This window comes from Coffea arabica, chromosome 10c (assembly GCF_036785885.1).
Source record: "Coffea arabica cultivar ET-39 chromosome 10c, Coffea Arabica ET-39 HiFi, whole genome shotgun sequence".
Classification (NCBI taxonomy): domain Eukaryota; kingdom Viridiplantae; phylum Streptophyta; class Magnoliopsida; order Gentianales; family Rubiaceae; genus Coffea; species Coffea arabica.
Window position 1 is genome coordinate 8,780,636 of NC_092329.1, and position 52,164 is coordinate 8,832,799.

General features: G+C 33.5%; 2 protein-coding genes and 1 long non-coding RNA gene across 4 annotated transcripts; all 3 read right to left on the reverse strand.

Annotated features, from left to right (window-relative positions):
- Positions 1-16,791: 16,791 nt before the first annotated feature.
- On the reverse strand, positions 16,792-21,485 carry LOC113714678 (auxin-responsive protein IAA8-like). 2 transcript variants are annotated; one of them, XM_027238668.2, is made up of 7 exons: positions 21,206-21,485; positions 20,048-20,515; positions 19,737-19,954; positions 19,419-19,645; positions 19,145-19,286; positions 18,373-18,434; positions 16,792-17,187 (listed from the first exon to the last, which is right to left on the reverse strand). In XM_027238668.2, the coding sequence occupies exons 2-7, from the start codon at positions 20,459-20,461 to the stop codon at positions 17,150-17,152; spliced, it is 1,101 nt and encodes a 366-aa protein (XP_027094469.1). In that variant the 5' UTR covers positions 20,462-20,515; positions 21,206-21,485; the 3' UTR covers positions 16,792-17,149. The 2 variants fall into 2 exon arrangements, with proteins under 2 accessions (XP_027094469.1, XP_027094468.1); XM_027238667.2 differs by having other exon boundaries at positions 20,048-20,558; positions 21,206-21,479.
- Positions 21,486-31,772: 10,287 nt separating this feature from the next.
- Positions 31,773-32,847, reverse strand: LOC113714679 (uncharacterized). The gene is made up of 2 exons (XR_011822206.1): positions 32,521-32,847; positions 31,773-32,349 (listed from the first exon to the last, which is right to left on the reverse strand). It is a non-coding gene; the product is annotated as an uncharacterized lncRNA (long non-coding RNA).
- A 7,324-nt stretch (positions 32,848-40,171) lies between these two features.
- On the reverse strand, positions 40,172-42,127 carry LOC113714680 (transcription factor bHLH93-like). The gene is made up of 4 exons (XM_027238669.2): positions 41,371-42,127; positions 41,018-41,185; positions 40,741-40,908; positions 40,172-40,546 (listed from the first exon to the last, which is right to left on the reverse strand). The coding sequence occupies exons 1-4, from the start codon at positions 42,007-42,009 to the stop codon at positions 40,460-40,462; spliced, it is 1,062 nt and encodes a 353-aa protein (XP_027094470.1). The 5' UTR covers positions 42,010-42,127; the 3' UTR covers positions 40,172-40,459.
- Between the last annotated feature and the right edge of the window lie 10,037 nt (positions 42,128-52,164).

Consider the following 52,164-nt stretch of genomic DNA (forward strand, 5'->3'; position numbering starts at 1 on the left):
TTCTGATTTTGTGACCACTAAATTCTTATTTATTTATTTAACATCTCTATTGTCCATAGATATTTCACACTCTATATATAGTTAATCTTATATATACTATCGATATTATATATTATCACAATCTTATATATACTATCGATATTATATATTATCAGAATTGGATGTGTGATACATATGTAAAATTTAGATTTTAAATTTTAATTAAAATAAGCATTCAATGGGAATAGTGTATACACTGACAATATATAAAATATATGTATGTATATGTATATTGTGTTTTACTAGTATTTATTGTTTAACTAGTTTCAACAATCTAATTGGCAACTGTGTGATAGTTTTCAATGGTTTCGATTCCAAATAAATTTATACGCGTAGAAATGTATCCTAATATTCAGTTTATACATCTAAATTTTAGGTAAACTTGAACTTTAGGCTGGATTGGAGGCAAATTGTTTCATTGAATTTGCTTGATATGCTCTCTTTCTATCTCTCACCCTTTTCTTGTTTCTTCGGATTTCTCCTCCTTGAAAGGAAAATAATTTATTTAATTTTAAAGACGCGATACTCTGAAAATATGCAAATGTGGAATTATATCATCCCAACCATTTTCTACATATTTGTTCTCTTTATTAGTAAAATGAGGACACCTGAGAGTGCTATTTGTAGATCTCATAAGAGTTACTCCAACACAAGAAATTTTGAGAATGCAATATAAACTATAAATTGAGGCAGAAATAAAAGAATTAGAAGTTCATCATGACCATACAATTCCTTCTCAACATGCATGGTGGCAAACTTTCAGTAGAATTTCAGTTGAAGCTGGGGGCTGGGAATGTTGCCAATCAAATAATGGACCACGTTTGTTGTGAAATCTCAGTTTTCATTGTTGGGGACCCCTCTAAAATATATGACTTCCAAAACCAATAATTTCTTTTGCTGATTAGAAGAACTTGAGGAGGGGAGGCCATTGGACAATCAGTCCCTACCACATAATATATATCCCCTCTTTCCCCGATCTACCACTCATTTCTTTCTCTATAGGATCTTATAGGAGTAACATACAAGGACAAAATCAAGCATATAGATTAACATGAGAAATACAACTAACCACCCACCACATCAATTGAACATGAAATTCTTTACTTTTTTTTTTCTTTTTAATATGCTTAATTATAAAAGAAAAGTACATACTTAAAATCAAGTACTATAAAAACTTAATAAATGGTGAGCTTCATTACTTAGACTCACACTTTTGTCTGAATTAACATGATTGATGACCATATAGCTACACTGCGGCTCTTATTTGGTGCCATTATCATTGTAATTAAAACTTCTGTAATTATGTGTATTTAATATAACACGAAGCATCTAATAACATATCATGGAATACTTGTAGTGCTTCGAATTGAGGCCTATTGTCAACCTTTTTGCATTCGTTCTTCGACTTGAAGAAGGAAAACATTTTTTGTTTAATTGTTTGGTTTTGTCTTATTTTATAACTAACACAGAGATGTTGGACGATTTTCAGCAATCCGTTAATGAAATTTATTTTTATAAAAAAAAATGCATATTTACACATTGTGAGATGGAAATGATGATTGAAATCAGGAACATATTAAAACCAAATCGGTAGTTGAAGCAATTTTATAACGAGATTGAGATATCAGGAATAGAAGATTCTAGATTCAAGTCTTAAGAGTGTTGGTTTAATTTATGTTGGTATTATTCCCACTCATTATGGGTTAGTCTTTCAATTTAAAGGAGTTGTTTTAGTTGCAGCTGTATCAATTTCAAGAAATAAAAAAAGAGGAATTCCATGACCTCAATAACCTACCGTTTTGTCCGATTGGAATAGAAAATTGGAAACTAATTTAATCGACCTTCTTTTTTTTGTTTGGTTCTCTGATATAACAAATAGCCAAACTTAGATTTAAACGTAATGAAGACAAATAATTCACATTTGGTGTACTAATTTGACATTACCATGGAAACACATGACGAGTAGTATTATATAACTAGTTATGGTCACATGGAAAGGTATCTGCGGGAGATCGCTAGTGGTTTAGATGATAATTAACGAGAAATAAGTGCAAAATCCGAAGGGTAAATCCTTAATGAACCCTTAATTTAGAGTCCAAGAAATGCCTCACATGGCATTACAGGACACCCCATATGAAAGAGATCCCCACTTCTCTGGTGCTAAGACCAAGTTGAGGAGTACGGCCATATGCTAAGTTGCAAAAACAACTCTTAGATCCAAGCTCAAACTGCAGATTTGATACCTATTTCAATATTCGTAGTAAATACATTCAAGAAACAGATGAATGCTAATTATGCTATTGTATGTTTCATGAACGAGTTCATTTTATATATACTGGCGCCGACAGTATATATGCACTATCATAATTGGATATATGCTTTATATACAAAAAAAATGATATTTAAATTTAAATTTAAATTGAATGGTAAGCATTTAAGGGTGAAAGTATATATGTTGTCAGTATATATATAAGATTAATCATTCATTAATTTTACTAAACTATTTTTTTTTGTTTCCTTTTGGTAATTTGGACATGGTTTTTTTAAAAAAAAAAAAAAAAAAAAAAACTTTGGGCCTTTTAAATTACAAGATGCAAATACTTGCAAAAATCAAGAAGGATAAGGTCAGATATTGGACCGACCCTTTTGCTTTCTTGAGGCTAATTGCTTATTTGTTTTTTAATTATAGTAATGAAGGGCCATCAATTGGACGCTTCTATGCATATGAAACTGCCAAGCAAAACTGATGCATGAGGTATCTAGCTCAGAATTAATTGTACCGGTATCATCTTAACAAAAGGTCTCCACAATAAGAAATTGGAATTGAATATGCCATGTATATCGTACATTACATTTGTACCTGACTATAGACACCCTAGCCATTTTCAGCCACCCCACTTAGGTTTATTTAATTCCACTTCTAGTACGAAAGTAAACCATTAACATTTCCCCATCTTTCTCCCTTCGATTTTTTTTTTTGTTTTTCTTGCCTAAGAAAAAGAAAAAAAAAGAAGAAGGAACTATCTTGTATCTAAAGTTGATTCCAGAATAGGGTTTTTTTTTTGTTGTTGTTGGGTGGGTGGGGGAATTGTTTAATTACAATTTGCGTCAGAGAAAATGCATATGGAAACGTGATATACACCTTGAGTCTTGACCATATCCTCCATAGCATAGCATATAAGTGAGGATCCCCTTTAAATTTTTTATTGCAAACTGTACTTCTGCCAGAGTTTAATCATTGCTTTTGGATCCAATAATCACTTTATGCAGCTTAATTAACGCAGATACTAAGATCCGTTAGTAACAAATACTATGACCTAGTTTAAAGACATTCATTCTCCTAGCTCAAGTTTTAAACGCACTGGCATCCCAATTGGGAATTGGCTACTGAGAACGGTGCTGTTAATTTGATTGCTGATAATTCTGAGGTGTTTTTTTTTTGAGTAATTAATCCCCAATGATTGGCCGGTCATTAGGGTTCAGAATTCCAGCAATTTGAAACTAATCAATGACATGTTCATTTCTTTCAATTAATTGAACCACATAAAATTAGCAAATGAAAGCAAACATTAGTTGGCCCAGTCAGTCTAGTCTAACACTTGTAATTGTGTGAATCTAATTTCTTCGTCCTTCACCATTCCAACTAAGATGAGAGTAGTTAGAACATAATTTTCAATAAACTTCCACTAAGAACATCCACAATGGTTTACACTCTTTAGAGTGTAATCCACATGTTACGTCAGCGTTCCACTTTCTCCTCTTTTATTATGCTTCCATTCACAATGGATTACACTCCACAAGGTATAATAACATGGGTTCACAATTAAATCAAACATTTATTTTAATAATGCATAACTCATATCCCATAAATAAATAAAGTAATTTTTGAAAAATAATTTTTTTATTTTTAAAAAATAAAGTATTAACTTTCATTAAATTTTTTACCTTTTGGATTTTTTATTTTCTAAAAAATAATATTATTAATTTCTAAGTTTGAACAATATATCTTTTTCTATTTCTCAAAAATAATATATTGTTATTTTTTGCACATTTGTAGGAATACCAGAAAATGGGTAATTTGTAGGATACCAGAAGTGGATAAATTTTGGGGATAAAAATAATTTTGCACATTTGTAGGAATACCAGAAAATGGGTAATTTGGAAATTTTTGGGGTTTTGATTTTGTGAGGAGCATGAATTTTCTATATTTGGAGCATTTAACATATTTGTAAAACTACTAAAATTCTCATCCATAATCACAAAATATTGAAATTTTAAAAAATTGTGCAAAGAGGTTGAGGAAAATGAGTGAGAGAGTAAAAGAAATGATAGAGTAGAATGGTAGGATATGAAAAAAAAAAAAGGAGTGTGTTGTGTGTTTATATAGAGAATTAAAACATAACTTCTGAAAAAAAAAACGAACGTTGCTAATTTTAACGTTGCTGATATAGATTTTGTCACTGCTAAATTTTGACACTGGTCCACCGATTACACGCATCATTAGAATGATGCTGTAATGGACATTATACGGCCACAATCGGTGGCCGTGTATTGGATCCGTGTCATGGCAGGCATTACGCTCATCATTGCAGTCGGTTGCAGATGCCCTAAGACAATAGAAGAAGGCAAATCCTCGTTAGCAGATGATTTGGCAACTAACTAATTTGAGGGCTGATGCAAGAAACTAAGTTGGTATGCCCACATGGCATGGCAAGAAATACGAATAGAAAAAGGGTTTTTATAAAGGAATAATCTAAATGAAAGATAATGAAATTTCTCCTACCGGTTGGTAGTTGAGATGCTGCCATAATTGGAGCACATGTCATGAACCAAAAACTGTAAATTAAAAATGCTTTGGCGGCCATGCTTAAAACTGACAGGATCAATGGAAGTACATCTAAAACTACTAAAGTTTTCCAAGGAATATATGCATAATATGTTATGGGCCTGTTTGGATGTTATGCATCAAACAGAGTTTTCTAAACCGTAATTTTTTTGTTCGTAATACAAAGTTCCTATGAGCAGAGCTTTGAATCCGAACACCAATAGGCCATCTGAAACTGCAGGTAAAGTACAGTCATGAAAGTGACGATCCAACACAAGCACATGAACAAGGGCTCCTTTAGCGAATTGAATACGTGAATTTGCAAGACTATAGTCACTATACATGGATTGATATTGTTCTTGGGACATTAGAACATTGGACTTACGATATTTACATATGCCTTGTAAAGACGAAAATCAGGAATCTGATTAATTAAATATGGTTGTAATTATTGAATTTGTCAAGAAAGAGAGAGCAATTTCGAAAATCTGGACGTCATGTCCAACTCTGCAGGTTGGGAGAAATGTGCACACCTATTCGTTAGACATCATGTTGTCACAATATTTAATTCTTTTGTGGGCAAAATTTACGTGCTCATTTTTCTCTTAGAAAGTATAGAAGTTAGTAAAATATTTGGACGAAGGTCCTTGACATTCTATCGTCTTGCGATACAAATATCAAAAGGGTTATCTAGCTAGCTAAGCATCTACTTTCTGCTGGGAAATGAATGTTGATCCGATACTTTAGGCTTTAGTTGTTCTTAATTTTGTTGACAAACAACCATAATATGGAAGAAAAACCTTTAAAGAACTGTTCAATCAAGCACTTGATGCATGGTAGAGTTGCTGAAGTGCCTAACAATGGATAAAGTTACATGAAATTTGGCTTTAGTTGCTCACAATCATTAGGCCTAAATGAAAAGCCAAATTTTGCTCAAGAAAATTTCCTTTTGTGTCCGTTCATCTGTTTAGAAACTTGTACTGAACAGCATGTAATGATCATACACATACTACCATGTTTGTTTACAAGTATCTGTGCATGTAACTTGAGACAGATAAAGCATTGGAGTATCCTAATTTGTCTGTAAAATTGGGCCAGCATACTTTAAAGTTGATTCAACCAATCAATATATAAACATCAATTTGCCCTTGGATTTGTATGTGAGATTCTGAAAGTGAGAACAAATAGGCCAGCTTATCACAAAGGGCCACAAGCTTCCTTGTTAAAGGCCAGATCACTCATAATCATCATGTATATTCAACATTAATTAATTAACTTCCTGACGAGACCCTTCGGAGACTTGTACCATGCACCTGGATTATGACGTCAAAGGTGTTTTGGGGTTCATCTACAAACACGTTCCCTCCTCATTAGGAAGCCAAAGTTGTGACTCCACTTCAAAATTTATTAAATTTTGTTCTAAATCTAATGTATCTTCTGTCCATCAAGCTGCTATAAAACATTTATCTTGTACTTGTAGCTAGAATTATTCTTTAAATTCTTTTTGCACTGAAAAACTGAAAATGTGCTATGAGCCTATCATATTTTCTGATTACACCATTTAGCTAGGGGGAGAGATTCTCATGGTAAATTAGTCGTCAAAAATCTGTTCTGGAACCAGTAAAGAAAATCACTGAGTGGGAGCTGGTACATGAGAAATATTTTATGGAGACTTCTCCCATTTGCTTCACAACTCTGCCTAGGCATTACTGTTGGGATATGCAACTTTTTCTACATATTTTGCTACATTATGTTTGATATCAAAATAATTTAGTTATTAGAAAAATAAGGATATTTGTTAACCAAAGATCATGTTGGTTTGTTAACAAATATTATAGTTAAGATTTGCTAGTAGAAGAAGATTACATTTTGTTGAGATTTTTAGGATAATTGGTAGTTGGATATTTTGATAGTTTGTTTCATGTAATCACTATAAATAGTGAGTTGATGAATGTAAAACACAAGCTCATTTTCCACCTTCAATAGAAGTCTCTGATAAGCTTTTCTTGCAACACTAAAGTGTTGTTTCTTAGTTTATGCCTCAAAAAATCAACAAAGTGGTATCAGAGCCTATATCTTAAGGGTCTGAGTCTTTTTTTTTTTTTAGAGTGATGCATTGGTGAGGATCCTTTATAAGTTCAAAACCATGACAGGAAAGAACTTTTTGTCAAATGTTTCAACTTTCAGTGGTGAAACTTACCAAATTTGGACCATAAAATTTTGGACTTATTTGGTAGTCAATGATCTACGGGATATGGTGGAGACGAATTTTGTTTCATCAGCATTTGAAGAGCTGATGGATACACAAATTAGAGACCACAGAGTTGCAGTCAGACAGAGATCCAAGGCCAGCATTCACATATCAGTTTTTGATGCCGTTTTCACAAAGATAATGGCTAATGATTTGATTGAGAATAAATTATTCTCAATTAAAATAAAAAGTAGAAGTTTCACTATGAATTAGTCAGATTTTGACAATTCTACAGTGGAACATGATGATGAAATCAAGAATTCAGATCCCGAAAAAATTCAGGAGGAAATCATTGATAAGTCAGGAAGTATTAAATTGATTCCTAATATTTATCAAGATTATAACATTTCTGTTTTTGAGTCTACAGATTTTGATGGTGATGACAAAATGAAGAACCATGCAGAATTTCATATTTTCTGTATAGGTTCAAATATCGTCAAAGGATGTTCCATTTTAAACCTATGAGAAGGTTATTTGGAAACATAAAAAAAAAAAATCATCTTTTATGTGGAGTTTGGCATGAGAAAACAAAAAAAGTGGTTTGTTGCAAGACTAATATTTAGCTTGCATAAAAATCCAAAGGAAGAAGTTCATTGCAAGGCTAATAATCAATTGCAGAACTTCTTACAAAAGTCTCGTCCAAAACAAGATTCAAAGATTTGAGAAGACAATTCAAAATCTGCAGCAAAAGTGGCAAGGAGGAGTGTTGGGATATGCAACTTTTTCTACATATTTTGCTAGATTATGTTTGATATCAAAATAATGTAGTTATTAGAAAAATAAGGATATTTGTTAACCAAAGATCATGTTGGTTTGTTAACAAATATTATAACTAAGATTTGCTAGTAGAAGAAGATTATATCTTGTTGAGATTTTTAGGATAATTGTTAGTTGGATATTTTGATAGTTTGTTTCATGTAATCACTATAAATAGTGAGTTGATGAATGTAGAACACAAGCTCATTTTCCACCTTCAATAGAAGTCTCTGATAAGCTTTTTTTGCAACACTAAGGTATTGTTTCTTAGTTTATGTCCCAAAAAACCAACAATCACCCTTCCCTCCTACTATAAACCTCTCTGCAATAAATGCTGCCTAGATGGTGGAGGATGAGCAGGGACAAAACCATTTTTATCCAACCATCTGCAAGAACTTTTGTAAAGAGTAATTTGGACAATACCCGAAAAAGAAACTGCAAAAAACACATGAAATTTGGCTTTTTTGTCATCCTCATGCATGTTCACCTGAGCACCTTCGACTTCACATGTTGCCTTAGTTGATATGAGTACATTATATATTTGCTCTAAAAAAAAGATACATCACATATTTACATGTATTTCCTCCTTCTGTTCATCCATTGGAACGACAATGGGTATGGGGCAATTGTACAGTGAGTGGTCAGACAGGCATCCATCTTCAGTGTAAGTAATTTAATGGTCTTTGTGCACATCTCAAACATCAAAGTCTACATAGCAAAACAGGACAAAGGTAATGTGGTGCCAAATACTACTATTTAATGGAGGAAATAGTTACAATTGAAGTTGTATGTAATTGGAATTCTTTTACGAGAGTATGTATTTCAAACTATCTCTTGAAGTCAGAGTAGTTTATTATGAGATTATCACAGTCTAAGAGTAGAGTTAGATGAGCAAATATAAACAGAAAAGATATGTGTATCTAACCATCTGAAAAGAAAGGAAAAGAAGAAAAGAAAAATATGCTAAGCAACTTACTATCGAGACTTTACAAGTTAGAACATGTTCTAATGGAAAAATCAACAGTTTTTCCACTGCATTTAATGCATCGTTGATACGAACATGTGAGTTGTGATTATCTGTATGAAACATATGTGATAAAAATAGCAGAACATGTGGAAAGTCAGGATATATTTGTTCCAAAATAGCAATGTGATGAAGAAGCAAATCTTGACCCCAGATCATATATCAAGACTGAGCACGCCCATGCGTAAAATTCAATTGCAATAAAGGATTGAAGTGGTCGTTTAGGGAGAAAAGCTTTCGTGACTGATGTTTCCTTTCGATCCATATTGGTGCAAAGTGCAAAAAAATAGATGTTTCTTTCTCTATCCCAAGAATACGGATTCGTGTTAATTTACAGTAACAAAAGTAGGTAGGTTAGAAACTTAACTGTTGATTTGCTAATTCATTTCCTGTCTCAAATTTAACTTGACCACCTTTTGAGTTGTAAACAGATTATGCAGTTCATACTTCACATATTTCTGTTGGTATACAAAGTCTCTATTTGTCAAACAGTAAAACTGAAAATGTAGAGAGAAATTTTTTTTAAAATCTTTCATCTTATCTGCATTGAGAAGTTGAAGGGCACAGAGGAGCTAAAAGATTAGACGGCCCCATTGAAAGTTTACAAGTCTATTAGCCTACAATATTTGGCAATTCAATAACAATTATTAGGTTTGCAACCAACAGCCTCAATATTGAAAGCTAACATTCTTTGACAATCGAGATCAGCGGGGTAACTAAACAATTCATCCATCAATTCTAGGGCGATTAATTAACTCAAAAATATTTTAGTTTGTTTACCTAATCAATTGTCCTCTTTGATTTGACGTATAATCTCATCAGTTTATCACTATTAATAGTGAAAAGACAAGAGTTTTGCTCGCAAGCCTATCCAGTATTATATAAAATTCACAGCTACTTGTACGAACTACCCTCCTCAGTCCTCACCTCATGAAAGAAATTAGCATATAATATATATAACCTTCTGCATCAAGTCCAAATTTTGCAATTTTGAAGGTAGGTAGGGATATGAAGTTTGGTTGGACACTTTTTTTTTATTATATGTGCAATTTTTTTTGTTACAAAAACTCGTATTCCAAACAAGGCGTAAGATTGTATTTATGCATGTAGTGAAGCAGTTATCATGTAATGCAGCGTAGGAAGACTATTTTTGTCATGTCAGGCTGCCGACATGGTCTCTTTACTTTTATATAGTTTTATGAAGATACTAAGAAAAATGATTTAAGTAAAACTTTCGTAGACCAAAATGCTTGGTCTTAAAGTAAAATCAAATCAACACATGACAAACAGATGAATTCAATCCAAGGAGTGTGTTATAATGAAATATTTTATGAGATAATATTCCTTCATCTTGTCTGTATTGAGAAGTTGAAGATTACAGAATACAGAAGTGGTAAAAAGATTAGACGCCACTGAAGGTTTACCAGTCAATCAGACTACAACATTTGGTAATTTAATTATGTTCGTTAGGTTTATAAGCAATAGCCTCAATATTGAAAGCTAACATATATAATTCTTTGACAATCGAGACTGGCGCAACTAAACAATTCATCCATCAATTCCAGGGCGGTTGAAAATTCGATGAGTTTCACTAGCACGAGATGATTAGCCAAAAGATCAACTTCACCAACTTGGGGCCTCAGTAGATCATATGTATCGTGATGAAGGCAATGTGGGCTGGCTGCTGATTTCTTGAATGATCAAGTGTTTTGAGTCTGTAATTCAACTTCCAGCATCATTTAGGTCAATAATTAGGCTAGATAGTACTATCTCTTTTCTGCATGTTCGTCTTGTAGGGGAGCAGTATTTTATTTATTTATTTACGACTACTGAGACCTGAAGCCGCAATCAGAAAGTGAAAAGAGATGATTTCTCCTGGCAAAGAATATGCCTAACCAGTTTGGTATTTGTATAAAATTCACAACTACTCATGCCAACAACTCTCGCCCCCTGAAAGAACCTGCTATATATCGTTACACAACTTTCTGCATCAAGTCCAATTTTTTCATTTTTTTTTTCAAGATAGGAGGTAGGGATGGAGAATGGCTGGACACTTTATCATAGATGCAATTGTGGTAATAAACTTCTATAATGCAGCACAGGATGACCATTTTAGTTATGATCAGGCTACAGATATGGCCTCCTCTACTTTTAGCTAGTTTTATGAAGTGACTAAGCAAAAACGATTACTCTGACTACTTGAAAGAGTGAAGGTTTTTTTTTTTTTTTTTTTAAATTGGGAGGGCAAAAAAACTAAATGCAGATGAAACAAATCCACAGAGTCTATTACTGATAAAATATGGGTTATGAGATAGTAATGTTCTTGTGGGATGGCCAAGGAAACAACCCATAATTAGATGCTTATTTTGTTTGTCTCGAAACAAAATTTAATAGAGTATTTACGTTGTATCTTTGTAGGCTTTTAGCGCAACAACTTAGTCTAAAACTTCAGAGCATTGTTACGAACATAGAGAATATGATGCATTTACATGCATTAGGATTCTCTTTCCATCACGATCAATAAAACAGCTTATCAATTAGCAAATCACAATCAACAAACATTGTTGAAATTAATTTGAAAACATAATAGTTGTCAAATACTAATTAAACTATGTATATAAAGGGCTACAGCACCCGAAGGAAGGAAAAAAAATTGAGACAGACAGAAGTCAGAGAACTGAATCAATCCTCTGAACTTTGTTACATGCCGACCACTATGTTGGCGTAGAGAGTAGCAGTTCATCTCGTAAATTTGGGTTCTTCAATTTGGATGTTGGCTTCTTTCCCGGCATCAAAATGGCTGTTTTATAACTATGCCATCTCCTCCACTCCACTTCTGCTTCTGCTGTTACTATTCTGTTGAGTCAGAATTTCAGAGCTGCAGAAAAGATTTCTTTTTTTTTTTTTGCAAATAATTGCGCTGTCTCTTAAAAACTGTGACTGATTTATTAAGAAAGAATGGGCACAGATACGTAAACCAGCCATGAATTTTGATCCCTCAAGAATCTGCAGGGAAAATTTGACCTCCCAAAAAAAAAATCTGCAGGGATTATTGGTTCATTTACTTCACAAACCCCGAGTGAGATATTATGTCAATGTCAATTGCTTGTGTACTGTGTAATATAATCCTCAAATTGGAGAAATTTTGCAGCAATGTTTAGAAAATTAAGCACAAGCTTTGCCAAAACATTATACAATAATAGAAAATAATGATTTGCAACCAATTAGATTGGCCCAGTCGGCCAGAGTCACCTTTAAGGTACTCCCACTATCTCGAGCTTAGTAGGGTAATCTATAAAGTTATTTAATTGTATCTTTGTTGTGGAGACAAAATCCTAAAATTAAGAATGCAACTATTTTAATATATAGTACGCTGTCTAGGCAAGGCAAAAGTTTTCTTATATACTGAGTAATAAACATTGTATAGAAAATCATAAATAATTTGTTAAGTTCAAGCGTAAAGGATTATGTCCCATATTGGTGAGAGAAATAAAAAAATAAAAAAAAGCTGTTAATATGTAAGTAAGGCCTCAGGACCTAATGGCTTAATTTTTTGGGTTAGATTTGGATTCCTGACTTACATGTTGGATTATTTAGTGGACTCTTTCGAGATGTTTCTCCCTATCATAATCAATACAACAATTGTAACATTTTTCATAAATTAAGAGTTTTAGGACAACATTTCCCCACATAAGTTGCTGTAATATATTCCTTTTTTTTGTTATGTTAACTACTATACTTTAAGGTCTAAACTATGTTTAAATTCATCAATAAAGAGCTTTAAAAATGTCAGAAGAATTTATTCTTCAATTTACATAGACATTTAACTTCAAGATGTGAAGCATAATATTTATCAACCTTTAGTTGTTTAGGGGGCATTTGTAAATAAGGAAGGAGAATTTCAAAATTTTCAAAACTACAAAGATTTCACATGTTATTTCTAAATTAAACTTCCTGCCCCAAAAAAATTTTAATAACTTTCAGGTTGACTCCAAAACTCAGTATTTAATAGGTAAAAATTTGCCCCCTTTAAATTGAATTTCCTGGTTCCCTCTTTGGATGCACTAGAAGTTTTGTCCCACCACCGTCAATAAAACAATTCATTAATTAGCGAATCACCATTATCAACATTGTTGTCGTGAAATAAATTCTCCCCTTGTTCGTTCCCAAGATGATAAATATAATTTTTTTTTCGTGTATATCCACAAGGAAATAAAGATAAAATAAAAAAAACTGAGAAAAACAGGAGTCAGAAGAGAACTGGATGAGAATCCTTTTGTGTTCATCAATCTTTGCTACATGCCGACCAGTATGTTGATGCAGTGAGTAGCAGTCAATCTCGTAAATTGGGTTCTTCAAATTTGATGTTGGCTTCTTTCCCGGCATCAAAATGGCTGTGCTATAACGATGCATGCAATTCCTCCGCTGCTGTTACTATTACCATATCCTGCCTCAGATCAGAGCTGCTGAAGATTTGTTGCATAAAATTGTGTTGTCCCTGAAAAACTGAGACTAAAAAATTTATACTGTAGAAAAGAATGGGCACAGATACAGAAACCAGCCATGAATTTTGATCCCTCAAGACAAGAGTTTGCAGGGATTGGTTAGTTTATTCCAAACCACAGTGCCCAGACTGCACCAGACCTTTGAGCAATACATTGATGCAAAAACAGACAAAAACACAAAATCCTATCCTACACATAGAAAAGTGTGAATGGCCTCAGATACACTGAATTTTCATCTGATAGAAAAACTTGAAAAGATTCCACGTATCATTCTCAATCATAAATCTTCATTGTTTTTAGCATGCAGCTAATGTTTGTCCATGTAGACGATCCATCCCATCTTGCCAATGAAGGCCTGGATTTGGCAATAATTTTCCCTAACAAATAGTATTGAGACTTTACAAGCAAATTTTGGATTCGAAATTTGACTGTTATTATTTGTAGTTTGACCATTTAATGGTATTAAACGTCCTCATTTTGGCCAAACAAAATAAAGAAAAAAAAAAAGAAAATCGTTTATAATTTACCATTATCCTCAACCTTGTTCCCTGAAACTGCGATAGGACACATTGCAATTGCACCACAAAAAGTTGATGACCAATTTTGAGACATAACTACTAATTAGTCACAAAGTTTAATGTGTTTTGTAATTTTTTTTTTTTTGGGGGTCAAATCCTACACGTTATTGTCTTCTTATCTACATGTTCTGTGTCAGTTCATGCATTGCTCCAATTGCAGTTGACAATTGTACAAGTCTCGGATCTCTTGAAACCCCATAACTTTAGTGTTTCTTTGTCAAGAAAAATGATGGAAACTCGTTTAGTTTTTCTTGCTCATGTAGCTCAGTTTCTCAACTAACTACCAAAAGTTTTCCATTCTTCAAAGTATATGGTGCCCTGTAAAATTTTACAGGAAAAAAAGAAGAGAAAAATGTTATTTGCACCTCCTTTTTTTAGTTAATCATACTCTCACTATTATTTTAATCATATAGTAATTTTTATTTATTAGATTATTTGATAAAACAAATGACGAACGTGCAAAAATAACATTTCTCCAAGAAAAACAAATAAGAGAGATGGATAGTGGATTTTGAATATGGTTGGCCGGAGGGGCTAGTGGATGAGCCGCACCGGACGAACATGGCCCGTTTTCATATTGCCATCTCTGTGGGAAGTTAAAAAAGTGGCCAAGGAGTTCCTTGGGTTCTTGTTGTCATGCGTCATCCCAAAATGGTCAAATCCGTGGATCGGTGATAATTCATCAAATGATAATTCTCAAACCCTTTGCAAGTTTGCACCCCTTTAAGCAGAGTCCCTGCATTTTCCACAAAGATACTAGTATATCATTCAGCAAATGCTTGAACAATGAGGCTTTAATTCAAGAAAAGAGAGGAAGAAAAAAAGCATTTACCATCTATCTTTGACTGCCTGCCTTGTCTTTAGCCAGAAATAGCTAGCAAGAAGTTGCAACATTCTATCAAGAACTAGCGGAGCTTCTTCATTTTGAGTTGGAAGCAGAGAGGCAATCTCTGCATCAGAAACCTGCTTTTGAAATGATTTCAAACACATTAAGCTCGATAGCTGCTAAATAAACCGCACTCGGTGCCCCACCACATCCCCAATACAAAGACATTAGCAAATCTTTTTGATCATTTGTTAGCGCTGGTTTAACTTGGTTTGCACTCAAATTCTTGAGTTCGATCAAGGTTTTAATGACGCGTTTTCTAAAAGTTCAGCTCAAATTATGTATGAAGGAAATGATCTGAAAAATGTTTCAGATGGCACTGTTGGAGATCCGCTGTGAAAAACATCCCTACTTGTCCTCCTAACATCAAGTTGAGAAGGCCATATGCCAAGTCCTTGAGATCCAAGCTAAAAGTGCGGATTTTGGACCAGTTAAATTTAGGTAGTTTATGCAAAATTTAATTGATGAACTTGACTCTGGGCTCCATTAATTTCACAGCATTATCCCCTTCTTTTTTTTTGGAATATCTTGACATTAATCGTCACAAATTTTGGCTTCTTTGAAATATCCTAAAGGTTTCGAGAGCATGCGCAATCTTGAAACCAAATTAAAGATTGGGAGAGAGACAGAAGTCACAGAACTGAATGATCTTTTTTGTCATCTTTGGTGCATGACCAGTGTGTTTAAGTACTACCGGGTACATGAGCAGCAGTTAGTCTCGTAAATTGGGGTTTTCGACTTTGATGCAGGCTTCTTTCCCGGCATCAATTTGTTTGCTCTATAACTGTACCATTCCTATTTCCTCCCCTTCTGCTGCTGCTGTTTATGTTGTGTCAGACTTTCAAAACCGCAGATAAATTTTTGCATAGAATTGTGTTTTTTTTTTTCTTTTTCCATTGAAAAACAGTGACTTATTAACTACACAATGGTCTGAGACGCAGAAACAAGTGATGAATTTTGACCCCTGTGGAATCTACAGAGATTGGTTCATTAACTTCACAACCCAGATCTCAGAATACATGCAGCAGCGAGTGCAGTCAAGAAAATATGGCTTCATGCAACAGACCCAAAAAAAATTTTTTTGCAAAGGTTTTTATCTTTATTTTTTTTATTGTTTTTACAGAGCTAAAGAAGCAAAGGACAGAGGTGAAATTTTATGTAACTGCAGCAGATTTTCACATCTAAAACCCCAGACCTTCTACTACTGTTATTCCATATGATTAAGTTGGCAAATGGCGATTAAAGGATGAAGCCATTGTGGTTAATATATAATCTCAATAAGCCTTCAACAGCAATTTCGTAATTAGAAAAGAATGTCAAGCTTGTCCTTTGAATATGTTTTTGGGTAATCTGAAGGGTACTATAGTATAGCTGAAATGCTTGCTGCTAGGTAGGCTAGCTGAATAAAAGCTCCTGAAGTCACTGCTGACATGTTATGTACTCCACTACATTATTACCCAATACTTGCTTTTGAGGATTGATCCCTCTGCACCAAACCAAATTATTTGGATAGAACTACAATAATGCAGGATTCCAGGAGGCCAACCATTTTTAGTACTGTCATTTCTCTTTCCTTATTTATTACTACCTTTAGACATCCTTCTGTTCGAGTTTTGGAGCTCATGCCATTTATATCTCAACAGTGGTGTTTCATTGCCCTTTGATTTTAAGCCTTCTCTGACTGTTACTGCTTTTACAAACACTTGCAGCATGCATGTAAAGGATTTCAATAATGGAAGGCTGAGAACTGAAATCAATCTACCTCCAAAAATTAGTAATAAAGATTAGGCAGAGTAACTGAGCTTGGCTACATCACTACAATAGACTCCACGATAGATGAAGAGCACATAATTATGCAATCACATAGCATCCTAAACTTGGCAGTGAAGTGAAAAATTAAGATCTCAAGCTACGAGCAACCGGGTCATCGAGTAATGAGTACACACATAAAAACATACTTCGGTACATTAAGATGTTTAACACGCAATACACTTTTACATACTAATATTGGGAAAAGGAACCGACAGCACGCATCAGTTGCACAACACACAGGTGAAGGACCTTAGGAGCTGAAATACTACATACAAAAGTTGGGGACATTAATTACGCGGAAATGAAAACACAATGACAATAACATAAGCATCTACCCCATGATATGCTGCCCAAAGCCATCTGATTACACCTTAGGCTTCATGGATGTGTACATGATCTTCTTTAAACCATTCCCCTGTTCCCTTTCCTTGTGCATTGCTGGATAGATGGCAGCATTCATGAAGCAACGGTGACTAGTTCCTGCTCCGATTTTTCTCCACTGCCCTAGGAGCTGAAGACAGTTGAAGATAAGTTAATGAGAGATCAACCCGTTTTGAGTGAAGTTGAGGACTCCAAAAGCAGAAGGTGCAGAAATATATTAAAGAAGTACATGCATCACAGGGTCAAAATGACAGATCTAGAGAGGGTGAATTTTCCGCCACAATCAAAATTAAGCAATTCTGTGAAATAAGTAGCAAATACAGCAATTCTTCCAATTGAAAACAGAGCTAGTTCAGAAAGCAGCAGGTGCCACTTGAATCGGCAAAAACTAGAATTATGCTTAGTACAGCACTTTAAGGCAACAAGATATAAAACTTTCAAATATAACTAACAAGCTTTGCGAGTTTGAAGACACTTGGAAGAATTTAGCAACTCAGTCAAATTAAGAAAGGACTAATGTCACCATCTGGTGTCACTTAAATGAATCTTTTCCCTTCAGTTCTACATGAATCATAACTTCCAGCAAATGACGTAACACTAAACATTCTTAATTAATTACTTGCTTCTATTCGCCCTTTACCTTTTCCATTCCTCTATGCTTACTTTCAATAGGTATTCTAGTTTCCATCAGTAATTTAACACTTAGATGTTTCTCAATTCATCAACCTCAACATTACAGATATGACATCTAACCCATTTACATTTTTTAAAACAGATCCATGGTTGAATCACACAAAGTGGATGAAATCCATCATACAAACAAAATTGACGACAACTATTTATTTCTGTACACAAATCACTAAGCACACAACTGTTGTCGTCCAATCAGGGTAGCAGAAATTTATAGCTATTTTCATCTACTTGTTTTCCATCAAGGAACCTTGCACAACTGATTCTTTAAAGCTTGCTATAACTGCTGCTTTTCTATGTATTCCTTCTCGCTCATTACACTTCTATTACCAGTTAAAAGGATGCCTTTCTTGACAGATGATAGTGCACAGTTCAAAATTCAAGTATCAACATGTTCAAGCCATAAAAAATATACAAATGCAAAGCCTCATATTGCTACAGGCTGAATACCTGTTGCCAGGTGTGTGCCTTTTCAAGTAATAGGTAATCTATGTATTAACATCAAAGTAACAACAATAACATTATGATCGAACACTAGAGAGAGCATTGAACACAATCACAACAAAGTCAATATTTACTGTATTTGTGGTATGCAGAAGTTCTATAAACCAGAAAGAATACTAACCCAGACCAATAGCATCAGAACTCTTCATGATTCTCAGTCTCTTGCATGTATCAATGAACATTCTGTCAAAAACCAGAAGAAACATTAGAGGGCGTCCATACCTTGCTTTATAGAACAAGTATTTTGAACACATAACATCTTAAATTCCATGGTGACTCCTGGCAAGGTTAGCCCTTATAGCAACATAAGAAGCCACATTTTATCCAACTTGAACGCCAAGGTAGGAAAGTTATATCTCTTTCATAAATTTGCATAGTCATATTCCTGATTATTGTCAGTAACAGCTTAGATTTTCCCCCCCTCTCTTTCCCATTCCAGAAGACAACTGAGATCTAATGAACTTGATTATGTCTGGCATGCAGCATAAATAAATAAAGCTATTTATTGAATTACGAGTTGTGCATAATAGGAAAAGGCAAGTATCACAAATTTGAAGGTCATGAAAACAATTCCATAGTGACACTCGTGACTTTTGTGCTTTAACAACAATAGCAGCAGGTCATGACAGTTTCAGATGTTTTGATTGACATGGGAACGTCATTTAATAACATTGACGATAATAGTATAGGCAAGAATAAGCTTGCCTCCAAATAAATCAGCAGTTTCTCATACAGAAGCAAGAAGCAATTCTGTCCTACTCCACCTGGGATGCAAATGGTTCATGCTAACTAAGTCACTCTCAGATTGTATTTGGGCGGTGCAATGATGCAATCAACGTATATAATCCATATGAGGAAAATCATCAACAGAAATTAGCATGTTTAGAACTTACTCCCAAGGGACATCACCCACGAGCATCCAGTCACCATCCTTGTCCTCATATGTGAGAACATATTCTGATCCATGCAGCAAATCCTTCAATTTGCTCTCACTCAACACCTCCTTCCCTTCGACTCCGTGAGATCCACATTGACCTGACATTATACCAAGAGAGGGTAGTAACCGGAACCATTACGAATGATTTCGGCAAACAAATGCTTGATGTCAAAATCCCACATATATAGCATATTAGCGTGTAAAGTTGTAGGTTTCAAGTAATCACTCACCAATAGTAAAACAACTGAACATCTTCTCAAGGGCGGAAGAGAGGTCCTGATATGTGGAGTATGTCCTAAGGTCCACTTTCCGTAGATATGGAGCACCATCCATGCTGACCTTAACAAAAAGTGCACCAGGTCCAGATTTTCCATCCACTTCTTCAGCAACCTTTGAGGTGGAAGCCAAGGAGTTCTTTCTAAATGACTTCACAGGTGGCCAGCCCACAACCTGTGCCCTGCAATCATTGAAAGATTATGAACAAGACATTCTTGTTATCAAGTCAACATTAATACATTTAAGAGATTTGAATTCATGTAAAAACTTACTTGGGAGCTGGGGCTCCAGTGTTGTTACTTGTAGCTCCAACTCGGTTTGAGACACTCTCATTGACAGTGCGAGGCCTCTCCTGGACAGTGCTTTGGGGTACAACCTCTTTCAATTTGGCAGCTTGAGTACCAGTAGTCTCTTTTGCAGAGACTGATTTCATGCTGGAGTTCAGAGAAGGTCTGGGAGATAACATCACATTAACTTCAGAAAATTTTCCCTGTAAAACAAGTATGATAGTTCCTCAGTAAGACCCCTTCTTCACACCCCATTAAAGAATCCAATTGCTTTTCAGTAGAATAAGCAAATTCACCTCAGAGAACCCATCCATGGCATCTGAGAACCCTCTTTTGTTGCCTGAAGTAATCGTTCTCTGCAAATTCGAGCAATTCCCATCCTTCAAAGGATGCAAAGGAAACAGAGGTTTCTCATCAAGTTTGGTAGAGCTCACAAGGCAAAGTTCTGAATCCCTCTCAGGTGACTGGGACCCAGGAAGCCCAAGCCTGAGCTCAGTTGCCTTCAAATTCAGACAGCTGCCATTGCTGCCATCCGATATGTTGGAAATTGTAGAGCTGTCCACCGATGAACACTCAGACAATCCCATATAGTTTCGCTCTTTGAAAACTGATCCATTCTGTCGCGAACTGTCTAAGGAGGAAGAAGAAGTCAACAAGCTCACATTGCTCTGACCCTCTTCTTCCCCAACACCAAGCAGTGGTGTAGACATCAGATTTCTAAACTAAACTCCACTTTGTTTTTTTTTCCCCTTTCTTTCCAAAACCTGCTCAATTCAGAAAACGCTCGTTACACTTCTCATCCTATCCCTAAATAGCAAAAGAATACCAACAAAAAAAAAAGTTAACATTTGATCAAGATTGCAAGATAGTTGTTCACATAATTTAAGCCAACTATATGTCCACAGATGCATGTGGCAGCATTTTCAAGATTTTTTTCTCTCTCAAAAACCTTTTCAAATTTAACCATCTCGGAAAGTATACTATCAATAGCGAGCAGATTTCATAAGTAGCAGAACATGTAAAGTTCAAAACTGAACTTTAAATAAAATAACTACTCAACGTTAAGGCTACCCAAATATCCATACCACCCACCAGAACTCCCAAGACAGAAAAATCCCACAACAAAAGGAAAGGTTAAAAAGCATCATACATGAATATTTTGGATTAAATTCATAATTAAGGATGGTAAAAAGCAGGGAAAATAGAGAGAAACAAAAAAGAATGCATGCCACATAATTACCACAAACAAATACTGCCGGAGAAAAAAGAAAGAAAGAGAAGTAACACACACAATAGATCTACCCAAAGAAAAGAAAGACAGCGTGTTAATTCACCAAAGTTGCAATTTTGCTCCCAAAATAATAAAATGGTGAAAGAACTGCACCAAAAACTCCCTTAACGAAGAAGGGTATCCGGTATAATGAAGCCAAGGAGAAGAAACTATTAGCACTCACCAGTCAAATGAAAAGCCTTTCAGATCAGCTAGTTTGTGAAGTAGGAAGCTCAACAATATAGACAAGGGTCAAAATGGAGAAGGAAACAAGTACTAGTAGAAGAAGAAGAAGATGATGATAATGATGATGATGATGAAGGGGTAAGTACAGGTTACAGAGGCTTGTGATTTTGCAGAGTATTGAGAGAAGGGAAGGGAGAGATGGGGGAGAGAGGAGAGAGACTAAGGACCCTCCATTTAGGCACAAAGTTACAAAAGCTTATTTGCTGTCCTATGTGAAACTCAATGCCTCCCCTATATTAAAATAAATACACCAAAAACCAACTCCAAGAATAAAAAACAAAAGAAAAAAGAGGAATTTCTTTATGACTGACCAAAAGGAAGAAAAGCAAAGGAATTTCTTTAAACTATAGCCGCATGCCTACTTTAAATCTCATTTAGATTACTATTTTTTTAAATTTTTATAAAAAATATATTATAACGATTTAATATATTTGAGATTAAAAACATAATTATAAAATATGATCATGAAAAATATAAATTTTTTTTAAAAAAAAACTACAATCCACCTTGCTTTAATACAATATAATTTATGAATAGTCAAAAATAATTAAATTGTAGTCAAGTACTAATACTTAAAATAAGATAGAAATATTTCGCTCAATAATTTTTGTTAATTTCATAAATATAATAATATTAAAATGGGACAGAATTGATTAAATTCTTTTGACGATGTATACTTCCACCTAAGACTAGGGCGGGGTTATCCATTAGTCGCACAGAAGACCGGACCGGAGAAAAAATGCAAAGAAGTGGGCGTGGGGGGAATAAAAGTAAAAAGTGAAAAGGAGTTAGCTGTCTATTTTGCTTTTGTTTTGATCCTTCTTGATCAAAAAGAGGTTGGCAAAGATTTACATCCGATTTTTTTGTTTTTAAACTTTCTGATTTCATAGGTTGGAAGACTATAGAGAATCATCAAGTGTATACGCATATTAGGAACATTCCAAAAAAATATCTATGATTACACATAATAATCATTTGTAACTCTTGAAAAGTTTCGAGTAATTTTTTACCTCGCACTCTTTTTCACTCATTTTTCACCCTTAACTATTTGAAAAACTTTAACCACGTCCTTCCCACCCTTACCTATGTTTGGATAGCAAATTTTCTTTACGTTTTCAGTTGATACATTTTTTAATCATCTTTTTATCTCATATATATCAAATCTCTAGAGTATTTTTTCTACAAAAAATTCAGAAAAATGCAATCCAAACAAGACTATATCTTGACCACTGAACCGAGTCAAATGGTTTAGTTTCAAGTAATTTGTTGTTAATATATTTAAGTAAAATTTCTCCGTATTAGGAAATATATATGGTTTTCCTCAAGTGAATTCTTTTGATGTTTATTAGGGAATTGGACAACCATATAAGTTTGCATTTTTGCTCTAGAGTAGAGATCCAATTTGTCCCATTTTTTTGTTTTAGGTCGAACAGATGCCGGTGCTTTTGTAGTTATCCTGTTGTCTGAGTTAATACTACTATATGTTATCCAAATACAATTGCTTTAGCTACCTTTCCCAGCCACCTACAGAAATAAAACAAGAAATTGATCTAACAATTATTCTTTCAAATGTTACAGCCCAAGAATTTCTCTTTAACTAGAAGTTAAGCTAAGAATATTTTTTTTTCCCTTGTGCTAACAGGAATGTCATATAGCCCACAAAAGATTTGGGGAAAAGATTATATTAGTGTTTTTTTTTTTCTCGTCTGGTTTGCTTTCTGCACTATCTTCAATAATGTTGTGTTTTTGGCATCATCGATATGAATAACACATTAATTAACAAGACAAGTGAAAGGGAGAAAGCCTTTGAGAGAAAAAAAAAACAATAAATTAGAGTGAGAATTCAAGAATAGGACATGTTCAAATCAATCCAAACAAGTATTCAATGGCAACGGCCCTTCATGGGTAGTTCGATTGGTCACAGCACGCTTCCTTAGGAGCTGTTGTTCAGTGCCCGCAAGGGTTCTGAGTCCCATGGTTAACGTGTTCGGGGGGACGGTGCCTCTCCTCTCGGGCCTATGGGGGATTAGTCGGATCCGGTTTACCCAATGGCCTGAATACCCCCTCCGTCAGACAAAAAAAAAAAAAAAAGTATTCAATGGCAATGCATATGAAAAATCTCCAATTGTTCTAGTTTGAATTGACCCCATTAAAATAGGTTAAGAAAACAAAAATTTTTAGTACAGTTTTTTCACTCCCTCCTTGTATATACTGATAAAGATGGATCTACTTCAGGAAAACCCCTCCACAAGTTGGCTTCATATGTTACCAAATTTGTCAATGTTTTGGTAGCATCCGATCAACTGAAAAGATTAGGATGGCATCCCAAATCATGACAATTCATACACAGTCTTGATTTGCCTTGGAAAGATTAGGATGAGGCCAGCAAAGGTCCCAAGCTTTTAGGGTAAAGTTTCATCAATTCTGGAATTTCACATCCCCAGAAAACTCTTTTTTGACCTTTAATTAGACTAGATAGAAGAAGAAGACATCACTGACTACATTGCTGCTAAAAAGAAAAGATGCATGCCAAACAGACAACAAGGGGTGTGATGTGTTGTGCCTACAGAATTGGGATTTTTGCCATTTTAACACCGCCACCAGGAAATGCAATGCAGCAATAATCTATCACCAGAACACCATCATAATAACAATAATAATACCAAAAGACTTGGCCAGCAAAATAATTATGGTAGACAAAGAAAAACAGTACAGTGTCCTTGTTCAGCCAGATTTAACAATTTTCAACCATCCCACTCATTACTCCTCCTTCTTTTCCATTTCTATGGGTTCTTCTTCTTCTTCTTTTTTTTTTTTTTTTATTTTATTGATCAGAAAGATTCGTCTGTTTTTTCTTGCACCATGTCCATGCTGCTGCACCTGCATGTATTCCCATAATTTTTATGTCATAAATACCCCCCTACTCACATGCCAAACATACATGGACCCCAGATAAATGTTGTCAGATGCTGTAGGCCACGAAAAGGGGCCCAATATTCCCACATTGCAAGGGTAGAAATGAGATAAAACTAATATATAATTTTTCGATAACTAGTAGACTTCTTTTTTTTTTTTGCGTTTAATAGTCAAAGGCAAGAGATGGAATAACATTTCAGTGCATATTTACGTACTCTTTTGGCTTTTCAAAATTCAGTTATTGAAACTCTATCAAAATAGTTTGATAAAATTTACAATTTTGAAGTTCCAAAATTTACATGTATCATGCTTGATATAAACTTAGAGAAATAGTTATAGTATTTACACACATTTATATTATTATCTTTTATACTCATTCTCGTCTGTTTTACTAAGTAAATAACACGGTCTATAAGAAGCAAAATAACGAGATACATAAATAAATGTTCTTCTAAACTCATCATCATCATCAAATGATAAACAAGAATGGTCCAAGATAATGTCTTTACCAAATACTCACTAGTTAAATTTATGAATTTCTTATACCGATATCATATACATGAATCGAGCTGAATGCATACAACATAATTTTTGTTTATTTTTAAACTTCAATTGTTGCATATATAGCATACTTTAACTATACCCATTAATGTACACACAGGTAATGCAAAAGAGCCTCATCTTAGACTTATTTCTAGCATGTATTCAAAAATCGCGAAAACCTTGAAACAAAGGCGGTGTTTGTAAAAATAAATAAAATAAGGTGCTGTTTGAATTGCAATTTCTTATTAAAAAATGTTTACTTTTTTCTTTGTAAATTAAAATTCTTACATTTTTTATAAGCATATTTTTTTTATCCTAGAGATATCAAATTAATACAGTATTATTCAAATGGGTGGGATTAGGTTTCAAAAGAAAGAGGGAGAATTTTTTTTTAAAAAAAGGAAAATGGTTTAGCGGGGAAGAATATTTAGAGTGAGGGATACGCAGGAAAGCAATTAGTGAGGGTATGAGTTAGGAGGGGACATAGGGAAAACAAGAGGGAGGCCATATGATGCGGTTGGGAGACAGGAAAGCGGCTTTTAGAGTTGGATTGCCGGGTTACGAACGCGACATATAACCTCCTCCCCTACGCCCGCAGATGCGCCGAGCTCTGCTCCTTCCACGCTCACCTCATCAGGCGTGAGATACAAAACTCAATCCGGCGGTTATTATCGTCGGAAAGCAGCGGAAATGTGATGACGCGCTGAAGGGGAGGAGTGGGGGGGGTTGGGCCGATTGACTGGAGATCTTTGGTTTAATTGAGGGAAGACTCATTTAATCATCATTATTAACTGCTACCACCATCGCACGCTTGTTTCTTAAGCATGGGATGACATAGCATCATACATGTTTTGACCCGCCCGGATGGATCCATCATCATCATCATTTATCATACTACCACTCTATTTCCACACCTCATTCTTACGTCATTCAATCTTCACTGCCCATTGGTTTGGTTTTTTGGTTGTATTTACTTCTCTGGTTTATTATTAGCTGTAAGTACTATTTTGTTTTTAACTTTTTTTGCCTTTGATTTCATTCTCATTCACAAGTAAGCCACATACGTCATGGACCATTACCTACGTGAAAGGACAATGTCGAAAGAGTTTCCTTTCACAAGATTAGCCGTAAATTGTACCTATGATTTATATATATATATATATATATATATATATATATATATATATAAAGGGACTATTATTTACATGAATTAGCTCACATAAATTATGTGTCCTACAAATGGTAGTTTTTTAGCGATATATATATATGCATCGAATCAAAGTTGAATTAGATAAGGCTCGAGAGTTGAATTCAAATTATCAGAGTTAAGTTGGCTCTTTAGGAAAGAAACATACTTTTTACTATTTCTTAAAAAGTAAATCTTATACACACTAACGGTATATATATTATCACGATTTGATATACGACACATATGCAAAATTTGAGTTTCAAATTCAAATTTAAATTACATGTTATATATTTAATGATAAAATGTATATACTGTCAGTGCATAAAAGATTAATTATTTTATTAAAATTGCACGACTCGAGACTTCGTACAACAATTAAGTCAAGACAATAAAGAATGGAAGGATTCAAAGCCCAAAGTGCATTCTTTTGTCTTTTACTTTTGTGTGGCATTTTGGAACATGACCATGATCAAAGTGGTCTCACTGAATCACTTAGGTCCTATTTTTCGCTAGCAACAAAAATCCACCTCTTCATCTAATTATTAAAGCCTGCACTTTACCTACACAAGAATGAAGGAGTTAAATCCACCTCTTAAATAGAAGGGCTCAGGGGACTAACAATATACTCCTATTCCTTGACGAGGATATCTTCTAGTACTAAAAGTTTTTTATTTATTCTATTCTCATTGTTTTTTTTTTTTTCATTTTTAGTGAAGGATATTACAACGTGCTTATACAAAGTTGCTATAATATTAAATGTTACGTCTACTTCAGAACACTCATTAAGATATATTTCAGATATCATATTTCTAAAAATGTAAGATTAATTAAGGAAAGAAAATAAATACAAAGTAGGCAAAATTAAATAAGAAAATTATATAAATGCAAAAAAAGACAATAATTGTTAGATGAATATTAGTTGTGTTAAAGACACCCCCTGTTAAAAAAAAAACTCATGTTTGACCACTTTTGGCTATCCTGCATTTGACCATTTCAGTATGATTTTGCAAGTAGTTGCAGATTTCGTTTTCTTAGTAATCTGACTACTTGGCCAAATCACAAGAAAATTATCTAGTAGTATATAATTAGGAAGAATTGGGCCAAAAAATGAAAAGCGAAACTTGAAGATGACGATGTGCTTCGAAAACGCAGATACTGCGGGATATTGCCACGGCTCAGAGTCCCAATATCGTAGTTCTTGGTAGTTTTATAGTCCCTGAAATTTGGCTAGAAAGGGACGCTTAACACTGAAATGTTGGACCATGGAGGACCATGCCGATTTTGTTGAGTCAAATGTCTTTTTTTCTTTCTTCTTTTTTTAATACTTGTTCTAGGAAATGAAAAATGAAATTGAACGCAAAGAATTCTTGCATGCATATAGGCGTGTTTGAATGGTAGATTATTTGAAATAATTTTATATTATAGTACTTTTTTGATATGATATATGTGAGATAGTAAAAAGATGATTAAAAAATATATCTATATATAAAGTTGTCATCTACGAGTTTTTGCAATATGCGTATGTATATATATATGTATATATAACAAGGGATGATAATATACACATTGCTTTATTTGATCTAGAATAAAATGCAAATAACTTATGTGTTCCTGAGCATTGTAACTGTAACGACCCCACCTCCCCCTAAGGCGTACCAGAGGGTTCGGAGGGCTGCCTGCCCAACTCTCGCCGGGACTCAGTCGTTCGCTACAGTTCTCAATTAAAAATTGAAATAAATCACAAGAATAAATAGGGCATTGATCCAAACTTAAAGCGGAACTTATATACATTGCCAACCCAAAAGAGAATATAAACATCAAATATACAAGGGTTCTCAATCCTTCATACGTCCAGCCCGTGCCAAGCACTAGGCGAGAACTAGCGGACCGGCAAAGGTTTATGCTTTAGACAACCGACAAGTTCCGGACTCGTCTGAGGCAACTGAAGGTAAAATTTCGAGGACGAAATTTTTTTAAGGGGGAGGCGGGGCTGTCACAGTTGGTATCAGAGCCATATGCCGACGGTTGGGACTCTACGTCCTTTTACTGGAAAAGCCCCGAGCCTCTCGTTCGTGAAGAGCCACGAAGCGAAACTCTCCGTAGGGGATGCCCGCGTGCGGGTGGCAAGCTGATAGGTACCTTGTGATGTGACCCTGAGAACTGTCACAGTAACCTTCATGAGAGGTAATTTTCAAGTGCTTATAATATGCATCTGATAAATAAACTACCCGAAATTATTAAATTTAATTCAAAATGGAGGTCGTGATGAGGGTTATGACAATGGGTATAGACTTTAGAGTTAATTCTAACTGCATCACGCTTTAATAAGACACAAGTAATCTACTTTAATAAATGATGAGAAATTTCTATAGTGCCATTAGGGTATTATCCCATTTGGCCCAATACAACAACAATATTGGTTTCATATACATTTAGTAATTTGTATTCGACTAATGGTGATACCCTAATGATACAGTAGCATCTCTCCTAGAAAACTTTTGCTGCTGTAAAATTTTTTCCCCTTTTTCAATAATGGCTACTTTCAATAATGGCTCCTCTCCCGGGTTGCAGGGGATTAGTCGGGCCCCGTAAGAATTGATCCAGACACCCCTGTGTTGACAAAAAAAAAAAAAAAAAAGAACACCACGCAACTAACCCATTATCCACCAATTGAGAAATTCCCAAACTACCCAATTGCTTCAAAATAAGAACCATTTTTTCCATTTCCTTTTTTAATCATCTATCAAAATTCTTTTTTTAAATGCACACGTAGAGTGCACTTTTTGACTAGTTCTATTGAAATGTTCCTTGAAAATTTACACCAAAATGGGTCCTCGTGAGTTAGCAAAATGCATAGTGATGTCACGTGGTGAGCAATGAAAAAAATAAAATGAACTCACAAGAAGGTCCAAATATGAGAGATTCAAAAAGGAATTAATATTTTCATATAAATTAATATATTTTTGATATAATCGTGAGTTTATACCAACTTAATTATAGGTTACGATTTACATAAATTTTGTACTAGTTTACATCAAACTTCTATTTATTTACATAATTGGAGAGAACTGGAACTGGGGTGGCTCCAAATGTGTAAAGTGGTTCAATTTTCATTTTTCCAAATATATTTCAGTTTACATAATTAAAGGGAACTGAAACTAGGGAGGCCCTGAGTACTCCTTTCAGGTTACAGCAACAAAAACAATAATGAAGACGGTTAAAATTTTGACAAAAAAAGAAAAAGAAAAAAAAGAAGACGGTTAAAATCAAAATATTTGTCTCCAAGAGGACACAATAGAACACTTTGGTGTCAAATTCCATCGTATTTTCATTGGTCAGCTCCCATGATAATGGAGCATTTAATCAAAGATAAACAAAAATTAATGAGGGTGCACGTGGTCTGCCTCGTTGAAAGAATGCAGGGTTATGGTCCTAAGGTCAATGCCTATGTATGTTAGGTTGGTCCATCGTTGTACTTCGGGCCCTCGACCCGGGCCCCCACCCCACGTGTGGAACACTGAAAGGTACAATATGTGGGATTCGGTCAAGCCCATATGCAATTCCAGATTAGGTGGTTTGGACCTTCACATTAAATTCCCAGGTTGGCATCCTCTTAATCAAATCTGTTTCTTTCATTAAAGATAAACATTACAGATTAAGCGTGCAAAATCTCATTTTCGTTCCTCAATGAAAGAAATAAATTCTTAATCAATTTCTTTTCCCGCCACCCGGGGAGGGGGGGGGGTCAGAAACAGGAATTTGTGTTTGAGGTGATGCTCATTATTGATGTACAATTTCAACTTTGATTGCAAAAGCATATACTAGGCTGTTAAAACTTTTGGCTAAGCAGCTTAGTCATACAATCTTGCCAGCATGATCCGTGGATAAACATTTATCTTTTTAGTTGACGTGTGTGTTATCGTCAGCATTCAGATAAATACATCGAAAAGATCACCATAGTCTAGAATTCTTCAAGTGGTACGAAGGATAAGTTTCGTTTTAGAGACAGTGAAAGTATAATTTTTATGACAGTATATTTTATCGAACGTGGGTGGGGCAAACATATTGAAGTTGATTAACATCACGTGATTTCATACCAAATTGCCTTTTCTTTTCTAGACAGCAAATGCAAGCTAGGAAAATTGGGGACAAAAGAATAGATATGACTTTTATCACGTGACAGTTTTTAAGTAATAGAATGAGGAAAATCAGAAGAGAAAACAAGAAAGTAGAAGCTAGAAGACGCTTGTGACAGAGGGCAAATTTGGAACAGAACCTAGTTTCAGGGGGAATTAGACTAGCCCAAATTGTGTACTACCTCGTTCATCAACTTTGGGCTGAAGTTGTTTTTGTTTAAACTTGTCAGGGCCTTCAATATTTGTGCCCGATGTCAACAAATTGCTTAATTCTTTGATCAATCTGCTGTGCCCAAGCCTTTATCTGCTTAAGGCCATTGTTTTGGGCATTATTATGTGAAACAACTCCGTTCCTGAAAGGCCCAAAAAAAAAAGAAAGACAAAAGAAGTAGCTTGATGCTTGATTATGTCTATGCTATGAGGCCAAGATTTAATAACATTGCCAAACAAGTAACTACCTAAATTTCTTATTTAGGGCAATATTGTTGAGATTAATCTTCTATATTGTATATATTATCATGGTTAGATGCATGAATATGAATTTAAATTTAGAATTCGAATTTTATATATGTATCATGCATCTCACCGTGATACTATATATACTGTCATTGTATATAAAATTTACTTATATTGTTGAGCTATTTTTTCTCCAAAGTGAATGGTACTTGGTTATCGCTATTTAATAACAAATAAGGTTAATTACAATTAATCCACTTAAGGTATATCCAATTTCTAACTTTACCTCCTAATTTTAAAAATTTTTCACTTAGCCCCTTGTAAAACAAAATTACACTTCTATTATTTTGGCTTTTTCATTTATCCTTTTCTCTTTCTCCTTTTTCCCCTGCTTTATTTCTTTTTATCTTTCTTTTTTTTCTCTCCTCCATCATTCCTAATAGAAAACTTCATATAAAGTTTATAATTGGGTTTTTCGATGAAGCTTTGAAAGACATTAAAAGCTAATTTTGATCTTTGTATGATGTCATGTATCACAAATAACTATTAATGATCATTAATCAGGTTACAAATTTATCTTGTAATTTTTTCTTGAGAATAAAATGAGAAATTGGAGTGGGAAGGGGAAAAAAGCAAAAAAGGTATTTTGGGGAAGGAGTTCGAATATTTTGTGATCATTTGAGGAAAACATAAATATCTATAATTTTTCTTTTTTAGTTTCAGTCAGTAAGATGAAGTTTCTTGTAAGGAAGAGGGAAAAGTAAACAAAGAAGAAAGAGACAAATAAAATAAAGGAGGGATAAAGGGGAAAGGAAAAAATACAAAAGAGAAAAATAAAAATAAGAATTTAGAATAATTGAGGCATAATTTTGTCCAATAGAGGATAGAGTGAAATTAAAACAAAGATTAGGGAGTAATGTGAGAGATGGGGTATACTTTAAGGGCATCAATTGTGATTAACCCTAACAAATATTTAGCATAGCAAGATCAAATGCTTAAGGAGAATGCATCGGACTCTCATGATTATGGCAATGCAATTTTTCCCCCTGATTGAAGTTTTCTTTCATGATACTCGTGTAATTTCAAATCTTGCCTTTGAATGGCTCATTCAACTGTTTTTTTTTCTTTTTTTTTTTTATTAAATTACGACTAACCTACAACGATGGGGCTAATGTTGACGAATCACAATTCAACAATTTTACAACTAAACTTGCAAATAATGAAATAAACACTTTGTGTACTTAAACTAAATTGAAAACTGGTGAGACTTAAAACCCAAGCTTTTCAACCCTTAAAAACCATAGTTTTGGTTTTTATTTTACCACAATCAAAGCCTAATTGGTTCATTCAAGTGTCGTTTTACAGGGAATATGGAGACTTGCCTCAATATACCGACTCCAGTTCTATTCCCAGTACTCCTCCCCTTGCTACACTTCACTATTTTTTCCTGACTTGTGACTTTTGAATTCGGTTCAACCAATCTAACTAAAGGCAAGCAGCACTAAAAGAACAGAATCACTCACTTCAAAATGCATAAGCTAACATGGCACTGTTGTGATGCACGAAAGAATCAATCTCAAGAAAACACAATATTCCCAGTCAAAATTCTACCATACTCACCAGTAAGTTGATAATAAAATACTGCAGTAATTATCTGTCTAGAGTAAACTGTATCAATAGTGCTGCAATTAGCTTTACTACAACATACTGCAACTATAATTTTGCGGAATTATTTGCTTGATGTTCTCCATGCGGAGCTGGAAATGCCAAATATTTTGGAGCTCGATCTCCAGGCATCAACACCGTAAAGCTTTCATCATGCTTTTGCTCAGCAGTCTGATTCTAGAAAAAAAACATGCATGAGGGAAGATTTCTACGAACAAAAAAGAGGATTGAGATAAATATAGAGCTTGTCGCAAGAGTGTAAAACTTTTTTTTGGTTTTTTTTTTCGGAAGAAAGCCAAAAAAAAAAAAAAGAGTTAACTGATTGAGGCAGAGAAAATGTTTCTGTACCTTAATTATAGGAGAATGGGGAAGAGTGGAATCTGAATGATTCTCTTCGATGGCATCGGGGGTGGAAGAAGGCTGAAGAAGGCTTCGGATCTTGTTCCAGTTGTAGCAACAAGAAAAGAAGCCACTAATGCATATCAACAAAATGATGAGGAGGGCTAAACCTAAAGGAAAACTTATAGAAGGCCCTTGAGATCCTTCGTTCGGCATCTCACTTCAAAATATTAAAAATCTTCACAATTGCATAAAAAATTATGCTGCTAGTTTCTGGACTATTGAATAGAAATACCAAAGCTGCCTGAGCCTCTAATTGTACTATTGGTGGTTTCAGTTGTCCCTATTTTTTGTAAAAAAAAAAAAAAGGACTAATTGCAGATGGGAAGTTGCTGAGATTCTAATAACTAGTAAAGTAAGACTAAGCTTTTGGTACTTTTGCCCGTACCCTTTCTTTCCTTCCTTGTGCATGATTAGACGTAGTCCCATTAATGGATGAGACATTTGTTGGTTGGTAACAGTGGTGGAGGGGGGAAAAATTCAGAGTGTGAGGCAACATATAATGGTTTCTGTCAATCAGCAGTTTTTTCCTTAGACGGGACGACATTAACAAATATCAAGGCCATTGGGATCGACCCACTTTAGCTTCAAGGGTTTCTCATTTACTATCTTGTTGAATATCTTTGATAATTTGCTCTAGTAAGGATTCTTGATTTCACAAGCAGACTAATGAATTTAGATTCTGAAACAGTCCATAATTTTCTTAATACAATTAGGACGATCGATCATGTGTAGGATGACAAGAAAAAGATGCATGTTGTGGCCCTAATGCTAATTATGATCCCAACTAGGCTCATGTTTTCATGCTATCAATTTGCCTAGTCCAGATTCTTGGGACCCTTCATGCGATCTGGTTGTTTTCAGTTCCATGAATGCATCTGTTGAAAGAATGTGGTAAGTAATGTTTTACTTTTATCATTTTCTAAGTTTTAACATGTTGGCTCCAAAAGATCAATAGTTCCTAATCTCTGCTCAGCATAATAACCATTGGAATGTTGATCGGTTCCACTAAATATGTAGGCATCCTGCATCGAGCCAAATACGCAAAAATTTTGCTAGCTTGAATTCGTAAGAGAACGTAAAATTAATATTTTAAAGATAAAGGACGTTTAATTGTTAAACGTGAGGGACATTTTTTACAATTTTCTCTATAATATTTGTAGTTAAAGAGTAGTATCAGGGCACCCTTCTTCCACATTCTTTATTTTCTTTATTGTTCCAAATAAATTACAGAAAAAGTTATACCTTATAAGCATCCAAAATATTTGTCAGACCCTAATGCCTGCATGTATTATATGATAGAAAAATACCACATATACCATAGTTTTAGAATTATTTCAGGAGTGTGAATCTTTAAGTGGTGATTCATGTGCTCGTAAATAGCTAATAACTCCACACCATTGACTCCTCTTTCATACTATATGTTTCTAGCTTTTCAACTAAAATAAACCTTTTGTCCAATAATTTAAAACTTGTCCTAAATTCACTGTGTAATATTTTTGGCAGCCAACATCAGCAAATTAGGTCACTCCACTCTTGGCTCTTGATATTGGTAGAATTCAGCCTCAAGCCTTCTTATCTTCTTCAATACGGCTGTTTTTCTTCAACTGTAATCATGAGTTCAACTTCAGAAAGATGCTTATCTGAAGATCAAAATGTGGCTGGGTTACCATGACGTGATCCACGAACTTTTTACTTTTTAGACCAGATCATTATTATCTGGAATAAAGCAAAGATATACCTTATTCCAAGTAATGGGGTGCTTTTCATGAAACATGATCCAGATAATGCAAGTAATTAAGTAACCTTCTGAGATAAAAATAAATCCAAGAAAACTATGTGCTCTTTCTACGTTTGGCAGTCGGATTTACTTAGCATTTCATAACTGTTTAACGAATTAGTATTAAAATCAGAAATCAAGTAGCTGGTATTGCTTTCTTTTTCAATTTCTCATTTTGATTAACGTCCTTTGTTTTTCTTGATCATAGGGGGAGCTTGTAAAATGACTTTAAAAGAACTAATAACTGCTGCATTCCAAATTTGTTTTATGTAGCTGGCAGAAAAGGAGAATTTTTTTTTTTTTAAAAAAAAAGAAGAGTCAAGTGTTTCTTGAATTAAGATTGAAGCATGATACTACTCAAAAGAATCATCGTAAAAGATTCTACGAAAACGTAACTGGAGGATGTTAACAATAATCATAGCACTTTATTGACAAAGATGACGCATGAAAACACACAAATATATATATATATATATATATATATATATATATATATATATATATATATATATATATATATATATATATAGAAGCTCTATCTTTTTGCCACTAAGAAAAATATTATGTTTACTTATGTCTCTTGGTGGATTTTATTCTTTTATTGGTAACAATTAATTATAATTCTTTATTACTTTCTTATTTATAGTAAATTTCTGACAATCGATTAATTGCCTACTTTATATACATTTTTATAATTTATGCTTTATTTTATTTTCTGTTAATAGCTTTCCTTTTTTAATTCTCTACAATCACATTCTCTATTCCTATTATTGAATTGATCATTTATTATCATAACTAAAATCTGGGTGGACTTCCATTTTTCTATTTGTTTAATACTTCCTTAAATATAGTAAATTTAAAACTATTAATTCCTTGATTATTTATTTGTAATTCTAAAGTTTTGAAAATTTTCATTTTTCAATGAAATTTATATTCTGTAATTTTAGCATATTGCTAATACAAATCCACGTAAATTGTATAAATAGTCATCCTTTTTCTAAAATTTTTTCTATTAATTTTTATGCTCTCTTTTCATTGGAATTTGATGTAGGCTAAAATGTTATCCATATAAACATGAGATTATAAAAGTTCTACTAAATTACTTTTTTCGTTAGTTTTTTAATAATTTGATCCTTTTTTATAATGTAAGTGGAGGCTTTTTTTTTGTTTGCTCGACACAATAGATTTTAATTTACACCTACTCATACTCTATATTAGGGGGAGAGGGGATCCAAAGGGGTTAAAGGGGGAACCTTGGGGGATTGAACCACCACCGATACAGACAGGTGTCTATGCACACGCTGGAGAAATTTTTTTCAAGAAATCCTAGTTTATAATGCAGGCCAAGGGATTTGATCCCTTGACCTACATCCAAGTAGAGTTTTAAGGCTCTCTTAGTGGCCATGGCTTGTAAGTGGAGGCTTGAATCTCGAATCTCTCACTTACGCTTCCTCCATCGGAACTACAACAAATAATAAGTTCATTATCTGTTAGTTTGTTTTTTAAAATTCTTTTAATCATGAAAGAATCAAATATTAAGTGCATTTATTTTGCAAATATATCTCATATGTTCATATTTAGACATACCACCACTAATTAGAGTAAACATATAAATCATGGAATAAGATTTGATTGAAACTAATCATTAAATTGTTATGAATTAACTATTTTTAATCGATTTAAATTGTTATTAATTTTTGTTTTACAATCAGTATATAAAATTTTATAAAATAGTTTTTTTAGTTATTTATATCTTTTGTTCGAAAAATAAAAACTTTAGAGCATAAAAAGCGCCCGTGCAAATGCACAGGTGAATAACTAGTAAATGTAAGAAAATCATGACATCTTAAGTGCATCACAGCATCTCTTGAATACATCAGTTTTATGGCTAAAAATGGATAGGATGTTTAAAGCATCATTTGATTAAGCTACTGATGGCGAAGCAGACATATATTTCCTCGAACCTCAAGGAATCCGACTAACTGTTGCCTGTTGCTTATCCTCATTAGTTAAAGGCAGGAAAGCAAGATGTAAACAAGTAAATATGATATTTCAAGGTAAATTCTAGTTTTCTCCCATAACTATTCAAAAAAATGTAATTCTTGCCATTGTTAGAGAACAAAAAAAATAACAGTCTAGTTTGCCCCGGATCCACCTTTCATCTTGTACCACAAGGCCTATATTGTTAGTTACACGAGTGACAAATATTGAAGCCTGGCCATTGGATTGAAAATTTTCTCCAATTTTTTTTTTTATATTTTCGATGAACACATTAATCAATCACTTTTTTACTTCACATATATCAAATCATTATAATATATTTTTTTATAAAAATCAAGAAAATATGGACTCTTAGTTAATTATATGGTTCCAAACGTATCTGAAAATGGATGTCCTCGTCATTCTCAAATTGATCCTTTGTGTTCCAAGTTTCATGTCATAGTCATTTTCAGTGTCAAACCAACTGGCCTATTGGCCACTTTATTCTTCAACTACATCTGATTCTTGTGGAGGCCTCTAATACATACATGGATTGACTTAAGAGATTCAGAAAATCCACTCTTTAACTAAAACTTTGATCGATCTGAACAACAATTCTTCATCAACTAATCAACTTTAATATAAAGAAAGTAGTTCTTGGGTTTTCTTGATCTTGAAAATGAAAAAAAAAAAAAAAACTCTAAACAAAATCTTGGAAGTAGTACTCCCTCAGTATTCTATTGACCTGGGGACTAGAGGTCTTTAATTTTTTTTTGAATTTTAAAAAATATATTTTCTGCGAGTGCGATTCCACTTGGACAGGCTAATTGCCAAAATCACATGGAAGCCCAACTAAAATCTATTGGCTAAGTACTCTTCAGTACCTCCACGGCCCAAAAGAGGATGGCCTAAATAGCATCTGGAGACACGGCAAGAAAATAAATGTGCAAACGGCCCAAGAAGGCACTGTTTGGACACGAGGAAAGGAACGCCATGGAGCATTTTGCTCCTTGGCAGCTTCTCGTCTTAACCTTCTTGTTTCATTTGCACTTCGTTTTGTTTGTAAAGTTTCTCATCATCTCTGAATTCCCTTTCAATTCTCCCCATTATGCAACACATACTCTATATATATATCTATCATAGCTTGGCCTTTTAAGAGAAGCAAGGTCTGGTCGCCTTCTTCAACATCATGTCACAGCACCAACTCTGCTTTGCACTTCCAAACTTGTAGTCAACTTGTACTACTATTTTATTTTATATACCAAATTTTAATTTTAGATACTTTGTACTCAAAATTCTCAATTTTGGATACTTTACGCTTTAAATTTTCAAATTTATCGCATTTAAGTCAAATCAATGATAATGTTAGCAAAAATTAGTGGCATAAAAGACCCTACAAATCAATGATAATTTGTTAATATAGTCAGAAGGAATCAAGGTATTGCTGTTAGAACAAATGATACATTATCATTAATTCACACCATCTTTTATTTCATTAATTTTGACTAACGATATTAGTTATTGAAACTATACAAATCACTAACAATATGCTGAAAGCCGTCAAAAAGGTACTAAGGGATTGCAACTAAAATAAAACGATACATTATCATTAATTTGCACGATCTTTTATTTAGTTAATTTTGCTAAAATATTAATTATTGACCATATAAATCAATAACAATGTAACGAAAGAAATCAAAAGGAACTAATAAATAAAATAAAATAATACATAGTCATTAATTTGCAATATCCTTTATCTCCTTAATTTTATTAATGTTGTCATTGATTGTATTTAAATGGGGAAAACGAAGAGTTTAGAATGCAAAATGTTTAAAATTAAAATTTAGGATAAAAAGTAAGTTAAAGAGTGCTACGCAGAACTAGTCCTCATATCAAAAGATTCACAAAACCAATTCTAGGAGCAAAATGAGTTTATGGTAAAGCATGTATAATCTTTTCTTTCCTTTTTTTTTTTTTTTTTAATATTACAAGCAAGCATAATCTTTTTAGGGCCTGATCTAACTTTCTGTCGCAGGACTTGTACGCGTGCTTAAGAAACAAAAAGAACCGAAAAGGGCAAACATACACGGACAAACTTTATATGTAGTATTCATTGAGCTAAGTTGCCCGATGCCTATAGTAAAACTGGAGCTTAATTGGGGACATGAATATAATTATGGTTTTCAGATTTCTTTTTTCATCCCTTTTCCCAAGAATATAGGAGCAATTATCTTTTAGAAAAAAACAACCTATTAATCCTTCTCAAAATTCACATATAAAAGAAATCATTTTGGAGTTTCGGAAAGCACCAGCAACGAGTAACAAATAATTACGAGTATCTTTTTTTTTTTTTTTTTTTTATCGAAAAAAGTTTGCTCAACAGACAATATAGCCCTTTTCTTTTTCACTGCTTCCATGAGAAAACAAAATGGCTTCTTGAAATCCATGGCATCTTTTCCCTTCCGTCACTAAAATTAACTCGCAAAAAAACTGAAATCAATAATAAGGTGATGAAGCCGACAATTCTTGAAAAGTTCACCACCTCTGACTTTGATTTCATCAAATTTTGCAGTGAAAACTTCTCATCATCGCCGCAATCATTAGCGACAAAAAACCAATTTCCGTGATCAATATGCAAACTAGATGTGACGGATTGTGTCCGGATATATTTCTGACCTATGAATTGGTGCATAATGTTGACAGGTCCGACTTCCATCCTCGTGGATTCAAAGAGAAACTTGCTAAGCTCAGTTCACACTTGGCTTCGGAAAAAAATAGAATGGTCTTATAGCAATTAATTTCAATCGAAGTTGCTCAAAATTCAAATATTATGACTGTTAATTTGCTTATTATTGAATGTAAGAGCAAATTTGCAAATGAAGTATTTGGAACAGCCAGTCAATTATCTCCTAAGGTAAATTATCTTATGAATTCTCTAACGAGTGCCCGAGGATTGGGGCCGTCGTTCGTTAAAATACCTAAATTATATCTGACTTATTAGTATACTAATACACACACCGACAATTATTGCACCCCTTTGTTTTAAATATATTTTTAAATTACTTTCACTCTTGCAAAAAGAAACAATAATATTTGAAACTATCTTAACGAATCCATATCCGAAGTAGAGAGGAGGTAGTAATTTTTATTTTATTTTATTTTCGTCGTCTTAAACAAACAAGTATTGGAACTGGCAGGACGACTGATACGGTGTTGATTTCATTCCTCCCATATTGAAAAGTATCTGTTCTACAGAACAATTTGTGATCTTCCTAATCCTCTTTATATTCGTGGATATAAATTAATAATATTTTTTCAAGCAATTGTGACTTAATCCACGCAATTATGATTAGAATTTAGGTAGGTAATTAATAGTACTTAAAAGGGAACTGCAAAAGAGGCTACACGAGAAGAGTTCGTTTGACATGAATAGTTGATAACCAACCAAATAATGTGGACGTCTTTTCGCAGACACAGGTGCTTTTGGCTTTGGCCTTGCTACTGTGTTTGTTTGGTTACTCTTCCAACTTTTCGTTACAATAGGAAGTGTTTGGAAAATATCATAGCAGGCAGCAATTCAATACGACGGATATTTAAAGTTTGGAAGGGAAATAGTAGAAGAAATATTTATTAATTATTATTGTTGTTGTGAGAAATTTTTGTATTTGCTATAATTCAATAGTTGAATTAAGTTTTGAGTGCATGCAAAAAAACACGAATGAAAATGTTCATATTTGTTCTACGTAAAAGATCTCCAGATCTCTTTTTGTGTTACTTTCCCAAAACTGATGGAGATAGCAAAGTCACTATAACACATACACGTGGAGTGAAGCATAGAAATCAGACACAACTAGCTAGTCATCTTTTTCTTTGATGGCTAAAGGCAAAAAAGGCAACCAATTATTTGTCTTTACAAGAAAAAAACACTTACTTTTTTTTTTTATTTTGGATGACAGGAAACAAAAAAATTACAAAATTCACTAGCAACGTCTCTCATTGGAGTACTGATTCTTGACAAAAGGCAAAGATTCAGACTCAGAATCATCTTCTATCCACTAACAAGGGCAAACCCACATTAATTTGTCACTTTTCCCCATCTAATAATTTACTAGCTTCGTCCGTCTGTCGCTAAAGACATCTTCCACCATATCCAGCATTTCTAAATAGTGCCTGCTTTATATCTTCCGAACTCAAAATTCCTCTCTGCTCCAATTCCTATATATATATATATATATATATATAGTATTAAGATCAAGATAAGCAAAGATTTAGTGGCTATATATATATATACTTGACTTGTAGACTTGTAGTAGTAAATTAGTAAAGAACAAAAAAAAAAAAAAGGAGGGAAATTAACCAAAGCAAAACTAGAGAGAAAAGGTAAGTAAATCAAAGAGGGATTTATTTACCTCTGAGCAAGAAGCTTGGACTGTAAAATCATTAAAGCAGCTGATGACACACTGTTGAATCTCCAGGCCCAGTGCTTCTAGAGTAGTCAAGGTCGAAAGCAACAGACCAGGCTTCCCTGAGCAACATATCTCGATCCGGGTATCATTGTTTCTCCTTTCCACATCAAACTGCGAGGGAAAGTTAAAAAGGGAAATTGAATACTTCCACCCAAGAAAAAGTTAAAAAAAGAAAAAGAATTCCCTGTAATTTTCATTTATTTAGTAAATGAACTTTTACCTTGGGTGAATTTCGTACCAAAACTTCATTGGGCTTCACATCCTTGAAGATGCTCATCAAGCTTGGCTGATTAGACACCACGTCCTTTTCTTCTTGTATGTTGTTGATTCTTTCTAACAGTTCTTTCATGTAATCTATAGTGTCTCCAAGTATAGATGTTCTGTCCATCTATCAAATTAAAACAGCACATATAAAGTTTCAGATTCAAAGTTCTTCAACATTAAATAATTGCTGTGATTTTTTCTCGTATAAAACATCATTTACAAGTAGTTCTACTTAGGAGGAACATGAAGAAGAAGAAGAAAATTATATATGTATATATCAAGAGATTAATTAGTAGAGCTTTAGTTTACCTTGCTGATCTTAGGAACAACTGATCTGAGCATTGAGAGGCGATCATTGAGGCGCTTCCTTCGCCTTCTCTCAGCCATTAGGTTCTTTGAGGGCTGTCCATTTAGCTTCTTGGATTTGTTGTTCTTTCTTTCAGGGCAGACCATTCCCATGTTGAACAAGGGCACTAAAGCTTCAGCTGATTGAAATGGCTCCTGCAGCTCCTCCACCTTACACAATGGTGGTCTGACCAGCTCCAAACTCTGAACGCTGTTATTGTTTCCAGCAAATAAACCCTGATCATCATCATCCATGACGGACAAATCTTCTTGAGATGGAAACTGAGGGGTATCGAGCTTGTTGCAGGATGAATCTGTTAGCTCGGGAGGCGATAATTCATCTCCAAAATGGCCATAGAATTCACCAAATGCGGAGTAGTTCAAACTTTGAGTTTGATCAATAGGCAAAGAATAACCTTCAAGAGATGCATTTGGAGGAGGAATGGGGATGGTGTTTTCAGCAAAACCAGCTGCAAGATCGCTGCCGAAAACATTGCTGTAAAAATCATGATTCATCAATCCCATCGGAACAGAACCTTCCCATGGCTCACTTCTTAGAGCTAGTAATTCCTCCAAGAAATTGTGCTCGCTATAAAACTCCATCTCTACCAACAAAAGAAGGAGAAAAAAAAAAAAAGAAAAAGAAAAGCACAGCCTGATCTCTTTCTCTCTTACTTTTTGGGTAAAGCTTAGTGCTAGTAAACTCCCAAATACTAGCCTTGATGAAATGAAGTTGCACAGGGTTCAGGAATCTATATATAGGGACACGAGCAAGGGGGGGCAGCTTTTTTGTTTTCTAATTTTCTTTTGTTTTTGTTTTTTTCCTGATAAATGAATAGGAATTCTCAATGTAGACCTCTTTGGATGGTTATGTTTCAGACAAATTGTTTATGAAAAGCTTCAACCATTCTTTTTTTGCCCCTATTAATAAGCACCCCATCTTACGAAAATTAATCTTCATATTATGATGAAACGCATTGGACTGAAAAATAAATAAATTATTATACGTTTAATGTATGTTTTTTTTTACTAGCAAATATATACACACACACTACTATGAACCTTAAATCCGGATCACTGGTAACAGGCTAAGGACTAGAATGGAATCTGCTTTTTCATCTCTGGCGATTTCACGTCTTTTTCACCGAAATCTGCTGGATCATACCCAGAGTTAATATTTAATGGGAAACTCTGAAAACTTTGACCCACATTTCTGTCTGAACCGAAAACGATGGAGTTAACATCGTAGACCATGTCAGGTTCTTTGTATGCATAAACTCTCTTTTTTTTTTTTGGTTTAATTAAAAAAAAAAAAAAAAAAACTTCTCTAGTCATAGTTGGTTTTTTGGGGTCATGAAATCAAAATCATCACATGTACAAACACACACTACTAACTTCCCCACGTATGTGATGTGGGAAAATTTTGCAGATTAGGTAACCATTTTCGTTGCATCCATTTACCAGTGACATTTTTGGATGGCACAGCTCAAAAATTTCAATGAGTTGGTGGGCCTCTTCTCTTCCCTTTCTTTTGTTACTAAAACAAGAAGAGAATGGCTTTATCAACTTTTTCTAATCATTAAGCAGTCATCAATTGATCCTATCTCCTTTCCCTTTCTCCATTTTTATGTGATTCTTCTTCTTAGGAAATATTTTGCCAGAAGAGATTAATTAATGACTATCTCTTCTTTTACCAAATTTGTTGCCAATATCTTACTAAGACCCCGTTTTGAGATTGCGGTAATTTATAAAAAAAAAAAAAAGAAATGCTTCTGATGCAAGTGCTTCTAACAAAGATACCTTTAAGTCACCAAAAACTACGTATACTCCTTCAGTTACGAAAAATTCATCCTAAAAGTACTTTTAGCACTTAAAATGATCTTCTTTTTTTTTTTATGTAAACGGGTTTTAACCTAATGGAACCTGCATAATAACCAAGAAATCAGCAAATAAAAGTGAATTATACCTTGACTTGAGCAGCTACTTAAAAAAAAAAAAAAAACAAAAGAAGTGGCTGAATGGATTGAACTTGAGACGGCCAGTACTAGTCAAGGTTGATGACCTCTACTTCATTAATCTCTTTTCACCTGGCCAAACTATAGAAATTAAAATAGGTGAAGTAGGGAATATGAAGTCGTAACACATAATTAAATATGCCAATCTGCTGCAGAACCTAAAATGTTTGTTAATGAATTAATTTTGGCTGATGTTATATGTCTTATCGAGTACAAGAATATACGGAAACTGTAGGGAAATATTTTAAATTGAGACCGTTTGGCTTTAATCGGTCTACGATGTTTGGCCATTTTCAATAGGGAGCAGTTGCTCATCTATTCATTCTTAATCCATTTTTCTATGCAGAATTCTCAAGGCCCTACTTGATTAACTATGATGAACCATTATAGCAAGGTGGCTGTATTATCATTCCTGTCGCTGTTGTTACTCTTGTTGTTACTATCATTTTTCTTGGTAGGTAAACTTTTAAGACTAATCAAGCCAATTACTCAGTAGTGGCGACAAAGACCATGTCCAAATCATTCTACTGTTTTTGGCCCTGACAATATAGAATAATTGTTGTCGATAGAGGTTATCATGGTTTGATGAATATAATCATCTCATTCCGCTCCTGATTGTAACTAAATGAGTAGCTAGGTACACTATCCCAGCACTAGTAGGAAAAAAAAATAAAAGTTCATGGTTGCATGTTTCCTCCAAAATAGCCCGTTTGGATTGCCATTTTTTGAAGTTCTTATTGAAAAAAAAGTACTGTATCGATTCGATAAAAAAGTGATTGAGAAATGAGTTTATGAAAAATGTAAAAATTTTTTGGGAAAAGATAGACAATCTAAACAAGAAACATAGATTAGTTATCTTATTACTGAAATTGATACTAATCTGAGTCCAGATGATTAGATACATATTATTGTTAGTAACAGGAAACATCTGAGTCCAATGAGAACCAATGAAACAAATATTCCGTGTCACATGAAAGATAATCTTCATCATGTCAGAAAAATTTGAGTATTAATGTCCTAATGATTCTAATTGTTCTTGTCAGTGGCCAACTGGAAGCATAATTCCTGTCCTCAAGATTCATGTGGAAATGAACTACTCAAGCATGCAGACTAAGATATTGGAGAGTGTAAAATAGGCTTATTCATTTAAAGATTCACGGCCCCTTCATATGTAGTTTTCTTTTTCTCTTTGTTTGTCGCGCCTCATTTTTTGCAGTGAAAAAGGTGTTTACAAAATATGTGATTTTTATTTAAAAATAAGTGAAAAATGATCTAAAATGGGACTTTAAAGAATGTGACAGTTTGTACCCAAAATTTAGTCTAAAATGGCTTTTAAGAAAAATAGGAGTCGCCACTTGGTATTGAATTTGGGTGTATTAAATCACCCAAAATATTTTTAACAAAAAATAAAAAATAAGAATAAACCCTTTTTAGACTAAATTTTGGATCCAAACTATCGCATTCTTTAAAGTCCCATTTTAGACCATTTTCACTTATTTTTAAATAAAAAAACTACATCTTTTGTAAATAAGATTTTCATTGCGAAAAATGAGGCGCAACGTCTCTTTGCATCTCAAGTCACAATGCAAAATAGAGGCTCCTGAAGGAATAAAACATAAATGAGAATATATGAATTGTTCTTTTTTTTAGAGAAGTGAATATATGAATTGCTTCTTCGCCTCATCTTCTTCTGCTTCTTATATCCTGCATCACAAAAGAAATATACACCATAAATAAAATAGCTAGCTTGCACCGTCTAAAATGTCTATAGCTGTCTTGACTGCAGCCAAGGATATAGGATTAGGACAAGAAGTTTGAGAAGAAGATGATACGGAAAAATGAGAAAGAAGAAGAAGAAGAAGAAGAAGAAGATGCTAGTATAGGTATAGCTTGTTGTTTTCTATCCTGTGAGCTATAACCAGGGTCTAAAATCATAGTACTATATAATTTGTGGATGGAATTTTGCTTAGTTAATTAAATGCTGGCCTTTCTCAAAAAAATAAATAAATAAATAGATGCAGGCCCTAGCTAGGGCGAATCTGAGCCACATGCTCCCAGTTCGTTTTTAGTTAGATTGGACAATATGCGAACTTCACCGAAGAAATCAGTCCTACTAAAAAATTACTGTGAATAAATAATGTTTTTTTGATGGGGTGAATAAATAATATTTAACCACTAAACTTGGTTCGGTGGCCGTTAAGGAATCCCTCTTTGGATTGTAGGTGGGGATTCAAATTTCACCTGTAGTTAAAAAGGCATTTCTTTGATCTAGTAAGGTTTATGTACATGTTAGTCCCTAACACAAGTCTCTTTAGATTCTCTCTCCCCTGTAGTTTAACCTCTGTATTATATGATAGAATAAATTATACAATTATTATCTGCTCCGTTTGGATTTGAGAGTTTTTGAAATACTTGTTTTTCATCTATAATACTACAATACTACAGTAATACACAAACAAAAACAACTCCAAAAACACCATATCCAAACAATATATCAAAAATAACTCCAAATATACAAAAAATATATTAATATATAAATATTATATACAAAAAATATATTTTGTTTAATAAATATATATATTTATATATAAATATTAATACAAAAATTAATATTTATATTTTGTTTAAAATAAATAAATATACTTATAAAATTAATAAAATACATATACAAAAAAATAAATAAATAAATATATTTATATAAATTTATAAATATATTTATTTCAATTTTGTTTTATAATATGTATATTAATATATATTAATATGTATATTTCAATTACGTATATTATATTATAAATTATAGTAATATTAATATGTATATTTCAATTATGTATATTAATATGTTTATTATATATATTATATCTATTGAAATAAATATTATATATTTATATATAAATATAAATATTTTGTTTAAAATATATTTATATAAATATATAAATATATTTATTTCAATTTTGTTTATAATATGTATATTAATATATATTAATATGTATATTTCAATTATGTATATTATATTATATATAAAAATTATATTAATAGTAATATATATATTTAAATTATGTATATTATATATATATTATATCAATTGAAATAAATATATATATTTATATATAAATATAAATATTTTTTTTAAAATATATTTATATATATTTATATTTATAAATATATATTTATATATAGTTACATAAATATATAAATATATATATTTCAATTTTGTTTTATAATATGTATATTACTATATATTAATATATGTATATTAAATATATATTAATATACATATTATATTTATATTATATATATTAATATACATATTATAAAACAAAATTGAAATAAAAAATATTATATATATAAATAAATAAATATTAATGTGTAGAAACAGAGCCAGTATATATTTTAAAAAAATCCCAAAAAAAATTGTAAATTATAAAAATACTCAAAAATATATTTTAAAAATACCTCTAAAAACAATCCAAAAAACATCTACAGTAAAAGTTTTTTATATACACAGCTACAGTAAAGTTTTTAAAAAACACCTCCAAAAAAAGCTAATCCAAACGGAGCCATCGTTTCCGAAAAAAAAAAGTTCAGTCCCTAAACCCAATTGATCAGTTTCAACTTTCAAATCTTCCCCTTTCTCCTTTCCTCTTTTTGTTTATAAAGTACGACGTTTCCCTCTTAAATAAATAAATAATATCCAAAAAATTTTTGGCAGCAAAGAAAAAAAAAAGAAGAAGATAAATTAATCAATGCCTTGGAGTATCATAGATAGATTGTTCATATCCATTGCCAGCTTATTGTAACTGGAACTCCAAATGGGGCTGCATTCTGCATAGATACGTCTCTGGATGTGTCTGTATGTAACGTGTATAGGCATGTGTTTGTAGGCGCCTCCGATGGCCTTTTAGATATCCTTTCCCTCTTTTGGGTAGCATTTTAGATGTCTTTTTATAATATGTTCCCAAGATGCTTACATGATTTTGGTATTTTCAGTTGCATGCATTTATACCATTTTTTGCTTTTTTTTTTCCGCTATAAAGCATGTTTTAATAGTACTAATTAATCAAATTTCCCTATGAGTGATTTCTCTGTTCGTGCAATTCTAAAATATCCTAGCAATTTTAGTGCAACTTAAGCAACTAAATAGATATTGTGTGAATCGAGCGATTATATATTTTCTTTTCTGATGAATAACATATTTGCATTTCAGTAAAAAGATATTATTGAGCCAACTAAAAAATATATGTTACTTTTGGAAAGGAAAACAGAGGAAGAAGAAGAAGAGGAGGAGGAGGAGGTAGGTAATATGTGAAATCTTGCACGTACTATTGAAAGCAACCAAGCAAACTTTCAAGTTTCTCACTTTCTGCAAAAAGCCCTATTGGGGAGTAAAAAGGAAGATGAACTCAATCTCAATTTTCCAGCCTGCAGAACCGATTGCAAGTAAATAGAGATTTTCACTACCAACGGATGTTGGTACAAGTGGAAGGACTTCCATCCTTTAATCATGAGGTTTCAGATTCGAAACTTATGAGAATAGAAAAAACAACGTTGGGAGAGTTTTTCCCTGCAAAGGGCCAACCCGACTTGAACAGGATTAGTCGCAGACCATAAAATGGATGCGGACACCTGTGGGTTATACCTAAAAAAAAATAGAGATTTTCACTAAAACTAAGTACGAAAAGATTTTCCTCGTGCAGATTTTTGTGTTTGTCGTGTACATATTTGTAGGCATCTTAGGAATGAACACCGGATTATACAATATCGGCAAATTGAACATAAGTGAACATTCTTTGACTAAAAATATAGCACAACACAGGACTTAATGTTCCAAAATCCAAGCCAATTTTGAGCGTGAGAAATGAGCTTTCGTTTTTTTTTTTTTATAAATAAATGTATGCTTTGATATTGAAGCAAGCAAAGCCCAAAACTGATATTAGAAAATTAATCCCTTTTGGCGGATTCAAGACATTTCAGGAATTTCCAGACTTAGTTCAGGTAATAATTTTTTGTTGCTTATTTTCATATTGACTCCCACATTCCACCCCCCCAAAAAAAAAATCCATGTGAAAAACTCACCCAAAAAAATCAATAAAATTCTCTGACAACTTGTAAAGAAGAGTACTACTACTTGAGTTTTCAGACTCGGATAGCTAAATTTATCGCAGCTGGATTGCCCATTGGTGGGTTTTTTTCTTTAATAAAAACTGGGATTTTGGACGGGAATATACCCACTTGAAAGCTTCGAAATCCAATCTAGGCAAGTGCTTCCTAGTCATCCCTCAAGACTCAATGTGCAGAAATGCGTGGAATCTCCTCGAAATCCGGGAGCACAAATGCAGCAAATGAAGAAGATCAAAAGCCCATAGATTTTATATAAGATCGTCCAAAACCATAGATAATGGATTGTTTTAATTTATAGAATAGAAAAAAGAGGAAAATCTATTGATGGTATAAAAATAAACATGTTTAGTGCAGTAACAATATAAATAAGCTGGTGTCAGATACAATACGAGCTCCCAAACATGCACGATGAAACGATTGCATGGGCATGGGAAGAGATTGAACAAGACTTTGGGGGATACCGATTCCGATTTCAGAATCAACAATTTGGTCTATTATTACAACCCAAATTCTCAGTTTCACCAACTCGAAAATGATTGGCACGTTCGAGTCATAATTTTTCATAGTTTTGCTGAAGATATTGGACAAAAGTCTCTGAGATCAAAAGCAAAAAGGGGATTCTTGAATTATGAAGATAAAAAGTTTAGGCAGGGACAAATTTTCTTTGTATTGGTGGTCAGTTTGTTCAATTACCAACTAATGTTTTGCTTGTGTCTAAGAAGAGAATTATGATTACTGTATATATTTGACCAGAAGCTTTTTTCTTTTGCTACTCAAGAAGAGTTAAAGTTTGTCTCATCATGATGAAAGGGACGCAGCTGTAGCCCAGGTTATGTAAGGCAGTGAAACAAACAAGCTGAGTTTTTTTTTATTTTTTTTCCACTGCAATTTCAGACTAAATTTTTAAAAAAATAAAAAACTCAAAGCAAGAAACCAATTATTAAAAAAAAAAAAAAAGAGTGGTAGAATAATTACCATGGTTCAAGCTAATATAATCTCGTAAGGTGTTTTACATGCGTCATAATCTTCATGACATGGCCAATTAATTTTACGATTTGTCTAACAGGTGCCCTATAAGATTTTAGGTGTTATATTTATGAGCACCCGTTAAGATATATTTGAGATGTTATATTTTTGAAAATATAAGATTATTTAATACAAGAAAAGATAGGTAAGATTAAATAAAAAAAGTATATAAACAGAAGGAAAGATAATAATTATTAATATATGTATGTATATGGTAGATTGAATGAATTTTAAATATGTTAAGAGCACCAGTTAAAAAACCCTTGATTTTAACAATAATTGTATATGTACAAAATGTATGACAATCTATATATAAGTTGGAACGTAAAATCGCATACCACATAGATACAAAATTAATAGAAATTAAGGGGCAACTAAATAATCTCGTTTTGGCTTTTAAGACACGAATAGGATTCTATTGCCATATGCCTGCCAAGGTGGAGATAGATAGTTCCTTCATAATTTTGACTAATTAACCTAGCTGTGAACATCCATCATCATTAAGTTAACCTAGCAACTAGCTTAGCCTGCTTTTCCAAGGAATAGTTAATCATTTATTATAGTGATTAGCAACACAACTAACATAGCCTTTTGTTGAAGAAAATAAACAATAAACAAAAGACAAAAAGGTTGAAGAAAGAAATTCCAAGCTGAAAGCTGAAAACCGCGGCGGATTTGTTTCATAATTATTTGCAACACAACTGGACCTATCATCTCCCTCGGTCGCTCTCTTCTCCGAAACTGCTGCCTCAGCCCACAAGATCGCCCAATACCGCTTTCAATTTCTCCTTTCCTTCTTTCTCTCTCACAATTCTTGTCCGTTTGTTTTTTGTACGTTTGCTTACAATCAAGAAAAGGATTTAACTGCTACAGTACTATTCATGTACATGGACCTCGTAATAGAACCATCAATTTTCTGCTGAAAGTGTACTCACTGTCCTTTTCCTCTTTTTTCAATCAAGAACACACACTACTATTTACCAGTGCATAAATGAATTTACACGTGAATGAGAGAAAGAAAAAAAAAAGAAAGAAAGAAAATCTGTGATCCAAGAGTAATGCTACTAACTCCTACTAGACCATATCGATCCAATGCTGCAAAGTTATGATGATTTCCCACTTTTTTCCTTCTGAAATCTTCGGCATTGGCCTCTTGTATACGTCTTCAAGCTTGTGAAGAGCTAATAGAAATGCTAAAATTTGACGTACTAAATAAAAAGAAGCTTGTCTACTTGCTAGCTAGTCTTTTCAAGAAGGAGAAAACGAGGCAATGCCCTTAATCTGTAGTCTTCAAAGTGTAACGCTAGAGGACGAATGGATGCCCTATACAATCCAACATTAACAGTAAAATCTGTGAGTTCTGCCCGTCCCTTTTCATTTGTGCTAAAGACTGCCCCGCTCGACACATATACATATAGCAAGTACAATTATGAAATTTCATTATTGTCGGGCCTCTCATAATTCAGATGGAAGACAAGAATTAGTTTTGTTAACAAACTATGAATCTGGACAAAGATATCTGATCATTGCTTTTCCTAAGTGAAAACCCTAATACAGAAGTAGACGTGAAAAAGTAAATAAGCAGAAAGTTTTACCGTATCCCAAATTTGGAATAAATTTATTTCTGCCTAGTGTACCTGGCTAAAAGTTTGGTCAGTTGTTGTCGCTCATTTGGTCCTGTTATTTAGGTTTTGTTTTGATTTGGAATATCTTTTAGGTTTTGTTTTATTTCTGCCTAGTGTACCCTTTCAGCCATGTGCGCTTATTCGACCACAGAGATTAAGGGAATACCAACACTTCATCAGCAGTGCTAGTATTCGTCCCAATCGTGTTCGTAAGGTAAGAAACTTTACGACATCCTACTTACAATTTCTCTATCTTACCATCCAATCGAGACGTCTCCGTCAAACTTATTTTGGGGCTGTCAACTTAAAATTGCGCTTGGAAGACAGATGTGCAAAGTGGTATTAGAATACTAGTACTTAACAACACGAAAGTCGTATAAGAAAATTCGAGAGCAATCCAAGTGGTCCACTAAGGATTGATCTTGATGTATTAGGTTTAAAATTAAAACCAAATGATCCCCACTTGTTCCTTTTTTGGTGGTGTTTGAATTACGTTGCCAGAGCTTCAAGATATTTTTTTATGCTTTTTGTTGATCAACCGTGTAGTTTTGTCTCCAAAGATTGTTAGTTTGACTTGCAAAAAAGGTTGCTTTGAAGGATTTTGAGTATGCATTTCGATTCTCAAGTTTTTCATCTAATAATACACCATAACACCTTACTAGTAAGTTGTTTGAAAAAGGTTTCCTTACGTGCATGTCTTTTCCATTTTCTAAATAATACTTCAAACTTATTAGCTCATAGACAAAGTTCCAACAATGTTGTAAAAGTTCCAACAATGTCTTTTACTACTGTTTTTCGACTTTGGGATGAAATCATTTCCGCACCTATAATCGTTTGATTGTCATTATGTTTTGGCATATGAAGTGGGGTAAATTTGGCAGCAAAACATACATGGGGTAATACTTAATAGTAAGTACTTATCAACCCTTCGAGCCATGTGCTTAATGGACCACAGAAATTGAGGAGATGCCTAA

What these genes read in the sequence shown, in the direction of transcription:
- LOC113714678 (XM_027238668.2), bottom strand. Translation starts at nt 20,461, where the DNA reads ATGTCTACACCACTGCTTGGTGTTGGGGAAGAAGAGGGTCAGAGCAAT. An exon ending in CCATGGATGGGTTCTCTGAG is followed by an intron (nt 19,955 to 20,047) that starts GTGAATTTGCTT and finishes CTTGTTTTACAG; the next exon opens with GGAAAATTTTCTGAAGTTAA. An exon ending in TTCTGATGCTATTGGTCTGG is followed by an intron (nt 17,188 to 18,372) that starts GTTAGTATTCTT and finishes AACTGTCTTCAG; the next exon opens with CTCCTAGGGCAGTGGAGAAA.
- LOC113714680 (XM_027238669.2), bottom strand. Translation starts at nt 42,009, where the DNA reads ATGGAGTTTTATAGCGAGCACAATTTCTTGGAGGAATTACTAGCTCTA. An exon ending in TGGTACGAAATTCACCCAAG is followed by an intron (nt 40,909 to 41,017) that starts GTAAAAGTTCAT and finishes TTTCCCTCGCAG; the next exon opens with TTTGATGTGGAAAGGAGAAA. An exon ending in TCCAAGCTTCTTGCTCAGAG is followed by an intron (nt 40,547 to 40,740) that starts GTAAATAAATCC and finishes ATATATATATAG; the next exon opens with GAATTGGAGCAGAGAGGAAT.